Below are 55,184 nucleotides of genomic sequence, written 5' to 3'. Positions count from 1 at the left end.
GATTCCGAATCAGACGGGGCCGATTCCGTGTGCGTCTCTGTGTGAGATGCTTCGTTTCGCGATTGCTGTGAAGCTGATGCAGAGTGCAGAAAAGCGTTGGAGCTGTGGATCGGACTGCAGTTAGCGACGGTAATTAGAGAGATAGAGATAGAGGAGTGAGGCGTGAAGGAGAGGGTGGAGTATGTTGGGCTTTTGAAAAATACAGTAGAGAGGTAGCCGACGAGTTCTGGAGGAGAGTAGTGGCTCCTTAATTATTTTATGCCTTTAAATCCTTATGCAAATCCTCACTGATTCTTTAATAAAAGTATTTTATATACTAGAAGTTTAATTATTTTAAAATATGGAATGAGAAGAATACGTGTATAATGTGTTTGGAAAAAAAAGGAAATATGTCCATCTGGATGAAGGAGACTTAGGAGTATAAAAATTAGTTGGGCTGATTTGAATACAAGAATCACTAGAGCTCGAACGGCCTCGAAAATAAATGAAGAGAGGAGAAGTATGGATTCAAGGAAGCGATTTCTCCGCAGACAAAATTGCAGTCGAAGTGAGGAATTCAAATTCAGAAAATTAAAGGAACGAGGTGGGCTTTCTTTTTAAATAAGGGCAATGCCCTAAGTATATTTTTATGTGAAAATGATATGAATATTTGTCATGCCGTGTTTTGTATTATTCTATGGAACCTATCTGATGTGGCTTTTGCCATCAATGGATAATCGAATTCAGGTCTGTCTAGGGAGTGAGTCTCTATTCAGATTTCAGGCTAGTGTACACCTATGGAGATCGTGAGCCGTCTTTTGGGTCGGCCGGTCTAGTGACTTGGAATGTGGCCACGTTCCTTGTCATCAATGGATCAGATATGGGAGATAGCTATGGGAAAATGGTTGATCAACCGAATTTTACAATGGAAATGATTTTAGTGTCTTGGGCGATTTCTAAAGTTAAAACCCCAAGGTCACTCAATGGTGGCATAATAAATACTTTTTATAAAATGTTTTCGGCATGAGTCAACTGAGTGCATCAAGTACTCAGCCCTGCATTTCTTTTTTAAAAAATGTGCAGGTTGAGCAGTGACGAGCACAGTGGGTGTTGAGCATAAAAGTGAAGAATGTCTATCAAATGTCTAGAATATGTTGTGTCTTCATACATAGCATTATTCTACTCTCGAAATTCTTCCGCTAAATATTGTTTCTTTTGAGTTGTTGATTGTTGAGAAACTATGATTTTATTCGAGCTATTCCCATTTGTTTCGAGCTTTGGTCGAGTTGTGTTGTTTCCCCCTTTCTTCCCCGCTTCTTTAACCCTCCCCTAGTCGCGATCAACCGTGTTTTCTATCCTTAGAAAATGCGGGCGTGACAAAGGTTGTCTCTATAAAAGAGAAGCAACCAAGAATGACTTTGTCCCACATCGAAAGTGAAACATAAAACATTCAAGGTTGTCTCTATAAAAGAGAAGAAACCAAGAATGACATTGTCCCACATCGAAAGTGGAATATAAAATATTCAAGGTTGTCTCTATAAAAGAGAAGCAACCAAGAATGACTTTGTCCCACATCAAAAGTGGAACATAAAACATTCAAGGTTGTCTCTATAAAAGAGAAGCAACCAAGAATGACTTTGTCCCACATCGAAAGTGGAACATAAAACATTCAAGGTTATCTCTATAAAAGAGAAGCAACCAAGATTGAATTTCATAGATTCACAAGCCCATCAAATATATGTGGGCTATTATGAATGTCTTGTATTTATTTATTTGTAAAAATTGTTTTTAAATATAAAAACAATTTTTATAAATAAAAAGTATTTTTTTTAAAATTCGATTTTTGTTAAAAAAAATTGATTTATTGCGTCAGCGTGACGACGCCCACTCGCGGGCCGGCGAGTGGGTGTCACGCATGGCGCAGGGGCGTGCCACGTCGCCACGGCGCGTGGCGTGACGGCCCGTCCCGTGTCTCGCAGGCACGGGCTGCGGGACGGGATCGGGACGGGCGCGGGACGGGACAGCGTGTCGCAACGCGTCGCGCGAGCGTTCCGTCGCGGAGCGCCGCGTAGTGGATGCCCTTAGTCTCGGATCTTCTCTCTCAATAAGAAAAGGTAAAATGGACCATACTACGATTCTAGTAGTAGTATGCAATAAAAGTAAAACACAATTAAGAAGGCGAAGATAAAGGGGAGAGGGATAGATGTAACTTGTGTTCATCCAGCAGCAGCAACGATCTTCACAAGCTGGAACTTTAACAAGAACTAAATCAGGACATTAAGCTAGGAGATCCAAGAATTTACAAAAGTAATAAGTATAGATTAAAAGTACGAAACAAGAAATGCAAGAAAAAGGGACGTTGGCCAAGAAAAACACAGCTCTCCTATAATCATCTTCACCTTCAAGACCGCTTTTTTACCCGGCATTTCCAACTATGCCAAGTATTAGTCTCCGGTTAAAAATAAAAAGAAAAAAAAAGTTACAGTGTACATTTAAAGAATTCAACGGCTGCTCTTATCATCGAGGCTACCTGTATTCACATGACGATTGTACAACAGGTCATTACCATTAGCAAACGGGGGCGGCCAGCAGGGTCAGGTGGCCGCGGGTTCAGCCGGCGTGGTGCAAGGAGCGAGGAAAGTGGGAGGCACGGTGATGCCACCCCCTTTAACAGATACACTAGGACTCCGAACTGAACTAGCACGGCTCACTAGATGTGAGTCGAGAAACAACACCACGACGGTGATGTCATCGTGGAAATGTCGGCGGACCCCACGCTCGATCTTCTTCAAGTCCGAATACCTCATTTCTCTCTTCTTAGCAGCCTCTTGTAATGCTGTTTTCACTAATCTCCTAGCGCTTCCCTGCACGTTATACGAGCAAATGACCTTATTCGCTTATACTAATTGCTAGCCTAGAATCCATAGTTAGGAGGGAGAATGGGGAAAACAGTAAATCGATTGACAGAAATGTCTTTTGCTAGTTGGAAGGGTATTATTTACAGGAAAGAAACACTGCAAAGTCATTACAGATCATCTTCATATCTTCATCTATGGATTGTTTCCAAATCAGCCATTATTGATTTGAAGGTATTGGTAAATCAATGTTGGAGACTATTAGTGATCATTCACGTAGTTACAGAAAACTTACAAATACAAGAAACAATATAATAGCTCCAAATAATATCTCAGCATCAGAACCTACTACTAGGAACTATGGTCAGTAACAAACAGAGTCGAGGGTAGGGGGAAGATTTGTTTAATGGGAGGAACCTAATGTTGTTTGGCCATGAAAACAACTGATTCAACCATCCATCCATCCATCCATGTTGTAATTAAAAGATAATATGTCATTGTGCTTGATAGGGCCATCTGTGTGATCTATGCTATACATTCTTTTGTCTTTTTCTAGTCCTATACGATTTTTTTCACCTCCACAAGCAAAGTTTAATCACCAGTTATATTCCATTCAACAAATGAATATGCACACATCTCTAAGCCTACATGTTCTGAAAAATTCCTAATTTATCATAGTAACTGATTCTTGTAATATTCGGACGCCACTAAGCTACGAGACTCGGCTGCTCTTTTACTCAAATGATGAAATGAATCCGGGGCAGGTTGCACGTCAATGTAATTCTTAACTGATAAGATGAGAATGAGTTTAAGCATTAAATAACTTACGCTACGCGGATGGGTTTGGACAATATCAACTGCTTCTTGATTGGTAAGGTGCTCCCAAAGACCATCTGACGCAAATATAATGAACTGATCTTGAGGTAGCAGCTGGTGCACTGTAATAGCAGGGTCTGCACTCAAAATCGGTCTTTTGAACGGCTCCCGAAGTCTAAATTTTTGGTATAATGGTTCTCTGTTGAATTCAGCTTTTTTCAGATACACATCTCCGATTGATCTGGAGACCTGTAAAACAACATACCTATTACCAACTGTAACAAATGAAACGAAAATCAATATTAAGAGATAATAGCAAAAACTGCCGGTTCTTGATTAATTAATAGTCCAGGACACATCATTAAAATGCAATACAATTATGAGGAGTAAGAGTAACTGAGGTGAATGTTGACTTCATCCACTACCTCAAAGACATTAAATGAAGTAATAAAATCCACCAATACTGCAAAAAACTTGCTATCAAAGCAATAACTTTACACAGTGACATGCAAATGTCCTCAACTGCCAAAATAGGTCAATTTGATTTCATGAATCTTTCTCCATCTAACACAACCATATTAAAGGCAGAAAGTCATAACTATGACAACCATAGATTAAGACAACCTAAAACTGAAGGGAGTACAGAGGAAGAAACTTTTGCCTCAGATATACCATCATACTTCATCTTGTGACTGAGCATTTCAACAGATAAACACAAGCACAATGGATCAGTTTACATGGTTCACAATCTCTTAAACTGGAGATTTTCCGACATCAGCTAAGATATGGGCAACAGAAATCCCTTGATTTTTGCAATTGAGGTAATTTAGATTGAAGATAATTTCTTGCACACCCTAGTACCATTCATGTGACAAAGGAACAGCACCAAATGTCAAACTAGGTCAAATGCCACTATAGACCTAGAACAAGACGAACCTGAATGAGACCCTTGACACGCCATACATTATGCTTCAAAACTACAATGTGCGAGTCATCAGGGTGCAAAGACTGCAGCTCCTGCCTCACAGATTCTATACTTGCATTATGTTCTGCCGAGAGTTGAATTGCAAGCACTTCCCCAGTAGCCTTGACAAGTCTCCCTAAAACAGCACGGGAATCGCCAAGGTTGGCAACATATAAAGTTCCACCACAGATGATTCCTACTAGACAGCACGAGCCAACTGCTGCAATCTGTGGTTTCAAGGGCCACTGTCTGCTGACTACTGAGAAGAAACCATCTTCTGTGGCCTGAAATGCCTTCTTAATAACCTCCACTGACATGGATTGATGCTCCGCCGTGAATCCTGCAAGATCAAGAAATAAAAGAACCAAAATATTCAACAGCTATTGAGAAAATAATAATTAGCATAAGAAACCAAGTTTAGTAGTCAAGCTCCAATTCATGTTTCTTGCCACTTTAATGACAATAAAAACACATAAAAACTTGTCTTTGGCACAGGACTTTCTTTGCAACAGAAATCATCCATTCAAGATCTTATACCAGCAGATGATATTAGGTGCAAAATATCCCAGATAATCTATTCTTTTTCTTTCCAAAAAAATAAACTAAGCTAAAGTAACTATATATACAGGAACTTCAAATTCTGGCGGATATCAGCACTTACTCTTTAGGTGTTGAAAGAGATGCTCATTGATAAACCGCGAGGTCTCTGGACCACCATGTCCATCATATATTCCCACAAAAGTGCCATATGGACCTGTCTCGTTCGAGCTTAGACACCCTGATTCCAGTTGGCTCTGATCCTCAAGTAAATTATTAGCTTGAACTACAGACATGGAAAACTCTCCATTAAAATGTTGGCCAAGGTCCTTGTACCATAGAAGCCCGTCTTGACGACCACTCGCTTCAGAACCCAAGTGAACATAACGATCCGCCCTTGGCCGAAAGCAGGCCCTTAAAAAGTTCATTAACCCGGATAACATCCCCTCATCTCATCCAGACCACCCTCCAAATTATTCGCATTCCACCAACCTCCCAAAACCAACTTCTCTTACCTAAATTAAACCCAATTATGAACTTATATTATATCAAATCCTCCTCCACGAAGCAGAAATGCAAGCTAGAAGTCTGAAAGCAAAACCCACAAAAATATCAAAATTTAGAGTTCAAAACTGTCCCATGATATCAAGCAACGTGTACTAATTAATGAAGAAGAATTTTTCATATGTGTGGGCAAGGAAAAATCTATTACCACTAACGCCGCAAACAACATCCAGAAAATTCAACACCATTGAATAATAGGCTTTGAAAATATTCACTTTTTCTTCGGAAAGTTATTTGGTCAGCTAGTTCACATTCTGGAAGGTCCAAAACCCAAAAAAACAGAAACTAATATTGCTAAACCAAATATAGCTAAGATACAAACGCCCTAAATTTACTAAATTAACAAAAAACAAAAACCCTCAGCAAATTCAGCTCCAGTACCAAAATTAACACACACAGCTTACTACGGAAGTTACCTTCAGAGCTGATAGAACGGAAACGAAGATCTGAAAGTGAAAAAACGGCGTAGATCTGTGGGTCCGTCACCTCAAAAAGGGGGAAATTAGGAAATTTTCAAAATGAACTTTCTTCTCTAAGGATTTTTTGTTCCTTTTAGTCTTATCCCTCTTTTCTGCGCAGCAATTCGATTATGATGATATGATAGACTGCGAGTGAAAATGAAAACAATATATATAGAGAGAGAAAAGCAAGTGAGAGATGAATTATGAAATTGAAGCAGTAGAGAAGAGAAGAGAAGAGAAGAGAAAGTGGTGTTACTATTAATATTATGGTGTGTTGATTGGGGGTAAATGAACTCTGGTCTATCTCATCAGACAAACCCCATTAGAAACCAACAATGGAGAGCTTCAAGCCAGCAAAGCAGAGGACCAGTTTCGGGCTCCACTCTGTCTCTTCCAAATAGCGAAGATCTAGAGAGAGAGCTAAAATAATGTAAATCTAGAGAGAGAAACAATATGCAGGAGAGAAATAACGATATGCAAAAAATAGGGGAAATTGAAAATCTATATATAATTAATTTCAGAGTGAGAAAAATGCTTATAAAATTGATTTTTTTGGAGAGGAGAGAGTCAATGAAGTGGCGATAAAGATGGGATGAGGTCGGAAATTGCATGGATTTTCCATGTTATGAGCTCTTGCGGTGACGCGTGGGTATCAATTCTGCTATTGGTTGGTTGATTTGGTCTAACTATTTATATTCAAAATTATTGAAAATTACTACTACTAAACTTTATATTTTGGGTGATATATTTATAACAAATTCATGAAATCCTCAATCATATTAATTCTCATCTATTGTTTATTCTCATTCATGTGCAGTCAGTACTAATTGCCACCCAAATTATATGAAGTACTGAATATTTATGTTTTAAGTGTAACAAATACTCCATTCGTTCCATAGTAATGGAGGCGTTTCTTTTCGGCACGGAGATTAAGAAAAATTGTGTTATGTGAATTAAGTAAATGGAGAGTAAAGTGGAAAATGAAAAAGGTAGAGAGATGAAGATACAATAAAGTAAGAGAGACTAAAAAAATTTATTTCCTTAATAATAAAAGCTCAAACTAAGAATTGTGAGTAGCTATCAAAGTTAGTACTATCACTCTAAGTGATCGCAAAAATAAACAGCCAAAAAAAAGTACACTAAATGAAATTATATTTATATAGTATTATTTTTAAATTATACTATATTTTAACCACACTAAATATCTCTTATCAAAACATAAATTTTATATATTACCTACCATATTTTTCCCCTTCTCAAATAAATTCATAGTAAGGCCCCCACAATGGGGCGCGCCACATCAGCAGTTTTATCCTCCTACCCCCACCTGCAATGGGGCGCCATAAGGCGCGCCCTATGCATTTTATTTTATTTGAATATTTAAATAACAAAAAATTGGGAAAAAACTCCATTTCATATATAAAAATTATACATTACAATACGAATTAAAAAAAATACGCAAATTCAACGACGGCGGTTACGGGCCCACACTTCTTTAATCATGTCGTTCATGAGTTACGCATTGTCTTGTTGGTTGCGCATTGAGGCATGTCTAGCTAGAACCTCGTCGAAGCCCGACGGCAATCCTCTAGCGGGGGGCTCGGCCGCCGTGCTGGATGAGCTAGATGCACCGTCATCATCGTTCCACTCGGTGATGCTCCCACCTTCATGCTCGACTATCATGTTGTGCATGATAATGCACGCATACATGACGTCGGCGATGATTTCCTTGAACCAAAGACGAGTCGGCCCTCTCACAACGCCCCACCGTGATCGGAGCACACCAAATGCCCGCTCGACATCCTTCTGCGCCGACTCCTGCTTTTGCGCAAATAAAACCCTCTTCTCACCTATTGGGCAGCTGATCGTCTTCAGAAAAACAGGCCACCGTGGATATATGCCATCGACCAAGTAGTACACATGTGGTATCGGCGCCTGTTGGCAGTGAACTCGATGGGCGGGCCGTTGCCGTTGCATTGCTCGGCGAAGAGGGTGGAGGAGTTGAGGACGTTGATGTCGTTGTTCGACCCGGATACGCCGAAGTACGCATGTCAGATCCAGAGCCGATGGTCAGCGACGGCTTCGAGGATCAAAGTCGGGTGGCTGCCCTTGTATCCACTAGTGAATTGGCCTCTCCACGCCATCGGACAATTCTTCCACTCCCAGTGCATACAGTCGATGCTCCCTAGCATCCCAGGAAAGTCGTGCGTCGTCTCGTGCATCTTCATCAGGCCCAGGCAATCAGCGGCAGTCGGCTTGTGCAAATATGTGTCGCCGTAGGCCTCCACAACTCCCCTACAAAATCTCTTCAAGCACTCCCGGCCTGTTGTCTCCCCGACGTGGAGGTACTCGTCGAAAATGTCCACCGTGGTGCCGTAGGCCAACTGACGGAGTGCAGCCGTGCACTTTTGCAATGGTGTAAGGTCGGGTTTGCCGATGTCGTCTTCCCGATACGTGAAGTATTCATCACGTGACGACAACGTCCGGACAATGCTGAGAAATAGGTAACGCGGCATTCTAAACCGCCGGCGGAAAACAGTCGGTCTCCACGTTGGTTGATCGGCAAAATAGTCTTCAACCAGACGTTGGTGAGCTGCCGCGTGGTCGCGTCGGACAGACGTCCGACGTCGAATAGGCCTGCGGATCTGCTCTGCCGCTTCCTCGCGCTGCAATTCGAGTAAGTATTCCGCCATGGCTTCTTCAACGGCTGCATCTAAGGCTGCCGAGGTCTCCGAGTGCGAACTACCCGACTCCGAGGAGCTTGAACTAGTGGTGTCATCGTCATAGTTCATTTTGGTATGTGAGATAGGTAGAAATGTGAGAGAGGAGTGAAACGAGAGAGGCGAGATGTTCGTATGAACAAGTGAATGAGAAACGAGGTTTAAATAGAAAAAAAAATTCAAAAACGCGTGGCATCTCCACGACCATCATCAGCCGATCCCGCAATAGGGCGTCCGATGGCGCGGACGATGGCCTATCGTCCTCCGAGCCCACAATGGCGCGGACGATGCATCGGGCGTGGGCGTAGGGCGCGGACGATGGCGGGTACCTACAATGGGGCGGACGATGACGTCCGCGGACGATGGCACGCATTGGGCTTGCCATCGGGCGTCCCATTGTGGATGCCCTAACGCCTATGCTATCACAACTTAGTAACGACATCTCTTATCTTATTCTTTTGACATTGATATTGTTCATACAGACATCTACTATATATATATATATTGTAATCTCTCTCATTTATTTTAAATTATTTCTCTCTCATTATTTTCAACTTTAAGGCATTAATCTCGGCATGTGTGTGATACTCTTTGTAAAACTTCATTTAAACTTTGTTTGATTTCATCAATACAAAATGACAGCTTCAATTTAGTAATTTTCGACTAATTTAACTACAAGCAAAAGCTATGTGTGGAATCAAAATACAAAAAACACTCTCTGTTGCGTAATATTGTCATGTCGACATTGGTCCAGTAGTCAAATTAAATTAATATTATATGCATTCATAATAAACTGCATTGTCACTATATGAGTCGCCAATTTTATCAAGCATTTAAAACTTGCCTTTAGACCATGTGTAAAACAATTAAACAAGTATGATAATCATTGGTGCTCGATGATTACATATCTGTTTGATCAATTTCATGCCAATTGAAGTAGTAATATTTTTGTACGAGTTATTTGGTTAAGTATTAACTATAAAATGGATTTTAATGAATTTCCTCAATTCATATTGTTATTAAAACAATAATATTACTGTTTTGAATATATATATATATATATATATGGTTGTGATCAATTGAGATTTTTTAGCCTAATTGAGAAGTGAGATGCATTATCAACCACTCATTTTTATTAAATGAGTGGTCCAGAATTTGCCACATGGAAAATATTTTTAGTTTAATTAATTATGAAAGGGCGTAATGGTAATTTTATGTTTAAATTGGGTTTCTTCCGCTTGTGTTCTCCATCTCCTTCCCAAATCCCCGCCGCAGATTTCGATCTCAGCCCCTCCGCTTCTCCGCCGCCCCCAAAATCTCTGCCACAATCTCCGTCGCCGACAAGCTTCCTGACGCCACCCTATCCTACCTCGACGCCTCCGACGAGCTCCAGACCATCTCAATCGCCGACATCACCACGAATAAGAAGGCAATTTTGGTCGTGTCCTCCGTCGCCGCCTCCTTCATCCGCGCCATCAGCGCCGCCGCCATAACCTCGCTCTCCTGAGCCAATCTCTGCCACATCAGCTTCCTCCTTCTCCATCCTCCTCACCCATTCCTCCAGGTCCATTTTCCTCCACCCGCTCTCGAGATCTCGTTGTCTCTCTACTTCGGTAGAGACTGGATCTTCAAATCGTAACTCCTCACCAGGAGCGTCGTCTGCCGCCGCCGCCGCTCATATAGTGCGATTCTCAATCTGTCGTTCTGTTTCGGTTGACGAAATTGCAATTATTAATTACTCTGTTTTCTCTTCAATTTGACAGCAACAAATGGTTGTTTTGATTTACCTGTGTATTGAGGTAGTGTTCAATCTCGATTCGTTGTGATTGAGGATTGGCTAGTAGCAATTTTCCATTGACATGCTTCAAATCGTTGCTGGAGATCGTCTCCGACGAGATCTGCAACAAGGCGAGCTCGTGCGCGCTGAAGCTGCTGATGCAGATGCTGGAGGCGTCAAAGAAGTCGAGGCTGAAGGCGATCAAGGCCGGCGCGATCTGCATGTTGGTGGAGCTGCGGCCAGAATCGAGCAGATCTAAATGCGAGAGGATTATGCAATTGATCAATTTTGCTTTTGTTACAGTGTTTGTCAGTTGTTGACATTTTGATATATAAGCTGGTGACACTATGACAACTATGGTGCATATCGTGTCAACGGCACATACATGTCATGTCAACTACGGTACATATCGTGTCAACTACACATACAAGCCATGTCAACTACACGTACAACCATGTCAACTGCACATAGAAATCATGTCAACAACAATTATAAGTCATGTCAACTAGACATAAAAGCCATGTCAACAATCCGACACATTAAAACACGAAATGACACTTATACCCCCGTGTTGACATAATGTGATAGCTGTTGACATTTAGTTAATCTTGTGGATTAATGGCTGATATTGCATCTCATTTCTCAATTTAGCTAAATAATCTCAACCTAACAGGACCCTATATATATATATAGGGGTACATTATAATGATAACCCCAATTTCCGTAATAACCCTATAACTAAATCTGGACCACACATTTTTAAAATCACGTGGTCTAGATTCAAACTTAGATTTACTTCATAAAAAAACGCGGGGTAAATATGTCATTTCGCTCATGATAAAATTTACGTATCCAAATTTCGCTCATTTAATTTCTGAATTTCGCTCATTTTATCATTTTATCAGTCAGTCAAAAGTATCATTTTATCAACTCAGAGTATCATTCTATCCGGCAAAACTATCATTCTATGCAATAAACCAAACATATATCATTTTATCAGTCAGTCAAAAGTATCATTTTATCAACTCAGAGTATCATTCTATCCGGCAAAACTATCATTCTATGCAATAAACCTAATATAATCGGCACAATACATAATATACAAACCTACAAAGCAGTAAACGTATCATTTTATCAACTCAGAGTATCATTTTTATAAGGTTACTGTCATTTTATCCGCTTAGATTATCATTTTATTAGGTAAAAGTATCATTTTATTAAACAAAAATGTCATTTTATACACCAAAAATACCTATCATTCTATCGGCTGAAAGTATCATTCTACCCGGTAAAACTATCATTCTATCGGCTGAAAGTATCATTCTATCCGGCAAAACTATCATTTTATCAGTTTTATGTCATTTTGTCACGTTAAAGTATCATTTTATCAGCTTATATGCAATTTCTTCAGCTAAACTATCATTTTTATAAGGTTACTGTCATTTTATCCGCTTAGATTATCATTTTATCAGGTAAAAGTATCATTTTATTAAACAAAAATGTCATTTTATACACCAAAAATACCTATCATTCTATCGGCTGAAAGTATCATTCTACCCGGCAAAACTATCATTCTATCGGCTGAAAGTATCATTCTATCCGGCAAAACTATCATTTTATCAGTTTTATGTCATTTTGTCACGTTAAAGTATCATTTTATCAGCTTATATGCAATTTCTTCAGCTAAACTATCATTTTTATAAGGTTACTGTCATTTTATCCGGTTAGATTATCATTTTATCATGTAAAAGTATCATTTTATTAAACAAAAATGTCATTTTATACACCAAAAATACCTATCATTCTATCGGCAGAAAGTATCATTCTACCCGGTAAAACTATCATTCTATCGGCTGAAAGTATCATTCTATCCGGCAAAACTATCATTTTATGCAGTAAACCTAACATTTATAAGCTAAAAGTATCATTTTATCAACTCAGAGTATCATTCTATCCGGCAAAACTATCATTCTATGCAATAAACCTGTCATTTTATCATTTTATCAATCAGTCAAAAGTATCATTTTATCAACTCAGAGTATCATTCTATCCGGCAAAACTATCATTCTATGCAATAAACCTATCATTTTATCATTTTATCAGTCAGTCAAAAGTATCATTTTATCAATTCAGAGTATCATTCTATCCGGCAAAACTATCACTCTATGCAATAAACCTATCATTTTATCATTTTACGTGATATATGGCGAAATTCAGAAATTAAATGAGGAAAATGACAGTTTTACCCCCACGCTTTTTTTTATGAAGTAAATCTAAGTTTGAATCTCAAAACTATCATTCTATGCAATAAACCTATCATTTTATCATTTTACGTGATATTTGGCAAAATTCAGAAATTAAATGAGAGAAATGACAGTTTTACCCCACGTTTTTTTTATGAAGTAAATCTAAGTTTGAATCTCAACTGCATGATTAGAAATATGTGTGGTCCAGATTTGGTTATAGGGTTATTACGATATTTAGGGGTTATCATATGATCACGAATATATATATATATATATATATATGGTAGTGATCTATGGCAAACACCCCTTAACCAAATAACTAGAGAACAAATCACAGCCACAAGATTAAGAAAATCAAGGGCTGGTATTAATACATGCAATTTTAGAATTTAAAGGAGAAATTAGTTCCATCTCTCACAAATTTACTCCACAATAACAAAACGGGGGTATAATGGTCATTGACAGCCAAATTTAGGCTACGTCATTGCAAATTCAATCCAAAATCCGTTGGTCTTCTTCACCTCGACGCAGCTGCTGGCGCTCCGCCGCAGGAATATGACCTGCTCCGATCTCTCCTCTCGCGCAGGCTTGGGCTCAGAGTTATCTTCGTAGTCACTGCTCTCATCGTCGGAGGCGACCAGAATTTTCTTCTTTGGATCGGATGATTTAGCAGACATTTTTTTTTCGCTTTTGGAATTTGGCAAGTTTAGTGGAAGTTATATAGATGAAGAGTGGATAGTGTGGAAGAATTTAGAGAGTCTGCAGTTTGTTTGTTCTTTTTCAGTTTTGCTTTATTTAATGTTAATATGACATGGAATTGCTAATTGATTAGACGAAAAAAAATGATTGATTTTTTATTCGATTTCTTATCATATATTCGTATAAATATAGAAGATGGGAAATAGGAATCATGTCGTACAAATTTTGTTGAGCGGTTCTTGTTTTCGGAGAAGATCATTGGAAAATTACGTAACAAAATTATAAGTATGTTGAAAACTGAAATCAAGAGTAAAGTAAAATCATGCTAAGAGTGATGTATTTTGTAAACAAGAGTGACGTAAAATCATGCTAAGAGTGATGTGTTTTGTAAACAAGAGTGAAGTAAAATCATGTTAAGAGTGATGTGTTTTGTAAACAAGAGTGAAGTAAAATCATGCGAATAGTGATGTGTTTTGTTAACAAGAGTGAAGTAAAATCATGCTAATAGTGATCGCACTTGTTAATTAAACACTTGTGTTTTATGCTTGTTGCTCAAATCACTTTATTTTATTTCTGATTTATGTTTATTCTATCATACAGATGAAAATTTGACTGCAATAATTGATATTATAAGAACTATTACAATGGATCATACGTCCATATTAGCTGAGGGATCCAACTACAGACAAAGAATTACTATGGGATGAATTGTGAATTGTACACGCGTACAAATTTTAAATACACAAATGTTTGGATTAAAAAAATTAAAATGACTTGTCCCACAACCCATGTCGCGTTCGAAGCTTGACCGCCATCCAGGTGAAATTAATGAAATTGATTAACATTGCTTCCACCCATGAAAGGAACAATACTGGTAGGAATTATCACACTAGTTCCAAGCATTACAAAGTAATGTTGAAATCCTAGAATCACAGATTCACCTGCATTAGTTTTTTGAAATTAATTAGGGATGATCATCAATATGCGAGTTCAATTGAAAGCTCTGTTTCTGCAATTGGAGTACTTCGAGCCATTGACAGAGAGGGATACCCCATGAAGGATTGCTGTTGACGCAAAAATCGACGCCGGGGAGCTTCTCTTTGACAGGGTGAGGCACCAATTCAACCGCTACCTTCGCCGCCATAGTCATCCTCTCTCTGTAAATATTGATAGAGAGGTGGAAATTGGGAAGGAAATAATGTAATTTCCAAAAATACCCTTGGCCTATTTTATATTATTAAAATAAATAATATTTGTTCCATTAAGATGTGTGGTTGAGATTTGTTCTCTAGTTATACACTTAAGATTAGTTATATCTTGATCACTACCTATATATATATATATATATATATATATATGAACTTATGATTTTATGTTACGTGAATAAAATTGCAAATGAGAAATGAAACATACACCAAAGTCAAGCATGGGATATTATGACTTACACAAAATTGAGATATTTTTATTGAGTCTACTAACGCATTAATTATTCGGAGAAAAAAGTATAACAAACTTGATATTTTCTCTTTGACATCGTTGTACAGAAATAATGTTGGACACATAATTTTAGCATCAACATCTGTACTCTTACCAAAGAGCACGGATGTGGGTCCGGACCTACTTTTATTAATTTTTTACTCCATGCTATTCTCCAAAAGCACAATACTCACATTCATACTCTTCCGCAAGGACATGCTCAAGGGTCTCATCATTCTATTATTCAATTTAAATAAAAACATTTCCACAATATTAAAATATATTAAAAATACCTGGAATACTATTACAAATTATAAAAAAAATTAAAAATTACATAATTAAAATCCTAGAAATTAAAAATTACATAATTAAAATCCTAAAAATTTAAAATTACATAATTAAATTCATAAAATTAAAAAAAAACCACTACTCGTGGCCGAATTTCGCCCAAATGTGTTTGATTAGGTCTTCTTGTAGCTCAATGTGGGTTCTTGTATCGCGCATTGTGTGTCTTGTTTCGATCCTCTCGCCTACCGTCGTATGCACACCTCGGCGTGGGGGAGACCTCGTGGTTGAGCTTCCGGCTTCATCCTCGTAGTAAAAGTTAGCCGCCTTCGGTCCTTCGTCAGCTATAATCATATTGTGCAAGATAATACACGTGTACATGATGTCGGCAATATTCTTAACGTACCACAGCCGAGACGGGGCCTTCACAATGTTGAATCGGGCTTGAAGGACCCCAAAAGCTCTTTCGACGTCTTTCCAAGCAGACTCTTGACGCTGCGCAAAAAGAACCCACCTCGGGTCTTGCGGATTGCTGAACGTCTTCACGAAAGTCGACCACCTTGGGTAGATACCATCGGCGAGATAGTAACCCATGTGGTATGCATTTCCGTTGACGGTGAAGTCGATCGCCGGTGCTACACCATTCAAAACATCATTAAAGAGTGGTGAAGAATAGAGCACGTTCAAGTCGTTGTTGGATCCGGCAACACCGAAATATGCATGCCAAATCCATAGTCGGTAGTCGACGACCGCTTCAAGGATAAGCGTTGGGTCGCCGCCTTTGTGGCCGCTTAAGTATTGTCCCTCCAAGCAGTTGGACAATTCTTCCATTTCCAATTCATGCAGTCAACGCTGCCAAGCATACCAGGAAAACCGTGGACTGTTTCGTGAAGATGAAGCAACCGTTAACAATCATCGGTGGTGGGTGCCCGAAGGAATTCCTCACCGAAAGTAGAACGAACGCCGTCGCAAAAAAAATTTGAGGCATAGGATTTCAGTTGCAAATACTCATCGAAGAGGTCAGCGGTTTGCCCAGTAGCAAGTTGTCGGATGGCACAAGTACACTTCTACAATGCCGAGAGACTTTGCCGATCGGTTGCGTCTTTACGTGATTGAAAGTATTCAACACGGGCGGACAATGTGTTGACAATATGCATAAACAACCGTTATGACATGCGAAAACGACACCGAAAGTAATCTTCCGGAAACAGCGGCTGGTCGGGAAAATAGTCGGCAACGTGCCTTTCGTTGGCTCCCTCCCGGTCACGAGGGATGTAGCGGCGAATTGATCTAGTTGGTTGATGAGGAGAGGCGGGGGTAGTGGCGGCGACATAGGCTTCATAGGCGGCACGATATTGTTCATAGAATTCTTGTTCTTCGCGCTCCGCTTCCGCAATGATATCGGTGAAATCCATTTTTGAATTTTTTAGAGAGGGTTTGAGTGAGAGATGAAGATGTAGATGAGTTGTACGAAAAAATATGAATGAGAGATGATTTGATGTGAAAAATGGATGATGAATGTGTGTATTTATAGATGATTTTGGGATTTAAAAAAATATAAAAAATTCAAAAAAACGGTAATAAAACGACTATATTTTTGGGAATTTGAAAATATTTTTTTAATTTTTGGTATTATTTTCGATTTTTTTTTTAAAAATCCAACGGATAATCCATTGGCGAATAGAAACGCGCCACGTCGCCTGCTCAGCGGCACGGATGAGCTCGATACATCGAGCAGCGCCGTGCCAGCGGCGAGAGCGCAACGACGGACAGCACGTTGCCGCGCCAGCGGCACGGACGCCGTCTATCCCAGCGAGCACCGCTGCGGATGCTCTTATCATTCAATTTAAAAATAATATAAAGGCACACAAAAAGTTTAAAATGTTGTATATATGGCAGTATTCACACCCATCGTTTGAAATGCAAAATTGCCCATAAGAAAATGTGGGGCAACTTATTGAATAAAAGTGAAATGAAAATTGAATTAGAGTGTGAAAAGGAAAAAAATGGTATTCCCCACAAGTCAAACTCATCTATTTGTGTTTGGACATTTTTCAGCAAAGCCGATCGGATTTGGACCCTTTTGCATTTCTATTAATAATATTTTGTCAACTTACCATAGTCTACAATGAATGTATCGTCTTACTAAAATATAGTATTGTGATTTATTTATGTGAATCAAATACTCTATCATTTCTCCCTCGATTTCATGTTTTTTATTATGTATTTCTAGATTTACAAATCTCTCTTTATAAGACCTGAATCGTAATAGAAACATAAATATGATATGTAGAGCATTTTATTTTCTGCCTTTGGTTTTGGTTTGTTTTTATTTTGTAACAGATCATTGCTAGTTGTTTTTGTGAATCGATATTCACTATTTTTGTTAGTTTATGCATTTTTTGTTTAGATGAAAAAAGAACTTTGACAAATGACAACATCGTGCTAAAGTATAGTTTCATTATCCCACTTTCCACTTTACACTTATTTTTAGCAATAACCATCAAATTATAAGTGAAGTACTTATGAGGATTTAATATTGGAGATTAGATATTTTGGTTCTTTATTTTTATTCTTACTTAACATTGATATGTTTTTTGTTTGTGTGCCATTTTGGGAAATCTATGCGGCTGGCAAATACACCCAAACTTTTTCAAAAATACAATATCGTCCTATCCTAGCCCATTCATTGTGTTCAAGCTGTCGCACAACTATATTTGGTTGAGAATTTTCGATGAAATTTTCTCATTATTTTTATTGAAGTAACAAGAAAATACAGCCTACAGGGATCCCAATACCACACATAAATTGGTTAATTATTGAAATTATGGAACAGAATTTGTCTAAAATATTAAATATAACCACTTGTATGATTATTTGATTTACAATAACAATTTCAATGCTAAAAAATACTCTAGTAATGCTATAAATAAATAAAAGGCTAATATAGAAATGGGAAGAGAATCAGAGATGGAAGTAAACACGAATTAAATGGTTAATTTTTGCACACAAAAATCAGAAAATAAAATGAGTAGTCATTTTCATTTTCTGATATGAATATGATGGCAGAATTTTGAGTTATATTGGCAATAGGATATGATTTGCTTCTTTCTCTGCGTGGAGGAAATGTTGAGTCAATTTCAAGGGTCTTCTTTCTTGTTTTTATGCTAGTATACAAATTAAATCAAATAACTTTATAATTTGATTGTGAGTTGTGACCAATCATTAAAATTTTATGTAAAGTCGGATTCTTATATAAAATCATTTGATCCTGTTTCGATTTTCGCTTAAAATTACGTAAATTAAAAACCAAAGTTGATAATTAATTGATACATAAAAATCACAGTGAAATAAATTTGGCGATTACTTGCACAAAAAATAATTTAATTAGGGCCTAAAATTTAAAGGGATGTAATGCATTGAAAACGTCTCGCACACCATTTTGTGAAATATAACAAGAAAATTCTCATTTAGTATACTCTATTTGACTTTTAATCGATTATAATGGTGTAAATAATTATTCGATATTTGCATTTGATGGAAAATGCAATCAATAATGTTGTCCTCGCTGCTGTTGTGTATATGGACTTGGGGTAGGCCATTTTTATTACTAGTACACTTATTTGCATGGTTGTCATTTCATGCGTTGTCTATTCTAATTTCAAGAAGAAATATTTTTCTCTCACGGTTGTTTTATATCCCATGATTATATAATTAATCATTTTTATATAAATAATAGTATGTGCTATTTCGCCGACATATGCATGTATTAATTAAATTTATTAGTATGATATTAACTATAACAATTATAATTAGTACTAACATATCATAGTTATAAATAATAAAATTACCTGCCCAAAGTATCATAAGTATCTGATGGTCTTGATTAATTTGTACATTTTCTCCATTTAAAAAAAATCATGTTGCATTTTTTAAATAATAATTCATATCATTAATTTTTATATACTAACATATGATCAACAACTATACCACAACTTACAATACTGTATTAAAATTATTGAAAACGTCATTATAATTATGTTTCATTTTGAACATGTAATACTACTTTTCAATTCTTCTTTTGTAATATTATTAATTTTATTTTATGTGTTCTTGATAATATTTGAGATAATCATATTACTTATTAGCTCCACGGTGTAAAAGTTAAACTACTTGTATGAGACAACCAAAAAGACAATAGGGGTCTATTAAGTTGGAATGGATTGTGTATTACTATATTGTAGTACCTTGTTAAATTAATGTGAGTTAGACATTAGCAATGATTTTTTGTTAATACAAAACAAGCTCAAGTCATAGAAATTAGCGAGCTAAACACAATACAAACCATCCAAGTCTAACCCATTTAACCATCCTAATTAAGGACAATAGCATAAACAAAATAAAGAACAAAACAATCACACTGGCCCAAGCTTACCCATAAAATTAGTCATGACAAACAAATCAGAAGGACAAAGAGCATAGAAATTAACATCCAGAAATGTAATAGAATAAAAAAAGTCAACCCCGCAATCAATTAAAGTAAATTATGATGAACCAAAAAAAACTATCATAAGCAATTACATCAAGAGCTTCTATTTTTTTAAGTTTGCTCTTTTTTGCTCACACTATGATTGAGCACATTTGCCTCGGTGAGAACGAGAATTGTGAAATATTCCATGATTCATGCACCTAGCCACCAAAGTACTCCCTTTGTGGCCTTCAATAAGTGTCTCATTTTGTCATTTTCGTTGGTCCATCAATATATGCCTCAGTTGCTTTTTTTACTACTTTTGATAAATGATCTCACATTTCATTCCACTAACTTTATTTCATTCACAATTCACTATAAAACTAATACATAGTATATAAAAGTAGGACTCACCTTCTACTAAGTTTTTCCACTCACTTTCTACTATATTTATTAAAATCAGCGCCCGGTCAAATTTATATTGTATTGGTGGACTGGAGGGTGTAAAAGTTTCGGTTTTTTTGTCTTGCAGTTTGACTTGAACTCATGAAAAATAGTTTTAATACATTTTTTATTAAGTCGTAACTATTTTAATTGGTTAAGTAGTCAGTTCGCGAGCAATAAATTCATTAGTATAATTGTAACTAGTATATCTCCAAAAGGTTAAATAAAAAACAGCACGTACCTCTATAAATTCTATGGTCAAATACACTACAAACATATATGATATCAGAAAACAAAACAAAAACACCTATATGTCAAAAACAAATACCCTTGTTTGAATGTAAGCATATCATATAAAACCCACACACAATCATATAGCATGGAAGATACGATATGGTGTGTGTATTATATATATTAATAATTGCATAGTTTATACATACAAAATTTAAATGCAAAATCAAATTATCTATCCTTACCTAACAAGTATATTCAGCAAGTCCCACTGAAGGACAGTGGTGAGTGGACTGTTTTTAGTTATGATCAAATAATCAAATACTTTAATTATTCTATTTTGGATCATGTACCTTGGGCTAGTTGAATAGGAAAGCGACAATTTGGGGGTTGCAATTATTTGGATTATTTCAAGTGGGTGAATTAGAGTGTATTTTCGCAAATTATAAAATACTAAGATGTTTTAAAGAGTTTATACATTCATTTAAATTGTTTGACAAATGATAGTATATTATTTTTCAAGTAAGATGTTAGAGTTTGTAATTTTTAAATTTCTTTTGGAGAACCCTTCTGTATTTTTGTTTTTGTAATTGTAATTTAATCATTACTACAAACATATTATAAACTCGACAACGTTAACATATTACTTTAGCTGGAGCAATTTGAATATTTGGTAGCATTTAGTATCCATTGAGTATATTATTTACTCCATATATTAAATTAAAAAAGTAGTCTAATTGTATAACTATACATTATAAGCATAAAAATATTAACTATTTATCGATGCACGTGTTAATAGTATATTTTAACATCATGTTATCTTATACTAAACACTAGAAATTGGTGTAAATATTCATGGCTTTATCATTGCTAATCTAGTATTGCCTACATCCTTCTACAACATTTGGAACATCAACAACAATAGAAACGAGCAAGTACAATATTGAATTAATCACAACCCTCCATTTGAAACCATCAAACCCCACACCACATGCATGAATGCACACCTATAAAAAAAACAAATCATCGCTTCGCACTCAAATCAATTGAATGTGATTATTTGCAGCCACGATGGAGTCTGATGGGACTCTGGCCGCTGTACATTCGTCTCAATCCGATCCTTGGAATGTGCCGTGCCAAGCCACACTCTCGTTCGCTGGTCGAGTCTTCGTTTTCGACAACGTACCATGTGATAAGGTCAACTTTGCACTTTTAGTTTTGGGAGGGTATGAGTTCGATCATAGACATAGTAGTAGCACTAGCCGGCCATTGCCTTCTATTAGAAGCGACGACCCAAAGAGACTACAATGTCTACTTAGGTACTATGAAAAGAAAAAACGTCGATGTTTTGAAAAGAGAATAAGATATAATGTTCGTCGAGACGTTGCACTCAAAATACACCGTCATCAAGGTCAATTTGTCGGGAAGAAGGTTCAAGAAGGATCTACAAAAGTAGCCATCGAAATAAAAAGTAGTTGTGCTAATTGTGGAGTTAAGTCGAGCGATACACCATTGATGCGGAAAGGGCCGGATGGACCGAGGACTCTTTGCAATGCGTGTGGCCTTTATTGGACAATTAGGGGGAAAATGAGGAATATTTGTAAGTTTACTACTATATTTTATTTTCATGCTTCTTAATAGTAGTTGGTATTAGATTTAGACAATGACAACTTTTTAAAAAAAATGAACACTAGTTTATGGAAATGCATTTAGATAACAATCCAGTTTCAAATTTTACGTTTTACTCTCGACACAATACTTTCACTAATATAAACACCTAGGAAGTAGGAGTATATTTTAATAGTACTACATTACTTTTCATTTATCCATATACCCAAGTTGTTACAATCGAGAACTAAAATGAAAGGGTTCAGTGAATTCTAATAAGCTTAAACTTGCATTCCAATTTAATGAAACTATAACAAATAATATACAGTCATAGCATTTTTTGGTCATGCTTAGTTGCAACTGATATGATATGAATCTGATCTGTCTGATTAACTGCCTCATTGCCCCACTCGATTTTTTCAATATGGAATAAAAATTTGATTTCAATCTTATTAAATACTCACATAGTTAAATTGAAAGATTGACAGGACTGGGGTGTAAAAGCTAGGAGTATTTAGTTGATGGAAGTGGGAAATATACGAGTTAAAATATAGTAAGAAATTCATCCTACGCAAAAGTCCAAAAGTCCAATATGTAATAGGAATTGAGAATTAGCGGGGGAGTGCACAAAGATGGAGTGGGAAAGCCGAGGAACAAGGAAAAGAGTAGGAAATGGCATGAAGATTGAAATTGTTGAAAGAAGAAAATATAGAAGTGTCCTAGCCGTTCAAGCAATGAAGTTGGGCAAGATGATGACCCGAGATATCTGCAGTTATGTACTCCAGTTGCAGCCAACTAACAATAAGGTCTCACTTCTACGTACTTACTGGGAATGAGGGTTAAATAACAAGGAACCATGACTCACAAACAATCTGAATCTTAACTTTTAATCTAGTTTTAATTCTTTTTTTGCCTAGTTGCTCTTAGACACCTTTTTCTCTCTGGTCCTAATTGTTAATTTACCTATGGTATTTTGAACTCTTGTTAATTTAAGAAATAATCCTCCTCATTCCATTCTATAGTACTAGAGTCATTTTTCTGTTTTGGGCGTTCCATAGTAATAAAATCATTTACGGTTTTAGTAAAAAGTAACACATTTTCCCACGCTTACTTCATTATTTATACTTTTTCCTCTCTCATACTTTATTATCTTTTTATTTAATGCATTACACACATTTTTCTTAATCTCAGTGTTGAAAATAAATACATTTACTACTATGAAACGGATAGTAGATATTATATATGATTTCATAATTATTTAAAATATTGACCATGTGTCAGCCACCCATTAACCCCGAATGAAAATGGCGAAAAAGCATGTTTAGACATGCATATGCGTGTGTAGATATGTGAGTGTCTAGACTTATATATACACAGTGGTGGACGCAAAATTTTGAAGTTGGGGGGTCCAATTCCGTAACAATTGTAAAATATATTTTAATGTCGCTGTAGCCGAAAGTTACGACATTATTATGATGCGAGGGAAAAAGAGTAATGAGATAGATTTAATAAAATGATATAGAAGCTAGATACATGTATATATTTAATATTACTATTTATGAACAAATTTTGAATAAGTTAAGTTATGAAGTTATATAACATGAAATTTTTTCTGTATAATAGTTGCAGAAAAATAAAAAAAAAAACATCACAAAATACACTAGCTAAAAGAAATTTTGAAATGATTAATTTTGAAAAAATTAATTAATGAAGTACATAAAACATTAGTTTTTTGTGTATAATTGATGCAAGAAATAGAAAAAAAACATCCCAAAAATAATACAATTACAATTAAAAATGATAAAAGTGTATAATTGATGCAAGAAATATAAAAAAAACATCACAAAAATAATAAAACCCCAAATGATATTATATTTGGGATGTTTTTTTTATATTTCTTGCATCAATTATACACAAAAAACTAATGTTTTATGTACTTCATTTTGAATAAGTTTTGAATATTATTATTTATGAATAAATTTTGAATAAGTTAAGTTATGAAGTTATATAACATGAAATTTTTTCTGTATAATAATTGTAGAAAAAAAACATCACAAAATATACTAGCTAAAAAAAATTGAAATGATTAATTTTGAAAATATTAATTAATGAAGTACATAAAACATTAGTTTTTTGTGTGTAATTGATACAAGAAATATAAAAAAACATCCCAAAAATAATACAATTACAATTAAAAATGGTAAAAATGTATAATTGATGCAAGAAATATAAAAAAACATCACAAAAATAATAAAACCCCAAATGGGCTGATTATTGAGAGTAGAACATAGCTTGGGAAATACGCTATGCGAGGAGACAAACCACCTGTTCTGAGATACTATATTATTTTATGAATATAAACTACTCCTTCCATTTTTTCAAAATAACTATTTCTATTTTGGATTGTTATTTAAAAATAGAAACTTTAGAATCTTTCTATTTTAGGAAATAGACCCCACAATCCACTAACTCTACTCTCACTACTTTTTCTCTTATTCTCTCTTACTTTACTCATTTTTCATTTCCTTTCTGTTACTTTACCAATTCTTCTCACTTACTTTACCAATTGTGCAATAAAATTCGTGTCATTTCAAATGTTTCTATTTTTTTAATACGGAGAGAGTATATACTAATGGTTAAAATTGTTGGGGTTCCAAGAGTCCTCCAAACCTCTACATAGGTCTGCCACTGGTACACCTTATATTGAGACTAGAGAGTGGTTTAGTAATTATCTTAATATGAACATTTGAAAACTTCAGTTATAATCACATATTATATAAGTTGGTAGCATAAACTAAAATCTGTTGCCAGCTAATATCAGTTGGAGCAACTGATATACTTTGTGCGATATATAATGCTGCCAAGTGATAAATTCTAAAGTTTTCATTTTAAAGATAATTCTCCCCCTGAATATCACTATATTTTAAGAACTAGTAGTATGTTTTTATGTACGTAGTTATATAATTGTTATAAATTATACTAATACCCACCATGTAGATGTTCAAAAAATCCTAAAGATGCAAACACAGTTTTCTGTAAAAAAAAATTGAACAGGTTAAATTCAAGAATTTTTAAAAATTTTAAGCAATTAATTTCCAAAATAACAGACGATGTAAAATTTACAAATAACAAAAAAAATATGGAACTAATCGAAGAAACCCATATTCCGACGAGACAATCAGCTCAATACTTGTGATATTATAAAGCCCATATTTTCAGCCCATCAACCAGCCCAATCTCCTAAGTTCTTCCCCAATTCTCCTGTCGAAATCTCGATTCAGGGTTTATCGCAATTGTTGTTCATTCCACAGTTAGCGCTGATGCAAAATATGGTGCTTTGGGGTAGATTGAGGGAATCAAGATTTAAATTTCTTGCATTTTTCAACGATTTCAGGAGATTTTACAATCTGAATCCAGCTCCAGCTATCGCAGATCAGCTCGTCTTTTCACGAAAATCACTTCCGATTTTGTATCACCCTAAGTTCATCGCTCAAGATGAGCAATGGGCGCTGTTCCGACAAGTCAGATTCTATGCAAGACCTATTAAGGTAAAGTGTTTCGTTCATAATCATAGTATGCGTTGGTGAGCTCTTGGATTAAACGATCGATGGCTAATTTTAGACGTTGATGTTATGCGTAATTTTGTTCATTCAGAAGAAGGCGGCGAAGGATGATAGTGAGCCTATGATGAATGAGGAAATCACGGCTCCGACGGTTAGACTCGTTATTGATGAAGGTGTTACATAATTACCTGTTTTTTTATGTAGAGTTTTGGTTTAGATATTCATCAGTTTTGTGATGAACTTTTTACTCGTGTTGGTTTTTTGCATTTGGAAAAGATGCTTGGGAAATAACATGTCAAACTGACGAGAAATGAATCAGCTTTTATTTATTAATTTTTGCAATTACCAACTTACTGTATGATGATAAAGTCTGGCTGTGTGTACTTGTAGAGCATCATATTATAGTATCGAGGCATGAAGCATTGGCTCGTGCAAAAAACGCTCAGCTGGATTTGGTCGAGGTAAGGTGTTTATGATATTTGTTTGAGTTTACAAATATTTTATGCATGCTTCTGGCAGACAAGTTTGACATTGCATACTCATAAGTTTATGCATTACTGCTTTCCGTTAGGTCAGTTCCGCAGTCTCTGTCCTTTTTGTTGGTTACAGCCAGCAAAAAACTCTCATATAAAAAACTTTCACAGCTAAGCATGAAAATATTTACGAATTTGTGCATTATACATAAAAAAACTCTCATATATGGGAGCATGATAAAGCTGCACAACAGCACGTACAGAATGAATCATCTCTCTATCTCATGGTGGAATCCTTGGGGCTCTTTGACTAAACATGCTAAAAGCCTAAAAGAAAAGGTGAAATTGAAGGAAGGCTGGGTAATATGTGTAGTTTGCGCAATAGTTGTTCTATCCATTATTTCTTCCTTTTCTGAAATGACAAGTGCTATAAGCAAATGAGATCTGCCGTATCTCATGTTATGTAGGTTTAGAATGATCTCTTTCCTGTTACTTTTGTCGCACTTGCAACTTTGAAAATGCAAACAACATGCTGGAGCAATGTAGAAAATGGTTCTAAATGCTCTCTTATTTTATAATGTTATACATTGTACATTTACTTTAGTTCAACATGGTCGTGCTTTTGTCTCTGTACTGATGAGCACCTGCTTGTTACAGGTTGATAAAACTGGCAAACCACCTGTTTGCAAGATTTTTGACTACAACAGACAAAGGTACATTCAACAAACAAAAGAAAAGGATCGTGCTAAAAGCAAGGTAGACTACATCCAATTGATAAGAGTATTTTTTAATTTGGTTGCATATAGGCTAAAGAGTTAGGAATCTCTATCATTCAATAATGATATTCACCTCGAATTATCAGATGAAGAAGCTGTGGGAGTTGAGTGGTGAATGTAAGTAATTTTGGATTTTAACTATTTTTTTTTATAATTGCTGTTTTCTGTTTCGTGCAGTCCGACACCACACTCAGGCCTGGAGCACCGAAAGAACTTAGATTTGGTGTTAAAATTGTAAGCATGTACCTCTTATCTATTTCCAACTACTTCCATGGTTATAACTAATCCATATTAGTTCCATATACGATCTCTGAACTTACTATTGGGTAGTACTTGCACGTCTAGGGAAATTTTACATGTGTTCTCTAGTTTTAGACTTTTAGTAGAAGTGCACGGTACAAGTGTTCTGGAGGTTGAATAAATCTATGAATGGCTTTTGACAAAACCGTGATGTGCTCTTTACCCTTTTGACTCTTTAGCTTATTCAAGTGTATTATCACATCTAACAAGTTCTGGCCTCCAATGGCTTTGTTTGTATCAGAAAGAAAACGATCTGAAAATAAAAGCTGATATGGCTAAGAGACTCATGGAAAAAGGTTATCGAGTAAAGGTACTCACTAACTCTCTGTCCTTTCTGTTCCCTTTACTGGAAGAATCATTCTCCACTGTGTTTGGACTTCGGAGGCAGTTGTTGGTCCTGGAAATGAGTATCTTTTGAATTTGAAGTATCTTTTGAAGCGTGAGAAGAAAAGGAGAGTTCATGGCTATTTTCTTCTTCAATATCATCCTACATTTGAAACTTATGGAACCAGAAAATACAAAGAGCTGTTTGTTCCTAAATAAATAAAAATTTGTTTCTGTGTATTTAATTGAAAATAATAGCTGTACACCTCTATCAACTAGCAACACCCAAATAAATACTTTTGTGTCGCTTTATTTTCTCTTATTATCTTTCTCTTGGCACTATTACATTGGATGCCCAATTTAAGATTTTTGCATGAGAAACTTGACTCTGGAAAATGGTTTATTTGATTCTATGTAATAGATCTAACATTCAAATGCCAAATGTTTAATATTCACTTATGATATGCGGTTGATATATTCTCAGACAGCAAAAAAGATTTACATTGACACTTATTATACCTGTAGTTAATGTCTTGTTTAAGTATTTTTTTTAAGAGTTCTAAGCGTGGATTCCCACTGCAAATGATCATATATAAAATTCAATATAATGATGATGAGAAATCTATACATATCTCCACTGCTAAGTCTTCAGTAACTAGTTTCTGTAATTTTCTCTTTGATAGTGTACAGCTGCGGATGCTAATGAGGGCGTGGACTTGAAATCATTGTTATCTAAATTTACTCCTTTGGTAGCATCTTACTCCCATTCCTCTTGTGGTTTCTCTTGCTGATTCTCATCTTAAGTTCCCTGTTTTTCCCCTCTACTTGATCATGATTTTAAATTTATCATCTTCATCAGATTGCTGATGTTGCTGTCGTGGAAAGTGGACCCAAGTATGAAAAGAAGCAGGCATTTGTTGTTGTCAGGCACATCAAATATGGTCCTGCCAACAAGAGTTCAGGAAAGAAAGCTTCTGCAACCGCCGACTCTCCAAAGGCGACAGAAGCCTCGGCTGAAGATGCTCAGACTAACAAATCCAACTGGAATGCTTTTGACGGAGATGATGGTGATGCGCACCTGATTTTTGAGATGGACAATGTAGAAAGTGGTCAGCTTGAACGTTCAAAGCATACAGCTTCATCTATTCCATCTGGGACCCAAACAGAAACCCCTCGACCTGTGTATCCACCGAGGGTACCTGTGGCTGTGAACGGCCATGGTGCAACTAACACTGCAGACAGAGTGGCTTCATCTCCAAATCTAGATAACCAGACACGTTTTGGCATGAATACGCTGCCTAGAATGAGACCTGGCCAGCAAGTCGAGGTGCCTCAGCCTGCTTATCCGCCAAGGGTACCCCTGGGTTTGAACTGCCGTGGTACCACAAACACCCCAAACAGAGGGCCTCCATCTCCAAATCAAGAAAACCAGACGCATTTTGGCATGAACACGTTGCCTAGAACTAGACTAGGTCAGCAAGCTGAGTCTCCTCCTCGTGGAATTCCCAAGCAAGGTTCTTCCTCCTCGACTAATCAGAACTTACCGCCCAAAAGTTACGGTATATTCAGCGTGCCAAAGGCAGAGGCAGCGGCAGCAGCACCAGCACCAGCAGCCAACAGACACCAGCAAAATGTACCTCCAGCTGTGGCCTCGTCTCCAACAAGAAATCCTAGAGAACCTTCGGCTGCAGCCTCGTCTCAGGCAAAAAATCCTAGAACGCCTGTGGCCCCGTCTCCGGCTGCAGATTCTGGGCAAGGAAGATATGGAATATTTAGTGCTGAAGAGAGAGAAAAGCAAGCACACAAACGGTGAGGTATAGTTCCTCTAGATGCCTTTCATCAATTTTCATATGGCTTATTTTTTGTAGATTAGTTGCGTACATTTATTTTTCTTCGTATTGATTCAGCTATAATTTAGTAGATGGAAAAGTTGCATCTATTTTGCGATATCAACGCTTGTTGTACTAGAAAAATGATTCAGACTCAACAGCTTATATTACTATGAAATACAGTACTATTAATAAACGTGAGTTATTGGGAACACATCGATTTATTCATGTTTATATTTTGTTTTATATTTCTGGTATGAAGATAAACTAAAGATATAAATATTTCTGCATAATTTATCTCATTGAAAACCTTCACAAACCCAAATAAATCCTTAAGCATATTTACTTATTTTAATTATCTTATAAATATATTGACTACATGTAAAACTTTATAGTATAAAACTTACCATCCAATAATACAGCAATTCTGTATTCTAAATTTTTTTTATGCAAAACATTAAAATGTGTTTAATCATTATGGGTATTGATAATTGATAATGTCTTGAACCATTGGAAAACACCTTATTTTTCATTCGTTAGCCATAATAAATAATTTTTAAAATTTTATCAATTCCTATGTTGTTATAAGTCGCCCAGAAAAAAATAAAAAAAAATGTCTAATCACTAATTCTTAATTTTTTTTATCTAAATAAAAAATTTCCTCTACACTACAATCTCAAAATACTACTACTCCATAAAACAAAGAAACTGATAGTGATTTAAAGCCCATGTAAAAGCCCAATGTTGAACAGCTAGGCCCGGCCCGATCATGACATCAATTCTAAAATCCCGTTCATATGTTCAATTTAATTCAATAATAATTTATTACGTTTATAAAAACAAAAATCGGCTGCAGCGCTTCTCAAATTCACTGCGATTTGGTAAGTTCAATTGAATTCAATTTTTAATTGTTAAACCCTAGTTCCCCTTCCCGTTGCGTGATTGCGCTACTGAAATCTCGATTTTTGTTCAATATAGATGTGTAAATTTAGGGTTGCGAAATCTCTAGTGTTCCTCTCCTTCGCGAAGAAATGATATAGAGCGTTTTGTTAATTTGTAACCACAACAAACTGATTATTGATATTGATTTTCTTCTAATTTTGTTGGTGTTCTGTTAATTGCTGCAGATTTTTGCGCAGTTTTATTCAAGCTTCTAAAATTTAGCTTGTTAAGGATGGATTTTGATGAATATGAATACCTAGAAAATACAGTGGAGAATCCAGAAGCTAAGAAATTGGAGGGGAAGGCCAATGGTGGTGGAAAAGGTGATTATGAAGAGAAGGACAGGAGTCGGAGCTCGAAGCTCAGAAGTGTCGAGGAAGATGGGGATGATTTGGATCACCTGTCGAAGCCGTCTAGGTCAAGAAACGAGTCTTATGATTATGAGAAAGATAGGGGAACACGCTATGGCTCATCTTCAAGAGATAGGGAGAGAGGCGAGAGAGGTGAAAGAGGTGAGAGAGGTGAAAGAGGTGAGAGAGGTGAAAGAGGGGAGAGAGGTGAGAGAGATAGACGGGAGCATCGAACAAGGGACAAGGAGGAGAGGAATAGAGATAGAGAGAAGGATAGTGACAAGAAAAGGAATGGTAACAGAGAGAGAAGAGAACGTGATAACGACAGAGATAGAATCAAGGACGAAGAACACGAGAGGTCCAAACGAAGCAGAAATCACTCAGAAAGGCATCATGAAGAACGTACAAGAGAGAAAAGTAAAGAAGTGGAGAATGTTGAATCAGAATTTAAACCAAGGGAGAGGGTGTTTAGAAATCAAGACCGTGATAACAGGTAACTTCATATTTTTCCGTCTATTATATCATATGAATGTGGACCATAACCTGGGTCTGCAGTTTAATTTTGCCAAGGAGAATTGTTCAAATTGCATTAAGACGATGAATTAATAGGAATCTAATCAGCAAAAAATTTCCTTAAGCAATTCTTTGCATATGATGTCCTCATCAATTGGTCCATTCGCTTAAGAAACTGAAGGTAGAAATAGTGGGACTTGGGACTCCCTAGAAATTGTAAAAACCATTCTGCTAGCAACACGTCTTTTTTTGTTATAGAATATTTAGGGAGTTTCACAGATCTCAAATTCGGATTGATCAATAGATCTCAAATATTCGTCACACTTTCTGTGGTCATATAGATGAGGTTTGTGTTAGTAGAATCTCATTCATGTACCTGTCTCACAGTGGCCATATTATCCAGTAATAAGGTGCTCTTTGAACCTAAGACTTGCATGGCTGGCTTGACTATACAAAGTAAGATACCACAGAAATTCAAATTTGATGTGCATGGCATGTCACTGCGAAATTCATTTTCTACTAGACTTGCATGCCCTTGTCTCTAATAGTTAAGATCCTTTATGGTTATTGAGTGATTGCCTTGCATAATTTTGCATAATGTCCTGTAAAAGTTTCTGTATTTTGATAAATGATGATGTTCATGCATCATCATGTGTCTACCATGTGATTTACTTGCCCATCTGCTCAAAATTTGAGGTCTAAACTCCTGGATATGGTGGTTCTGTTAGCTAAGCTGGATTCTTTGGTGTCACTGTATAATTTGCCATTTCATGATAGTAGAATTATTCTTTAATATGCTGGTTCAACATGTAATATTAGGTTTGCCATATAGGGGCCCGCGTTGTTAGTCAATCCTGAAGTTTTTCAGTGTTCACATTTCTCTTAATTGCCACTTTGTCCCCCAGGTTGGTCTCATTACTTCAATATCAAGATGTTACTTGTTTTGACCTAGTTAGACAACATATTGACCCTATGGAGTTGCCTGCAGGGTTGTGATCTTGGGTTTGGCTCCTTTAAGCATACTGGAGATATTTTTGCTTCTTTGTTGGAACTATCTCTTTTTTGAATATGAAAACTTCGCACGCATCTATTTATTTTCAAGAAGCAAAGAGTTTTTCTCGGACTTTACTATGCAGATGGTCAAGGCTGCTTCTTATGTCTTAGTTAACTAGACCATTGCCTGATTGTTATTGCGGCACACTAATATTATAGCTTTCACATGTTCTATCGTTTTGCAGAAGATACAAAGACAAAAGGGAAGAGAAAGTGGAGCCAGAAGTTGACCCCGAGCGAGACCAGAGGACAGTTTTTGCTTATCAGGTGTTTGATCGGCCGATAATTGTTTTTTCTAGTTCTTTCATTGCATCTGAGGCCCCTGACACATTTTGTTACCATTTCTGTAGATCACCTTAAAGGCTGGTGAGCGAGATATATATGAGTTCTTCTCTAGAGCTGGCAAGGTTGACCTCACATTCTTATTTGTTGTCTTACTCTTTTTTTAGTTATTATGTTCTATTTCTGTAGGTTTCTTGCTTCTGCTAAACATATAGTGTGTCATACAACCTTCCTTTTGGAATATAAAAATTAAACACACATCATAATATGAGCTTGTGTTCTATCATGATTGCATTTTTTAACCACCTGAAGGATTATGATTTTTGGTTGGTAAAAGTTTCTATTGTTTGTCACTTTTAGGTCAGGGATGTGCGGCTTATAATGGATCGCAACACCAGACGCTCCAAAGGAGTCGGGTAATTAATTGTGGATATTGGATATAAATTCATTTTTTCCCTTGGTTATTTGCTTAAAAAGTCAGCATATATTTGGTCATAGTGAAAGATTACTTTACTTTCTTTCAGTTTTTGTGCGTGTTTTATTTGGTTGGGGATGGGGTCCAAAACTAGAAACCTATAACAACAAGTCAACAATGACATGAAGTTATTTATACAGTAATTTTGGTTTGACCAAATAATACTTGCTGTTTTCATGGTATGTAGAAAAGAAAATGGTTTTATTAGAAATATAAAATCATTTGCTGGCTGACTTATCTTCTAGATTTGTTGTTTCCGAATTTTGCTACAAACGATACTTCCTGGTTTATGATGTAAGAGTGAACTTTGCGTCTTTGCAAAACCTGGTAATAACTGTATCCTGTTAATGATTTCTAGTTCATGTGAGCTACACTACTAAGATCCAGGAGAAAGTTTCTTTGAGTTGAGAGAATTTTGTTGATGCAGTAACCCGTCATTGTAACTTTGAAATCTGAATTATATAATCTCCATCAGCAGAAATATATATGCTCGTTGTTTGCAGGATTTTCACTGATATTATACTAGTATGGTATTACTATCCTCCATGATTGCTGATGATCAACTTCTTCTGTGTTGGCAGATACATTGAGTTTTATGATTCAATGTCTGTTCCTATGGCAATAGCTCTATCGGGTCAGCCACTTCTTGGTCAGCCAGTCATGGTAAAACCATCTGAAGCTGAGAAGAATCTTGTTCAGTCTACTACCGCTGCCAGCGGAGGACTTCTTGGCCCATATTCAGGGGGTGCTAGAAGGCTATATGTTGGCAATCTACCTCTTACTATCAAAGAAGAACAGCTTCGCCAGGTGGGAGATCTCAATATTTGTAATTAGATCGTATCATCCTTGTTAGATGGTAGCAATGTTATCAATCTCGTATGGTGGCTTATGGCGGTTTGCCTAAAAACCGCCACAGGGATATGGCGTATTAGTATGGCGGATATGGTGGTCAAAAATTAAATAAATAAAATAATACTTATATATTTATATATAATTCAAAAATTAAAAAATATTAAAAATATAACATCTAAAACACTTTAAACAATTAATAAAGCATAATATACCATTCTAACCACCATGTTTCTTGCATAATGCCCTATTACTAAATGCAGTACACACGCAGTGTTGTCAAATGTCGGATATGGCGGTGCTATGGCAGCGACATGGTGCTATGGCGTTTCCACCACCGAACGCCATGCCATAGCGCCATGGCTCCGCCATATCCGCTATTTGATAACATTGGATGGTAGGCATGTTGTGTGTTAGTCAAAATAGATTCTGATATGGGATCTTGCTTAGGTATTTGAGCCTTTTGGTGCTGTGGAGCTTGTACAGATGCCCAGTGATCCAGGGACTGGGAATTGCAAAGGCTATGCTTTTATACAGGTGAGTTTAAGTTTGCTATGGTATGACTTTCAGATGAAAGTAGAGAATACTCATGGCATTATCCACCCTTGTGTTAAGGGTACTTTTATGGCTCTTCGGTCTTAATTGTATGTCTGACGTTGTTCCTGGCAGTTTGCGCGCCTAGAAGATGCAAAGGCTGCTCAAAATCTGAATGGGCAACTGGAGATTGCAGGTCGATTAATCAAGGTATTGAGTCTTCCTTTATTTCCCCTTCCTCATCAATTTTATTACCAATTGTTTTTTTTCACTGTAGAGGAAGATGCATAAAGGTGTGTTACTAGTTTATGTTTTGCTATGGAGCATATTGTCACACCTCTAGGAATTTTCTTGATGACAACTCCTTGATATAGCTCTTGTAGTTTTCTTTGTTAATTTTCTCACTCTGTAGGTTTCTGCTATTACTGATCAAGCCGGAATGCAAGAGGCTGGAGTAAATCTTGCTGATCTGGATGATGATGAGGGCAATGGCTTGGTTAGTCATGCTACACATTTCTCTCATCCTTTTAAATCATGCTATGTTTTTTCCTAGTTTTTAGTTGACTCGAATTCTCTAAGCATCTAGTTTGTGATTTAGTATTGCACACAAAATGCTGATCTTTGGTCTCACCTGATATGCAGTCCCTGAATGCACAGTCTCGTGCGCTTCTTATGCAGAAATTGGATCGAACTGGAACTGCTTCAAGGTTAATATCTTTTGGTTTTATACTGTTGTCTAGGATTTATGTTAATACGTACTCTTATACACAATTTTCATGTACTGCAGTATCACTGGCTCATCAGTAGCATCAGCTTTTGGACAGGCCTCTGGTCAGATGCTTCCTGGTCTAACAGCTTTTTCTATGCCCGCTCTTACGGTTCCACCTGTAGATACAATTGGTGCTCCCAGTGAATGTTTATTGCTGAAGAACATGTTCGATCCTAATTCAGAGGTATGAATTGGGAAGAATGATATTTGCAGCCTAATGCTTTTTTGGAGTTATTTATATTTTTAACATTTCTGGATAATATTCAAAACTTATTTTACTGCAGACTGAGCCAGATTTTGATCTTGATATAAAGGAAGATGTCCAGGAGGAATGTTCAAAATTTGGCAGATTAAAGCACATCTACATTGAAAAGTAAGTGGCCCATCATACCTCCCAATTTTTCTTTAGAAATTGTAATTAAAACTGTTTCCTTTAAGTAAAATGGATTAAAACTATGGTGCTCTTTGCAATTGGTTTGGTTTTGTGAATTGTTTGAATGGCTATTGACTCTGTTGCAACTATCCTCATTTGTGACACCTTTTCACCCGTCTGTAGCCTATCAAACTCATTTAGTTCTCATTCATATATAACAAGCAATTATCCTTTTCGTTGTCTGTTTGGCTAATATGTGGTATATATGTCCCACTAACCACCAACTTTTTTGAGGTTTATTTGTCGTTGCTGAACCGCAATAGTATGTTTTTCTTGTCGACCTTTTACCAATAAAGAAATCAAAAAGAAAAATGGACTCACCCTAAGCATGCTTTCTATCATTGGAAATGAACTTTTGCTTGTACAAGCTGGTCAACCAAGTGCTCTCTCTAAGCAAATGAACTTTTGCTTGTACTAGCTGGTCTGGAAATCAAGTGTTCTCTTTCTTAGCAGATTTATCCTTAAGCATGTGAATTACTTAGTACTGTTTAGAGTTCTTGGTTCTGGCATGTCAATATTCGTATGCATGTTTCTTTCAAATCAGGAATTCAGCTGGGTTTGTGTACCTGCGGTTTGAAAATGCTCAAGCGGCCATGGCTGCCCAAAACGCACTTCATGGTAGGTGGTTTGCTGGAAAGATGATCACGGCGGCCTACATGGTAACAACTTCCCCCCTCTTTGGTTATAGCTAAGATCGGGTATTCAATAAAATTCACAGCTTTATTTAAAAATAACTATCACCGTTTCGATGCAGGTTCACAGTGACTATGAAGCTAAATTTCCTGATAGCAGCAGCAGCTAGAGACTAGAGTGTTGGTGGCGGTGGATTGCTAAACAACTCATCCTTATTCCTTTTGGCGATTTTGTTTCTTTTTAACCATAGAGAGGCTGCATAAATTAAATGTAATTTTGGAGCTTGCATTCTTTTCATTCTAGGTTGAAAGATTTTGACCTCTCTTCTCAAATTTGCTAGTTATTTGGATCTATTTTATTTAATGTTGTTGTGTGTGACAAAATTAGTTACTACCGTCATTTTAAATTTGGGATTATCAAGTTGACTTATTAATATTTTTGTATAATTACAATACTTGTAAGTTTATGATTTAAAAAACCAATATTTCTTGTAACTTATTATTCAACTCAGATCCAACTACTTTTGCAATATTGTAAATAACATCTAAAATCTATTTCTCCATACTATCCCCTAATATTATAATTTTTGCAAAACGAGTGTGCAAAAGCCCAATATTATAATTTTTGCAAAACGAATGCGCAAAAGTGATTGGGACTTCTAATGGCGGATGGAGGGAGTACCATAAATGTTTCATAGTTGTTCATGTAGAATAAAGTGTTTGCCAAAAATATCTTATTTTGTTCGATTTAGGAAATAGCAATTAAAATGTAAAGTTTATGATATTTTAGATCAATATTAAAATTTGTATAAGAAATAGTACTAAAATTTGGTTAAAGTTTATAATATTTTATACCAATTTTAAGTACAATACGGCTATAGATTGAAACTTAATGTAGAGGGTCAAATTTGATAAGCTTAAATTTTTTTTTAAAAAAAGATTTTTTGTCATAATTTACAAAATAAATCAAAATTCATAAATTTATTCAGAAATTTCGGAAGTAAATATGCTTAGCAATAATAAAACATAATGGATGGAGTGCTGAAAAAGAAACATTTTACTCTGCTTAGTAGAAAGAAATAGCCTTGCAAACAAGTCCTTCAATTCTAGGGTTTTTCCTTCATATTTCATTCTGGCTCAGTATCATCGAATCTGAGGTTCGAATTCGATTCTTCCACGTTTTTTTGGCATTTCCAGTTCAGTTCCGACTGACTCGATTCTAGGTAAGGACAGTGAATCAGGTTTCGTAACTAAAAGGAAGAGAATGAAATTGGAGATTTTCAGCTGTTGTTTATGTATTTTGCCTGACGATTTTAGTGGCGTTTGTGTATCAGATTTCGACGAAAATGACGCAAGACGTTGAGATGAAAGAGCAGCAGCCCACTCCATCGAATCCTGTCTCATCGACTTCTCCTTCGGTTCTTCAGCGTCAGTATTTACTATTTATGCGTGTGAAATTTTACTTTAGATTTACTGTAAGGCGTTGGCTAATCGTAATTGACTTTGGGGATATGGTTTGAAGTGTTTTTCTGTAGTCTTTTGTTACATTTGAAAATATTGTGGAATTGATACTTATTTGGAAATTAATATGTAGATCAATTTTATAATCAATGCACTTCATTGGGTTTTATTTTGCATTTTTGGTTTCTTGTATTAGAACTGAAGGACATAGCTGCATTAATCGAGGTGGGGGCTTATGCAAGAGAAGTTCGTAGGATTGTCAGAGCTATTCGATGGACGATCCAGCTGAGGAAGAATCTTACAGCTTCTGTGGTTTCTGCATTTCTTAATTTTGTGCTTTTGCCAGGATCAGAAGTGCATACTCGCTTGTCTTCTTATGTTCCTAAGGTAAGCATGTCTATATTCGACTGAATTGTTGAATTTAACAATATAGAGAGTATATTGTTCGGATTGTAAGGTGATGATAGGTGATTGGGTGTATTTTATACAGACCATGTGTTTAATCAGTTACCAAAATTTTCTTACATTTTTACATTCACTTAGTTGGTATATGTGATGGTTTCAATTTTTCCTCTAACTCTATTCTTTGTCCTATCCATAAAGTTTACTAATGGAATCGTTTCTTTAAGTTAAGGGGCTGCATGTATTGGTAGCATCATTTTACTAGATTTGTTATGTATATAGGAGGACGAGCATGATATGGTAATTGATACAGCAACATCTGGTACCCAAACTCCTGCAAAGCACTCCTTACCCGAGCTTGAGATCTATAGCTATTTGCTTGTTCTGATATTTCTGATTGATCAGAAGAGATATGATGAGGTATGGGTGTATGATTATGTTAGCACCAGAAGCTTGTCACGTTCATGATGTGAGATGTCTGAAAATTTGGAATATATGGGTGGTTCTTGTTTGTCTACAGGCTAAGGCTTGCTCTTCAGCTGGCATAGCTCGTCTAAAGAATCTCAATAGAAGAACTGTTGATGTCCTAGCTTCCAGGCTCTACTTTTACTACTCTCTAAGCTATGAACTTACTGGGGCTCTTGCTGAAATACGGGGGTATGTATATTTGTCTGGTGTTTGTAAGGCTCTTAGCACTGTTAATGCCTCAGCTGCTCTTTGATGGATGTCAGAAGTTTCTTGATCAACTTATGTCAAAAGAGATGATAAATCCAAATATTTGAACTTTATCATGGTCTCTTTTGTTGTAAACTTGTGCCACATCTAATGGAATAGCATTTCTTAACAGTAATCTTCTCGCTCTACACCGAACTTCGACTATGCGCCATGACGAGTTGGGTCAGGTTGGTTGTCATCGCTCTTTAGTTATAGTCTTGTTATTGGTTTTTGTGACTGATGACATACTGGGATAATACAGGAAACACTTCTGAACCTGTTACTGAGGAATTACCTCCATTACAACTTATACGATATGGCAGAGAAACTGAGATCAAAGGCTCCTCGTTTTGAAGCTCACTCGAATCAGCAGGTAAATCAATTCATTGTTTTGTGTTGGTCAGTTTGAGGCAGATTTCCTGCCCCTGTGTCAAACTGATATTGGAAATTTGGAATTGGACAAAAATGTGAAATGTAATTTAAAGCAATGGGCATATGAATTCCCATGTATTCTCAATCTTTGTAGGGTTGGTAAAGGGCCTGAATAACTTACTGTACTGTACTGTACTGTACTCAGTTCCCACTCATTATAATATCAAGAGGGGGCCATTATTTTGTTAAGGATTTGTTTTTAGACACTGATTGTTGAAAATAACAAAAAGTATAACTGAATTTTGCTTCTCTCAGCCATCAGCTTTTCTTTATGTATGCATCGACAAATTTTCTATGTTACTACTACTCATACTATTATTAGTTACTTAGGTTTTTATTTCGGTTTATTTTGTTGTCATACTTGTCTAGGGAGGTGTGGATGGTAATTGTTCTTTGGCTATCGCTAGCTATAACTTAGGTTGTTGGAGTTTATGCCTCTACATTCTAATTGTTCTCATCTATGAATCTTCTGCAGTTTTCTCGGTATCTGTTTTACCTTGGAAAGATCAGGACAATTCAACTAGAATATACTGACGCTAAAGAGTCCCTGCTCCAAGCTGCCAGGAAAGCACCCATTTCTGCCCTTGGTTTCCGAGTTCAGTGCAACAAATGGGCTGTGATTGTCCGCTTGCTGCTTGGAGAGATTCCAGAAAGAACTGTTTTCATGCAGAAGGGAATGGAGAAGGCACTGCGGCCATACTTTGAGCTTACAAATGTGAGTACTAGACTCGTAAATTCTGACCATAAGAATCACCTTCATGTTTAAGTCCAGGTTTTGTTCTATCTAGAGTCTTTTTTTTTGTCCTTGTCAATCAACCTATAAATGAAGAGAGAGTGAAATTTGTGGGATAGCTGAGAAAAAAAAGCTAATTAACAAAATCATTATTCAACTTTATTCTGCATAAACTTGGTGTACAATCTTTGGGGCTGTTTGGACTGAAAATATAATGACTTATCTGGGCCACTTGCACCCATGTATATACATCTATATTCGAACTTCATCATCCAATACTCTCTCTGTCCCATAAAAATAGATCTCTTTTGCCAATTTTGTCCATCCCTTAAAATTAGCCAATTCAACTTTAGGAAATTTTCTCACTAAATGAGGTGGGCCCCATTCTTCACCAACAATACTTCAATCACCTTTACTTTCTATCTCTCTATTACTTTACCAATTGTGCATTAAAACTCTTGCCGTTTCAAATGTTTGGGACGGAGGGAGTATTAAATACATGGGAGCCTTTTTTGGCTTCTCTAACAGGTAATGTTCTATCCCATAGTTATTTGGCATTCACATATTCTGTTGTGGGCTCAGGCTGTTCGTATTGGAGATTTGGAGCTCTTCAAATCCGTGGCTGAGAAGTTTGCCAGCACCTTCAGCTCTGACGGAACAAGCAATTTGATAGTTAGGCTACGGCACAATGTTATCCGGACCGGCTTGCGGAACATCAGCATCTCGTACTCTAGAATCTCACTTGTTGATGTAGCTAAGAAGCTAAGACTGGATTCTCCAAATCCTGTTGCTGATGCTGAGAGCATTGTTTCCAAAGCAATCAGAGATGGTGCAATCGATGCCACTTTGGATCGTGCTAATGGATGGATGGTATCAAAGGAGACTGGGGACATTTACTCCACAAATGAGCCTCAAATAGCGTTCAACTCGAGGATCGCCTTCTGCCTGAATATGCACAATGAAGCTGTTCGTGCCCTCCGTTTCCCTCCCAACTCCCATAAAGAAAAGGAAAGTGCAGAAAAGAGGAGAGAGAGACAGCAGCAAGAGCAAGAACTTGCTAAACATATAGCTGAGGAGGATGATGATGAATTCTGAGGCCTTCCTTTTATCCAAGAATTTTCTGAGTTTTCAGCAACAGAGTTTCATTTCTAATTCCATAGACTGCATGTGCTACTACTATTCTCTCATTATAGCTTTTTTGCATTCTGTTGTATGAATTTTCTGTTTCAGAATCTAAGCGTTTTAATCTATTTATTTTACCTATTTTTAACTGATCCGGTCGGTGGGAACTGGAAAAATTCCCCCTTTTTCTAGCATATGTTCGCAATGAATGTCTTGGCTCTACAGTTTTAATTTGGAAGAAACATTATAATTTATTTATGAGAGAAATTTATAACATCCGAGAGGGGAAGGAATATATGAACGCCTGCTATCTGTAATTTATGCAATTGTGATTGGCTAGACATATCATGTGTTGAGAGGATCACTATTCGTGATGTCTGTCTTCAATTCAGATCTGCATCTTGATTCGTCTCCCCTTCTTGCTGCATCAATCATGATGAAATGTTCTCATATAGTAAGTTATTGTGCTTCTATTAAACTCGAAATAGGGACCTTTCGCTACATCAAAACTGAAAGAAATAAATAAAGATTCAAGTCTGAACTCGCAGCTTCTGATTATGTTGTCACGTTCAACGATGCGGAAAATCAACATGTATTAGTAGTTACAAGGTGAATTTGTCAACAGAAGAGGGGCTTTAAATCATTCAGCCACCTGAACTTAACCCAAAGGACTTGACCATTGTGCTAACTCTTTCAGCAAACTTTCTGGATGTTATTTTCTTCCCCGGGATGTGAAACGGGTTTGAAACTGCATCGATGTAGGCAGTGTGGAACCTCCCGAAGAACTGTGGAAATTCAGATGACAATGAAAAAGCATTGGTAGAACAAACAATCAGAATAGAAAAGTTAGTAATCTGATTAACAACATGCAGTATAGTAAAAATAAAGGACTAATAATGATCAAATTCTGATTAGTTGGAACTGATTTTATGCTGTTGAGCCAAATTCTGAGAGTAATATATCTAAATGAGCACTAGATTGAGGAGGAGAGATTCAAATGCATGAAGGCCCTAACAATGACAGAAGTCGCTTCTTACGGTTTTTGGTGGTCAAGTTTTACATGAAGTGACTACAATAACAGATATAAGATTCATGATTGAATATAGATGGAATAAGTATGTTTCCATTAAGACAAAAAAGCGAAATTCTCATGGTAAGTAAAATAGGATTAGCAAGAAAGCAGTTGCAGATATTTGTCAAAATTGTGACACTTACAACTCTAGCATCTACATCTCGAACTTCAAGATCAGTTGTTACCAATATGAACTTCACCTTGGTATTGGTCAAATAACCATACCTGAGAAGCATTAGATCATGAGCACAGGTGAGCACTTACCTATGGACAAATAAGCAAATCCATACTCTGTTTTCACCAAAAATAAGAATATTTTGTGCTTACACTTTGTAGTTTTCGGTTGGATTTAGCAAACCAAGAAATGTCTCGTTTGTTACAAGGCCAGACCTTTTCGGGTTGTTCGCTGTTGAAAAAATATGCTAATCGTTAGGAACATGCCATTGTTAAATGAACAGATAAGTGACACAATTCCAATAAAGCATATACAGTAAGATCATAAGCTACAACAGATAGGGCATATGAGAAAATTAGACCTGTTTCTTTACACTTTTCTTTCACACGATACTACCAAGTGTCCCCTTTACAATTTGAATCATAACTATATCAAAATACTCCTCTATATATTTCTACATCAACTCAAATGATTCTAATGTAAATTTTGTTAGACGGAAACTACTTGTTACTAACTCTAGATGTGGTACTTAATAGATCATATTCACTGCCACACACCAACTTAACAATCCTCAATTGTATTACCTCTACCTTTTGTTTGCACGCTCTGAAATACGACAATTTTGTGCATCTGTAGTAGTGTTATAATGCTCTCTCTCTCTCTCTCTCTCTCTCTCTCTCTCTCTCTCTCTCTCTCTCTCTCTCTCTCTCTCTCTCTCTACATCTGTCCAACCCCATATATGCTGCAGTTCAATCGGACTACAAGCAACGCGATTCATAGACACTTATATCAACATAAATCTGGAATTTTACGCATCCATACATGTGATGAACTGCATCATGGTATCTAGCACTATTAAAAACACTGAATCACACATTACACACACCTGTAGACTGACACAAATCTGAGTAAGTTACAGCATTCAAAACACCTAAAAAATCTCCCCTCATTTCCACCAATTGTGCTCGATCTAGCTAAGTTTCTCTTTCATTGAATTTCAAACTGAATCTCTGTTGATTGACTTCTGAATATCCTAACACGCAATGAAGATTCAAACGCATTCCACGCGAATCATAATTTGCTTTATATCGAAAAAATGAAAATGCCTCGATTCTAATGTTAAGTAATACACTAATCAACAATGGACCGAGTAGAAAACCAAAAGCGAACTAACAAGCATATGTACCTCTTTCGTCAACGACGTCGAGAGAACAATGCACGATGTGATGAAGCTTGAGCGAATCATCCCCCTTGGTAAAACTCTGTATGTACAACGGATTATTCTGCACACAACACGATTTTACCATTTTCACATTTTTTAGTTAGCTAAAACAATCATCTGCCTCGGTAAAACTCTGTATGTAGAACGGATTTTCACAGCCACAATTTCATTTCGATCTTCAACCTTTTTGATCAATCAAGCTCAAATTCGGATTTTAGAAGACAGATTGAATGAATGTAGAATCAAAAGGGGAAAAATGGGGTGAGAACCTGGTGGCCGACGACGGCGACGCAGACGATCATGCCTTCATTCATGGTTGAGCTCAGATCTTTTTTGCAGAGTTAATTAATTGAGGGAAAAAAAGAAGCAATAACTTTCGCCAACTACAAATTATGTACACATCACATTTAAATACTTTTTCAATAATATGTGATGAAAAAATTGACAATCAAATCACCGAAATAGATGATGCATAAATGACCAAATTTGTGTTAATATATGTTATACCTTAATAATATAGCCTTTTCATATTAGTATATTAGCACGTTAAAATCTTGTCTTTCTATAAATCTACTGTTCATATAGTATTTGGATGTAATATATACATGAAATTTTATGTAAGTACAAGCTGATAGGCTGACCTTTTAATTAAATCAATAGATATATAGGTCGTATAAGAATATAAAATATTTTGTACAAGGAAAACCTGGTATAGGTGCCTTTTTTTCTGCCGAGCATGAGGTGATCGACTTCATTATGTGTCGATTGCAAGCCTAGAGCTATGCGGCTTTAAGGAGAGGTTCAATGTCGGGTTGGTCGACTCCACTAAGGGCGGAAACCTAGAACCCACGCAGCGGAGGTCAATAGGAAGTCTATGATCACGAAGTGAGGCTTTGAAAGTTGATCATGTGAAGTGCTTTTTATCCACTATATATTATAAGTATTTGTTTTGCTGCTAAATATATATTAGATCTTAACTAATTTTCGTTGGTTACTTTTGCTATCTTCAATTTTTATTTAAGTTAAACATTAATGATTAAATAGTTGCATTATCTCAAACTATCATTTTATATACTACTAAAAATCATACAAATTGGCGTGTTTAAATAGTAGTAGTAGTAGTATAACTTTTCTTAATGCGGCTACATGTCATGTCATGTCAAACTCATCATTATATTATTCAATATTTGAGTATTAATTGGTGGTCTTACCATATTATAAGGAATCAAAACTTTCACCAGTGATAAATTTATAATTTGAGTAGTAATTTGAGAATTACTCCATTAGTGGACTGTAGAATTGTAATATTTGGGCCGTAAATTAGTCGGTGTATATATGGCCCAAGTTTCAGGGCCCAAATCGAATGACGTTGGTAAAAGTTCCCCAATTATTATTTGATTATTTCCATCATCCACCAGCACTAAACCTCGCGCCTTACATTCGATTGCATAATTCAGAGGTACTTTTCGTTTTTCAATCTGAATTTCGTTGTGAGTTGTTTTTCTTCTGCCATAGGTTCCCGTTTTTATTTGTTGGTTATTTTCTATTTTCTGAATTCAGCTGTTCTGGTTAGTAAATTGATGTTTGGGTTTAGTTAGGTTTAAATCTAATGCATAAATTTCTATACTATTATTTATGCAGATATTGTTACACTATCACCTGATTTATAGATCAGTGTGGAAAATTATGGTTGCAGAGAGAGCAGTTCATCCGGATTGCAGGAATGCGTCGAACCCGTATCACGAATGTAGCGATTATTGCTTCAATGTTATTGCTGAAGCGAAACTGAAAACGAATGCAAGTGATTCAGGTTGGTTTTTTCTTTCAATCGTGAAGCTTAAGGTGTTCTATTGCTTAATTGAAAATTTGAAATAAGATAGAAAGTTACCCAGAATCGCTGCTGCTTATGTCAGCTAGGTTTAGACTTTAGAATTGCTTCTATTGTCGAGGTTAGCTTGCGGCCTTACGCGGAAGCAATTCCACCCACTATGATTAAATTATCAAATACTCTCTATGTCCCACACGAATATGCATTTTTTATTGGGAACGAGTTTTAATGTACAATTGGTAAAGTAAGAGCAATGTAAAAAGAAAAAATAATTAAAGTATTGTTAGTGGAGAAAGAGTCCTACCTCATTAGGGAGAAAAGAGTTTCCAAAATTAGAAAGTGCATATTCTTGTGGGACGGACTAAAGGAAAGAGTGCATATTCTTATAGGACGGAGGGAGTATGAATGAATATTGAGTTACTAGTTCGAGATTATTGCTGATGCCAAAAAGACAATAGACTAAAGTGATACTGATTGGTCTTTGATTGATACCTTAATACTTAACATATTAATAAGAGTAGTTTGATGAAAATTGTTGTGGTTTGCTGAAGCTAGATCATTTTGATTGATCTTTGATTGATACCTTAGTAGTAATATTTTGCCAAGACTTGTTGATGAAATGGATCACTTTTCCTTGGAGTCTTTGTTTTTTAAGTTCTTCATTCTTAGACTGTTGTTCAGGGATATATATTATTTGCATAATCAGATTTCAGATTACATAATCAATTGTTTCATTGTTTGGAATGTTACAGATTCAACAATATTTTCGTGTTTAATATCCTAGGACTGGAAGCTGATCATCAGAAGCCAGGTGTGGTGGCCGGGCCAGATCAGCAAGAAGAACAGGATGCTGGAAATGATGGCCCCCAGGAACATTCTGATGGGGAGGCTGGCGTGAATGATGAGTACGCTGCTGTTGATTTTGCTAATCTTACAGGAAGGAAGAAGAAGTTATTTGAACTGAGAATGAAAATGGTACGTGCCTTGAAAGCATAATGTGGATGGACATTTTCTCCCTTCATAGTATCAATCAACATACACATGGTAGACATTGTTCTTTGTTTTTTCGTGTCTTCTTGGTTCTGGTTTTGTTTATCTGTATTAACAGTTTAGTATTTTTTTCACGCAGAATGAGGCAAGAAAAGCCAATCAGATTGCTATGGTGACAGAGAAGAAAAAAATGGAAGCTCCAACAGAAGCTAGAGGAATTTCCAAGCAGAAATGGCTTGAGGAGAGGAAAAAGAAAATTGGAAAACTTTTGGATGCCAATGGCCTGGATATGAGCAAAGCATATATGCTTGATACACAAGAGATGGCGGAGTCAAAATACAAAAAGTGGGAGAAGGCACCTGCCCCTGCTGGATGGGATGGTAAGTGAGCAATCTTTTCTGTTGTTTATTGTTGCAGTTTTTTTTTTATTATGGCACATAATTCTTAAATTTGTGTGTTGCTTTACTGGCATGCACAGAATGATTATTGTATGTTTGTTACATCATGCCATATGTGAACTGTGAGAGATACTTCACATACAGGATGTACTACGTATTTATGCTGGGTGAATGATAACATTCAATGATCAAGCTTAGCCTTTGGATGTGTAGCAACTTGACCTGACCTTTAGTTATTTGATCCTTGTTGCTTGAGTTTCTTCAGACACGAAAAAGCATGGATAGTAACACAGTTTAATTTAGGGAAATCATATTATGAATGATGCGTCTTTCATGTTTTTCATTTTTCTGTACCTCTAAAAATAACTTTTCTTGTGTGTACAGTATTCAATCAAAAAACTCTGTATGATGCTCATAAGAAGAGGACCAAAAAAATTGAAGTAGACCTTGATGCCTACAACCGACTGAAAGAAGAGGATCCAGAATTCTATCGAGGGGCTTCAAGTCTCCAATATGGAAAGGTAAGCATCACTGTAATTTCTAGACAAACCTATTACATTTGGGGATCTCTTTTTCTGGAAGTCGGTGTTCACGGTAATTTTATTGGACAGACGCCACAGATCTCGGATGAGAAGATTGATAAAATGGTCAAAGAACTCACGAGCAGGGAGGACAAATCAAGGTCCTTCAGTAGGAGGCGAAAGTATCGCGAAGAAAAGGATGTCGACTCGATCAATGATCGTAATGAGCATTTCAATAAAAAGATTGAGCGAGCCTTCGGGAAGTACACTTTGGAGATCAAGAACAACCTCGAGAGAGGTACTGCTTTGCCTGACTAATGTACTGGTTGATTACCTCTCATTTTACATGGTGTGCTACTTCATTTCTATTTCTATTTCTGTACTTGACCTTACTTTGAGAAAGATGTAAAATTTGTATGATGAAACTTGTTTAAAGCTACTGTACGTGTGCCATTTGTGTTTTCTACTGTTGCCTGCATTTTTACTACTACTAAACACCTTAAGACAGAGAGAGAGGAGCAGACTTATGTGTCTGCTTATGTCTCTCCCTTTTCCTGCTATGAAGAAATAGCAGACTGCAACCACACATGACACAACATCCTTTGTTACCTATATGTGTTGCACTGGCAACGTGAAAATCAAATGTGGTCCAAATGCAGATATACTTTCTCGTGATCGTGTGCTTAAAATTTGTGGGTAAATATTCGCATCACGAGATATATACTTGGAATTGTAATTCCCCACTTTTGCAAGAAAACCACATCCTCATAACAAAAATACCCATATTAATTCATTCAATGGCTCTTCATGTGAGCAAGCAACCTCTCTTATTCAAATCACATCATAAGCTAGCAATTCCAATGTATTGCTTTCTATCCCTCTCATTGTACTGAGAAATATTAATACTAAGTGGTGTTCGGTTTCCTAGATAAAATAATACTAATATATAAATTAAGATTGAGTTATGAGATTATTTTAGTCATAGGGGGTTAGTCATGACTAATTATCTAATGATTATCTATCTAGGAATGAGTTGAGGAATTAAATCTCATGAACCAAACACACTACTAATTTAATCCGGTATACAATCTTATAAACCGAGCACCCCCTAGTGTATGGTATCAATGAAACGGTCTCCTTACCTCGCTGAATAAAAAACACTTTTCATACCATCTGCATAATGGTATCATACACATGTAAATATGTTATATAGTCTCTTGATTTTACGACATGTGGCCGTTGCCTTTGGGTAAAATGGTGGCTCAAAATGAATATTTCTCATAGTTAGTAGTACTAGTACTAGTACTTTAATAGTGTATATGTATATAGTACTCTAATTAATGTCAAATCAGTCTTAAACTTTAATAAACTTATAATGAACTTATGATTTTTAAATTATGCTAGATGATGTCATTGTTTTTACACATTTGAATTCCCTATACAAATATAGTTGTAATGAGCTCTTCATTATTTTATAATGATGTATTTGATATTTAGCGTTTAAAACTAGTCTGGTATATAAAATAACTCTATATATACTCCTGTTGGATACAGTTTTTCGACTATATATCATTTGGTCGTGTATTGGGGTTCGTAGTCAAAAGTGGATAAAGATTATGGCACTCGTCCACAAAGAAAAAGTTCTAGAGTGATTTATGGGTTGAGGGCCTATGAAAGGTGGATAATTGGATTCCTTCATTTGTTTCAATTGAGAGTGGAATTTTGGGAACATCTATTTGGAGAAAAATTAGTCATGTTTTTAAAGTGATAAAGAAAGCAAAGTAAATGAATCAATGAATTTAGTAGTGCGAATTCCGGGTCGATTACTCCAACATCCATGAATCTTTTCGAATCCGCTATACAAACGAAAATGAATATTAAAACGTTTATGCATCATATTCGTTGATGGGAGGTAACAAAGACATTTCAAGATGATTATCTGTACCATGTTTTAATTAATTAAAAAAATGTTTTCTTGTAGTACAAATTTAATAAGCTTAGTTGTAAGTCCATAAAATTACTCGTTGACATGATAAGCATGCAACCTCGCCTAACTAGTACTACCTCCCTATCGATATACTATAATTGAGAATAAATACTATCGCTAGGGTTAGGTAAATGGTTTATTCAACTATTCTACTTTTTACTCTCCTTCAATCACTGAATTGTGATGAAGGGAATCTAAAGAATGTAGTGGAGTTTACCACATTAATAATCAAAGTCTAGAGATAGATCTTTATAGAAAGAATTTACTGGAAATCAAAGAAACACAAAAGCATTAAGTTTCAGTTGCGTTCAAAATAAGTACTCCGACAAGCTCTAAAACAATAATCAAAGATTTGAGAAAGAACTCTATAACTAATGCTAAAGATTGAAAATTACAAAGAAAAGAAAAGAAAAGAAAAGTTTCATAATTAACAATCTCCTCTCTTCATTACACACAAATTATAGCAAATTAACAGAATTCACAGTAGAAGAACAAATAACACTAACAACAAACATCTCAAATCAAACAAGAATTCCTTTCTCTTCTCTCTCTCTTAGTTGGTCGGATTGCTCCTGAACGACCCCAACGCCTTCACCGCGCCGGCCCTCAACACAAACTGGTGGTAGATCGCCGCCGCCAGCGCTCCGACAAACGGTCCCACCCAGAAAATCCACTGCAAAATTTCACAACTTCATAAATTAGCTAAAATCCCTAAAGAAGTCTATTGCATTTACACTACAAATAATAAACTACTTACGTGGTCATCCCACGACTTCTTGTGGCCGTAGATCACGGCGGCGCCGAAGCTCCTCGCCGGGTTGATTCCAGTTCCGGTGATGGGGATGGTCGCCAAATGCACCATGAACACAGCAAATCCGATTGGAAGCGGAGCCAAAACCTAGAAAGTAGAAGAAGCCCTAAATTAATTCGAAATTTTACGGCACAAAAATAAAATTCCTCACTGAGAAAATGAGTGACGTACCGGGATGTGAGAGTCACGCGCGTTTCTCTTGGGGTCAGTGGCGGAGAAGACGGTGTAAACGAGCACGAAGGTGCCAATGATCTCAGCTCCGAGCGCTGTGCCGGTGTTGTACCCGTCCGCGACGGTGTTGGCGCCGCCGCCGAGGCGGTTGTACGGCCCCTTCATGAACGCCTTCACCAGCCCCACGCCGCAGATTGCGCCCAAGCACTGCGACACGATGTACGAAACAGCCCTTATTAGCGACACCTTCCTCGCCAGGAACAGCCCGAACGTCACCGCAGGGTTAATGTGACCACCTGAAACCAGCACAAAAGGTGAGGAAAAACAAAATTGGCTGAAAAATTAGGGGGTTTTTTGGCGAGTTTAGTTTAAATGTTAAATTTTACCTGAGATTCCGGCGGTGCAGTAAACGAGGATGAAGATCATGCCGCCGAAGGCCCAGGCGATGCCGAGGAGGCCGACGCCGTCGCATTGGTCGATGGCGTTGGTCTTCTTGTGGCCGATGACGGTGGCGACGGTGACGTAGAGGAAGAGGAGGGTGGCGATGAACTCGGCGATGAGAGCTCTGTAGAAGGACCAGAGCTTGAGCTCTTCTGCGCCGATGAAGGCGGCCGGAGGGGGGTCCACGTAGTCCTTGCCGTGGGAAGCGGCTTCTTCGCTAACTTCTTTCGTCATATCTCAGCTCTCTCTCACTCTAGTTTGTTTTTTGTTTGTGCGGCTGAGCTGAGTGTGGTGGTGATGCCATTTAAGGGTGGGAGAGGAAGAGACTTTATCATTAACGGATAAGGTAAGGGTATTTTAGGTATACCATTTTGGGACCTCATGTTATGGCTTTCTATAATACTCCTATTAATATTAGTAGCTCTATTAATTACTCCTACTAATACAAAAAAATATAAGTCCCTCTTTCCTGAACTATCTCGTATTATCATTTGGAATTGCCATTAAATTTCTTATTTCTTTTTTAATAATTTTAATAAATACCTATATTTCATGTTTTACTTAGATTTTATTAGTATAAAATAGAATCACTATTACTATTTAACTAATACTCCATTTTCCACTCATTTTACATTTTTAAATCTTCACACCAAATATATTTATCTATAGACGAATGGAAAAATATTAATCTTAGGAATAATAGTCATCAAAATTATGAAATTTATTCAAATTCTGATTAGTTCTACCAAAATTACAAATTACGTAGTTTAAAACTTTGTTTATTATTCCATAGCATATGGGTATGTAAGAATGAATTTGATTAGGTTATTACTATATAACATTATACACATATATGAGATAATTGATCAAAATTGAAATTTTAATACTATTATGTTTTCAAGAATAATACTAAAACTTATGAGAATTTGATCAAATTTTCCTAATTTGAATTGCTATAATGACTTAATCTTATCATTATCCATCCATACAAAAATAAATCATGTTAACTAACATCGCTTTCAGGGACTTTTTTATTCTAAAAACTCAAATTAATTAGTACTCCTACTACTATATCATTATTTTCTATTTTTGTCATCAACTACCCATGTAATCACATGCACTTTGTGATATTCTAGTAAATGGATTTATTAGTTATGGTGAAATAAAAGCAAATTCGATTAATTTTAAAATGGTAAATATAATTTAATATTCTACTAATATTTCTGCTTTCTTACATTTATGTTCTAACGTAGCAATTAGGCCTAATCTTTTTTATTTTTTCCCAATTATACACTCGTAACCAAAATCTAGCTTTAATTGACACACGAATACTTTTTAAAAATGCAACACCATACTTCGATTGATTCTTAAATTCATGTAACATTGTAACCTCTTTGAAGGGTTGAATTCATACATTTTTTACCAAGTGAAATAATCGAGAGAATCTATGAAATAATTATGCAGATTTCCAACTTGTCACCTAAGCAAAACGAGAGCCTGATTCCGATAGCCATGAATTTATTATGAACTCGGTTAAAAGTTAGAACTAAATTTGTTAATGTGTTATAACCTTAAAATATAGATATAAAATAGTTACATTTAGTATTAGTGTTATTAATTCTGAAATATATCAAACAGCTGGATCGATTTTGTGCGTGGTATAAAAATTATTATAAACGTGCAAGAAAAAAAGTCAACCAAAAATCATAGTATTATAAATAATTTACAAAGTACTCCTTATACTCCATGAAACTCTAAGATGTAAATTTATTTATTACGGACTTTGATAAAAACAAACGTTGTGAAATTTGAATGATGATTTTTAATCACAAGAGTACATAAGAAAATAAAATAAAACTTGATTAAATTTGTTTTGAACTAAAGTGCGTGACTAATTAAATTCTAAACCATACTAATGAAAAGAAGCACTCCCTTCGGGAAACTTCCAGTGGACAAGAGAGTTTCATACTGTATCTATAAGGTCATCCACAACGCTGTTCCTATACCGTTCTTATACCGTTCCTTAAACTACTATTTGAGGGCCCCACTGTACTTTTTTACACAATTCCTTAACTAAGGAACGGAACCTGCAACCCTCCGTTCCTTAACCGTTCCTTAAATTACTATTCATTCAATTTCAATTTTTTTTATTTCCAACCCAATTCAATTTAAATAAACACACTTTAAAAAACAAACACACTTTATTAAAAAACACACAACATTAAAAAAATTACAACTTAAACTTAAAAAAATAAAAAGCACACAATTAAAATCCTAAAAAAATAAAAGTACACAATTTTAATAATTTCATCCGCCAAAATTTGCCCAAATGTGCTCAATTAGATCATGTTGGAGTTGGGTGTGGGCACTAGAGTCGCGTGTCCTTGCACGAATAGATAACCGTTCTTGTATAGACGAATGCGCTCCACTTCGAGGCGGACTACTTGCGGTTGAGCTTCCGGGGGATTCGTCGTCGAACCAATTTCCCGCCTCGGGTCCTTCGTCTTGGACAATCATGTTGTGCAAGATTATACACGTATACATGATGTCGACCATGTTTTCCATGTACGTACGGGAGCGTCGTTGGGGCGGTGCGGCTTCTTCGGCCTCCCGTCGTCGATCTTCTTCAAGTGATTGTTGCAATATTTGACGCATTTGTTCAAAAGGATCCATTAGTTTGATTAAATTTGGTAGAAGGAAACGAGAGTTGATTTGAGATGAAAATTGGGGTTGAAATAGAGAGGAATAGATGTGTGTTTGTGATTGAAATGAGTATGAAATAAGAGTATTTATAGAGTAAATAAATAAATAAAAAATATAAAACGGATATAAAAAAACGGTCACATTACCGTTGCAAATTTTTTTTTTTATTAAATTCGTATTTAAAAAAAAAATTGAATTATTGCGTCACCAGGACGAAGCCCACTCGCGGGGCAGCGAGTGGGCTTCACGCGTCGAATGAGAGGCCGCCACGTCGCCTAGGCGCGTGGCGGAACGTTTCGTTCCGCGTTCCTCCGGAACGGAACACGGCACGGCATAGGAACGGGGTGGCACGGAATGGCGACGGAACGCACGCTGCAACGCGTGCCGCCGCGGAACCGTTCCGCCGGAACGGCATAGGAACGGGGGCGGCACAGCGTTGCGGGTGCCCTAAATAGTAAAATTTCACGTCCTGCTGATTAATAAAAAAATATCGAAATTCAAAACCCTTATCATATAGTTACATTTATTAAAGCTAAGTAAATTGCAAACTATACAAATTTGGAATGGAAATTGAATTGGTTGGGATTTTGGAGAAGAAGTCGTGAATAAACATGTCTGGAATTACAACTTGTTATCCACAAATTTTATTTCTGTTTAAAATTCTAAATAGCAGAGAGTGAGAGATGATGGGTGTGTATGAATGTGAGAGAGATAGGAGAGAGAGGGGGTGGGCCCGTAGCGACAGCGAGACCATGTGAGGGCTAATCATCTGTGTCTGTGGTGTGCTGTGGGCTTTACTGCTGTGGGTCCCACCCTCTCCCAACGGTCCAACGTCTTTATCCGTTCGACCTCACTCACAACTTTGGCCCTTGCCTTGCTATCACCCTTCCCAATAAATTAATTTTGTTTTTCCATTTTAAAATCAGATTATTTCCGCATACTGAATATTACTCCACAATTGTGTCAGAATATTGCCCAACTCTTATTGTCGTATCACGTTTGAGCTAATTTGTAGTACTCCTACTTGTTTTGTTCATCCAATATTACATCTTTCAAATTTTAATTTTTAAAATGTCAACAATATATATAAATAAAATAAAAATAATACTTAAAATACATACCAACTTGATGAGTATAGTATATGGATGAAGATCATGACAAAAACTGCAGGTACACAATGAAAATAAAAGAGAAGTTCTCCATATTTACTCCTTTCCATTATAAAGGGTCCGTAAATTTCATTGAGTTTAAAGTGTTTCTTTTACATACAAAAAAATCAGCCGATTTATTAGATCAGAATTTAGATACAAAATACAATTATATTGATTTAATTGTGTCGAATTTATACCGTAGAGTACTGTTTTTTCTAGTTTTACATTTACCTGTATTCTGTCACAGCATAACAAATAAATATGAGCAGCTTAACTGTAAAAAAAAGTCCGGTCTCACCTTTTCCAAGTGAATGAGATATTTTAACAGCGCAAACTTTTTTACCTTTTCTCAGTTGAAGTGATTGTTTACACGACTCATATATCTGTGACTTGTTACCAAACGCACAGAATATAGATGGTGTCAACATTGGATACTATTACTACCACTATATACAAAATTATAAAGGTTAATCAAATATAATCACAAAATTAATAGGTTTATGTTTAAATGCCAGTATAACTTTGACACAATTAAGCTATGATAATTTCATGTCAAGTTTGTGTAACTCGTTATTATCAATACTATTATTATTATTTTAAGTGAGTATTACTAGTATTTTAAT

General features: G+C 36.3%; 7 protein-coding genes across 10 annotated transcripts; 4 read left to right on the top strand and 3 right to left on the bottom strand.

Moving 5' to 3' along the window:
• Positions 1-2,277: 2,277 nt before the first annotated feature.
• On the bottom strand, positions 2,278-6,715 carry LOC121747489 (probable protein phosphatase 2C 46). 3 transcript variants are annotated; one of them, XM_042141531.1, is made up of 6 exons: positions 6,433-6,715; positions 6,132-6,320; positions 5,276-5,739; positions 4,587-4,954; positions 3,663-3,899; positions 2,278-2,843 (listed from the first exon to the last, which is right to left on the bottom strand). In XM_042141531.1, the coding sequence occupies exons 3-6, from the start codon at positions 5,592-5,594 to the stop codon at positions 2,574-2,576; spliced, it is 1,194 nt and encodes a 397-aa protein (XP_041997465.1). In that variant the 5' UTR covers positions 5,595-5,739; positions 6,132-6,320; positions 6,433-6,715; the 3' UTR covers positions 2,278-2,573. The 3 variants fall into 3 exon arrangements, with proteins under 3 accessions (XP_041997465.1, XP_041997468.1, XP_041997467.1); XM_042141534.1 differs by having other exon boundaries at positions 6,132-6,286; XM_042141533.1 differs by having other exon boundaries at positions 6,132-6,715.
• An 18,654-nt stretch (positions 6,716-25,369) lies between these two features.
• LOC121746606 (translation initiation factor IF3-1, mitochondrial-like) lies at positions 25,370-29,609 on the top strand. Its single transcript, XM_042140505.1, has 8 exons — positions 25,370-25,678; positions 25,785-25,866; positions 26,084-26,154; positions 26,824-26,922; positions 27,120-27,176; positions 27,484-27,552; positions 28,250-28,315; positions 28,426-29,609. Exons 1-8 carry the CDS (start codon positions 25,451-25,453, stop codon positions 29,377-29,379), a joined length of 1,626 nt encoding a protein of 541 aa, XP_041996439.1. The 5' UTR covers positions 25,370-25,450; the 3' UTR covers positions 29,380-29,609.
• A 621-nt stretch (positions 29,610-30,230) lies between these two features.
• On the top strand, positions 30,231-36,722 carry LOC121746605 (RNA-binding protein 39-like). Its single transcript, XM_042140504.1, has 14 exons — positions 30,231-30,276; positions 30,523-31,180; positions 32,439-32,520; positions 32,604-32,660; positions 32,896-32,951; positions 33,592-33,817; positions 34,310-34,396; positions 34,529-34,603; positions 34,806-34,889; positions 35,036-35,100; positions 35,181-35,346; positions 35,447-35,535; positions 36,140-36,254; positions 36,350-36,722. The coding sequence occupies exons 2-14, from the start codon at positions 30,570-30,572 to the stop codon at positions 36,395-36,397; spliced, it is 1,761 nt and encodes a 586-aa protein (XP_041996438.1). The 5' UTR covers positions 30,231-30,276; positions 30,523-30,569; the 3' UTR covers positions 36,398-36,722.
• A 543-nt stretch (positions 36,723-37,265) lies between these two features.
• LOC121746607 (probable 26S proteasome non-ATPase regulatory subunit 3) lies at positions 37,266-41,239 on the top strand. Its single transcript, XM_042140506.1, has 9 exons — positions 37,266-37,450; positions 37,562-37,655; positions 37,885-38,075; positions 38,373-38,510; positions 38,611-38,747; positions 38,938-38,992; positions 39,067-39,177; positions 39,712-39,951; positions 40,552-41,239. The coding sequence occupies exons 2-9, from the start codon at positions 37,574-37,576 to the stop codon at positions 41,062-41,064; spliced, it is 1,467 nt and encodes a 488-aa protein (XP_041996440.1). The 5' UTR covers positions 37,266-37,450; positions 37,562-37,573; the 3' UTR covers positions 41,065-41,239.
• Positions 41,240-41,614: 375 nt separating this feature from the next.
• LOC121746612 (trafficking protein particle complex subunit 2-like protein) lies at positions 41,615-43,959 on the bottom strand. Its single transcript, XM_042140511.1, has 5 exons — positions 43,830-43,959; positions 43,525-43,621; positions 42,491-42,569; positions 42,307-42,388; positions 41,615-41,876 (listed from the first exon to the last, which is right to left on the bottom strand). Exons 1-5 carry the CDS (start codon positions 43,872-43,874, stop codon positions 41,736-41,738), a joined length of 444 nt encoding a protein of 147 aa, XP_041996445.1. The 5' UTR covers positions 43,875-43,959; the 3' UTR covers positions 41,615-41,735.
• Positions 43,960-44,908: 949 nt separating this feature from the next.
• Positions 44,909-47,736, top strand: LOC121746608 (pre-mRNA-splicing factor SYF2-like). 2 transcript variants are annotated; one of them, XM_042140507.1, is made up of 6 exons: positions 44,909-45,019; positions 45,202-45,370; positions 46,173-46,363; positions 46,518-46,758; positions 47,161-47,297; positions 47,388-47,736. In XM_042140507.1, exons 1-6 carry the CDS (start codon positions 44,924-44,926, stop codon positions 47,613-47,615), a joined length of 1,062 nt encoding a protein of 353 aa, XP_041996441.1. In that variant the 5' UTR covers positions 44,909-44,923; the 3' UTR covers positions 47,616-47,736. The 2 variants fall into 2 exon arrangements, with proteins under 2 accessions (XP_041996441.1, XP_041996442.1); XM_042140508.1 differs by lacking the exon at positions 44,909-45,019 and adding an exon at positions 45,032-45,050.
• Positions 47,737-49,635: 1,899 nt separating this feature from the next.
• Positions 49,636-51,014, bottom strand: LOC121746610 (probable aquaporin PIP2-8). Its single transcript, XM_042140509.1, has 4 exons — positions 50,653-51,014; positions 50,267-50,562; positions 50,042-50,182; positions 49,636-49,957 (listed from the first exon to the last, which is right to left on the bottom strand). The coding sequence occupies exons 1-4, from the start codon at positions 50,939-50,941 to the stop codon at positions 49,838-49,840; spliced, it is 846 nt and encodes a 281-aa protein (XP_041996443.1). The 5' UTR covers positions 50,942-51,014; the 3' UTR covers positions 49,636-49,837.
• Between the last annotated feature and the right edge of the window lie 4,170 nt (positions 51,015-55,184).

The sequence above is a fragment of the Salvia splendens genome, chromosome 9 (assembly GCF_004379255.2).
Source record: "Salvia splendens isolate huo1 chromosome 9, SspV2, whole genome shotgun sequence".
In the NCBI taxonomy this organism is placed as follows: domain Eukaryota; kingdom Viridiplantae; phylum Streptophyta; class Magnoliopsida; order Lamiales; family Lamiaceae; genus Salvia; species Salvia splendens.
Note: the sequence above shows the minus strand (reverse complement) of the source record. Positions and strands in the feature narration are given on the sequence as shown.

What these genes read in the sequence shown, in the direction of transcription:
- LOC121746612 (XM_042140511.1), bottom strand. Translation starts at nt 43,874, where the DNA reads ATGAATGAAGGCATGATCGTCTGCGTCGCCGTCGTCGGCCACCAG. An exon ending in TCGCCGTCGTCGGCCACCAG is followed by an intron (nt 43,622 to 43,829) that starts GTTCTCACCCCA and finishes TGTTGTGTGCAG; the next exon opens with AATAATCCGTTGTACATACA. An exon ending in GAGATGTAGATGCTAGAGTT is followed by an intron (nt 41,877 to 42,306) that starts GTAAGTGTCACA and finishes GAATTTCCACAG; the next exon opens with TTCTTCGGGAGGTTCCACAC.
- LOC121747489 (XM_042141533.1), bottom strand. Translation starts at nt 5,594, where the DNA reads ATGTTATCCGGGTTAATGAACTTTTTAAGGGCCTGCTTTCGGCCAAGG. An exon ending in TCTCTTTCAACACCTAAAGA is followed by an intron (nt 4,955 to 5,275) that starts GTAAGTGCTGAT and finishes TTGATCTTGCAG; the next exon opens with GATTCACGGCGGAGCATCAA. An exon ending in GTGTCAAGGGTCTCATTCAG is followed by an intron (nt 3,900 to 4,586) that starts GTTCGTCTTGTT and finishes GTTGTTTTACAG; the next exon opens with GTCTCCAGATCAATCGGAGA.
- LOC121746608 (XM_042140507.1), top strand. Translation starts at nt 44,924, where the DNA reads ATGACGTTGGTAAAAGTTCCCCAATTATTATTTGATTATTTCCATCAT. An exon ending in TTCGATTGCATAATTCAGAG is followed by an intron (nt 45,020 to 45,201) that starts GTACTTTTCGTT and finishes TTATTTATGCAG; the next exon opens with ATATTGTTACACTATCACCT. An exon ending in TTGAACTGAGAATGAAAATG is followed by an intron (nt 46,364 to 46,517) that starts GTACGTGCCTTG and finishes TTTTTCACGCAG; the next exon opens with AATGAGGCAAGAAAAGCCAA.
- LOC121746607 (XM_042140506.1), top strand. Translation starts at nt 37,574, where the DNA reads ATGACGCAAGACGTTGAGATGAAAGAGCAGCAGCCCACTCCATCGAAT. An exon ending in GCCATGACGAGTTGGGTCAG is followed by an intron (nt 38,993 to 39,066) that starts GTTGGTTGTCAT and finishes GGGATAATACAG; the next exon opens with GAAACACTTCTGAACCTGTT. An exon ending in CATACTTTGAGCTTACAAAT is followed by an intron (nt 39,952 to 40,551) that starts GTGAGTACTAGA and finishes TTGTGGGCTCAG; the next exon opens with GCTGTTCGTATTGGAGATTT.
- LOC121746606 (XM_042140505.1), top strand. Translation starts at nt 25,451, where the DNA reads ATGCAAAATATGGTGCTTTGGGGTAGATTGAGGGAATCAAGATTTAAA. An exon ending in AAAAAGGTTATCGAGTAAAG is followed by an intron (nt 27,553 to 28,249) that starts GTACTCACTAAC and finishes TCTCTTTGATAG; the next exon opens with TGTACAGCTGCGGATGCTAA. An exon ending in TATCTAAATTTACTCCTTTG is followed by an intron (nt 28,316 to 28,425) that starts GTAGCATCTTAC and finishes CATCTTCATCAG; the next exon opens with ATTGCTGATGTTGCTGTCGT.
- LOC121746610 (XM_042140509.1), bottom strand. Translation starts at nt 50,941, where the DNA reads ATGACGAAAGAAGTTAGCGAAGAAGCCGCTTCCCACGGCAAGGACTAC. An exon ending in CTGCACCGCCGGAATCTCAG is followed by an intron (nt 50,563 to 50,652) that starts GTAAAATTTAAC and finishes TGCTGGTTTCAG; the next exon opens with GTGGTCACATTAACCCTGCG. An exon ending in AGAAGTCGTGGGATGACCAC is followed by an intron (nt 49,958 to 50,041) that starts GTAAGTAGTTTA and finishes GAAATTTTGCAG; the next exon opens with TGGATTTTCTGGGTGGGACC.
- LOC121746605 (XM_042140504.1), top strand. Translation starts at nt 30,570, where the DNA reads ATGGATTTTGATGAATATGAATACCTAGAAAATACAGTGGAGAATCCA. An exon ending in GGACAGTTTTTGCTTATCAG is followed by an intron (nt 32,521 to 32,603) that starts GTGTTTGATCGG and finishes CCATTTCTGTAG; the next exon opens with ATCACCTTAAAGGCTGGTGA. An exon ending in AAGAAGAACAGCTTCGCCAG is followed by an intron (nt 33,818 to 34,309) that starts GTGGGAGATCTC and finishes GATCTTGCTTAG; the next exon opens with GTATTTGAGCCTTTTGGTGC.